The 60948-nt window shown below is 40.5% G+C and overlaps 4 protein-coding genes across 5 annotated transcripts; 2 read left to right on the top strand and 2 right to left on the bottom strand.

Moving 5' to 3' along the window:
- The first annotated feature begins 8324 nt into the window (after positions 1–8324).
- LOC121989239 (beta-1,3-galactosyltransferase 7-like) lies at positions 8325–11932 on the top strand. The gene is made up of 11 exons (XM_042543154.1): positions 8325–8615; positions 8704–8803; positions 8882–8940; positions 9018–9220; positions 9411–9474; positions 10466–10538; positions 10635–10755; positions 10856–10943; positions 11026–11151; positions 11234–11343; positions 11425–11932. Exons 1-11 carry the CDS (start codon positions 8500–8502, stop codon positions 11571–11573), a joined length of 1209 nt encoding a protein of 402 aa, XP_042399088.1. The 5' UTR covers positions 8325–8499; the 3' UTR covers positions 11574–11932.
- A 927-nt stretch (positions 11933–12859) lies between these two features.
- On the top strand, positions 12860–24320 carry LOC121989238 (mitogen-activated protein kinase kinase kinase 1-like). Of its 2 annotated transcripts, XR_006114210.1 has the most exons (10): positions 12860–13989; positions 14568–14652; positions 14831–14893; positions 15597–15754; positions 17565–17640; positions 17725–17784; positions 21841–21945; positions 22124–22364; positions 23108–23312; positions 24008–24320. XR_006114210.1 is itself a non-coding variant. In XM_042543153.1 (9 exons), exons 1-8 carry the CDS (start codon positions 12890–12892, stop codon positions 22343–22345), a joined length of 1869 nt encoding a protein of 622 aa, XP_042399087.1. In that variant the 5' UTR covers positions 12860–12889; the 3' UTR covers positions 22346–22364; positions 23108–23860. The 2 variants fall into 2 exon arrangements, 1 of the variants encoding a protein (XP_042399087.1); XM_042543153.1 differs by lacking the exon at positions 24008–24320 and having other exon boundaries at positions 23108–23860.
- Positions 24321–24883: 563 nt separating this feature from the next.
- LOC121989237 (plasmodesmata-located protein 6-like) lies at positions 24884–28980 on the bottom strand. Its single transcript, XM_042543150.1, has 3 exons — positions 28123–28980; positions 25424–25528; positions 24884–25134 (listed from the first exon to the last, which is right to left on the bottom strand). The coding sequence occupies exons 1-3, from the start codon at positions 28901–28903 to the stop codon at positions 25124–25126; spliced, it is 897 nt and encodes a 298-aa protein (XP_042399084.1). The 5' UTR covers positions 28904–28980; the 3' UTR covers positions 24884–25123.
- Positions 28981–33825: 4845 nt separating this feature from the next.
- Positions 33826–39254, bottom strand: LOC121989236 (1-aminocyclopropane-1-carboxylate oxidase homolog 3-like). Its single transcript, XM_042543149.1, has 2 exons — positions 38418–39254; positions 33826–34244 (listed from the first exon to the last, which is right to left on the bottom strand). Exons 1-2 carry the CDS (start codon positions 39243–39245, stop codon positions 33990–33992), a joined length of 1083 nt encoding a protein of 360 aa, XP_042399083.1. The 5' UTR covers positions 39246–39254; the 3' UTR covers positions 33826–33989.
- Positions 39255–60948: the final 21694 nt, after the last annotated feature.

Here is a 60948-nt window from a genome sequence, read left to right as displayed (position 1 = left end):
TGACTTCAGCTGCAGAAGCAAAAAATAAATCAGTTAGAACAAAACAAACGGGAAGATAAGGAAACTTACTCATGCTGCAGGGCAGATCGGCTGTGGTAGAGGACAAGCCGAATATGTGCATTACTCCCGGGAGGAGTAGCTTGCCAATATGATAGCGCTGACCAACTAGCCGTTCGGATGCATGAAGGTAGGCCGCGTCGCCTCTAAACTTGCCGAGCTCCGGTTGCGCTGGCATAGCCGTCTGCAACTTGGTGCGAAAAGTTGGCCGCTCGGGAAAACGTATATAGAAAAAATGCTCCTTCCAATGTTTGTTGGAGCTCGGCATGCTATCGAAGAGGACGAAACCTATCCTAGATTGAAAAACAAAAGTTCCCCACTCGGCCTGCTTGGGATAGTAGAAGTAGTGGAAAATTTTTGGGTCTAGGGGGATGCCGTTCAGTTTGAATAAAACTATCACTCTGCTCAACAGCCTAATTAAGTTAGGAACTACCTGGCCGAGCGGAATGCGAAAATAATTACAGACTTGTAAGAAAAACTTGGGGGGGGGGGGGGACGTAGTCCCGCCAGAAATTGGTCTCGGAAGAAAAGAACAGTGCCGGGCGGCGGTTCATGAGGCCGATCGGCCGGTGTGGCTAACACTATTTGGTGGTCGGTCGGCAGGTTGTAAGTCCGAACGAGACGCAATGCGTCTTCCTCATCAAAACGGCTCTCCATGGTCGTGTACCATAGACCCGGAGCGCCGCTGGTCGACTGCGAGGTGCTAGTCATGGTCGAAAGACGAGAATACGGGACCAAAAGGGAAGGTTCAAGCAAGGAATGGAGGAAAACCGACTGAAGGAAACGATTAACCGAAAGAAGAAAACGTGGGGAACAAGAAAGAGGGTCTTACGGGCGAGAAAGATGATCGACGGGGGCCTGGAGTTTGCCGAAAGCGGAGGGGCGAGGTCACCGGAGAAAAAAGCGAGCAGAGAAGCGCCGGAGGAGGATGAAGCAACAAGGCGGCGGAAACGGAGTCGCGGGCTTTATATCGCCGTCCGGGAGCAACCTCCACCGTCCGATCCAGGTCGTCGATAACGAGGCCATCATCCAGCCGTCCATTTCAAACGGCGGCTGTCCCATCGGAAATGACGCCACCGCCATACGCTGACAAACGCATAATCGTCACGTGTCAGCGGGATACTGGCCGCATTTAATGAGCTCCCCTTACCGTGCGCAGTGCACGTGATGAATAGTAGAGGAGAGCATCGGACATGGAGTCCAAGAGACCACAAGGCACGGACCAGATACCGCCGAACGGACGAGCATCATTAGGCCTGGCCGAGCGGCCCAATGCAATGATCGTTCTGTTAGATCGGCAGTCCAGTCAGTCGGACTTCGCCTCCTTCGACTAGACTCGAGGGGAAGGCAAGTGATCCGGTGGTAAAAGCCCGGGACCCCCTAACGAGGGGTCAACGCCACGTGGAGGTCAAATGGCCAAGTAGCCCGTCGGAGAAGGGTGAGCCGACCGGACTTGGAAGAAATGGACAAGACCGATCGGCCGACCAAGGGACATTCGGTAGTAAAAGACGCCCTGACCGGGTCGGGGTTCCGACGCTCTGTCGAAACAGTAGTTAAGAGCCGAGCGGAAGAACCAGGAAAAAATGACTGCTAACAGTCTCTACATGGCGCCTACCGGAAATTTCCCCAGCACACCAATGTCAACGGTAGGCCGGACGTGAGGTGAGTGTCGTTCGGCCAGCGCGTAAAAGGAGGAGGGCCGGCCGGACGGACTCCCTGTCAAGCCGGTCGGACGCCCCGGATTATGAGCAGTAAAGAAGGGGGAACATCTTCTGACAGCCGTCAAGTCATATGGCCAGGCCATACTCCTAGTTTGACAACGGGGTGTCCTGTTGTCCCATCGAAGGCGCAATAGGACTGTCGCAGTATGGCGTCAGGTAAGCTCTCTGACAGGTGCATACCGGGGTATGGGCTGCAGACACATAGGCACCTCAGTGGAAGTGCATTAGTTCTTTCACCGCTCTATATAAAGAGCCTCTTACTTCGCCGGAGGTACGCACGCTACGAGTTTTGGAGCCCCTTTCTCTCTATTGAGCTTTGCCTGACTTGAGCGTCGGAGGGTCGCCGCCGGAAACCCCTTCCCGGCCCGACTTCTGTGAAGGATCGCCGGAGCTTCGGAGGCCTGCGCCATCAACTAGGAGAGCGCCACGTGCCCAGCGTCCTTTGGTTCGGCGATTCGGACAGGATCAACTAGCAATAAAGCTAGATTAGTGGCTAGGAGTTTTAATCAAGTTGAAGGACTTGATTATGATGAAACCTATGCTCCGATTGCTCGATTATAGTCCATTCGGATCTTATTAGGATATGTCGTTTATATGAGTTTTAAACTTTATCAAATCGATGTGAAATCGACATTCCTAAATGAGTTTATTAAGGAGGAAGTGTATGTGGAACAATCACCCGGATTTGAAGCCATTGATTACCCAAATCATGTTTATAAACTTAAGAAAGCCTTATATGGGTTAAAACAAGCTCCCCGGGCTTGGTATGAAAGACTCTCATCCTTCTTAATCTCCAAAGACTTTAGAAGAGGAACAATTGACCCAACCCTATTTTTAAAGTCTAAGGATGGAGACATTTCTGTTGCACAAGTTTATGTTGATGACATCATTTTTTGTTCAACAAATAATGAACTTCTTCAAGACTTTATTAAACATATGGAAAGTGAGTTTGAGATGAGTCTAGTTGGAGAGCTATGTTTTTCTTAGGATTGCAAGTCAAACAAACTAATGAAGGAACTTATGTCTATCAAACAAAATTTGCTAAGGAACTTATCAAGAAATTTGGTTTGGAAAATGCTAAGGTAGTATCTACTCCTATGAGAACTAATACCAAAATAGATAATGATCAAGAAGGAAAATTAGTAGACCCAAAGCAATATAGAAGTATGATTGGTAGTTTGTTATACCTAACCGTTAGTAGACCAGATATACTCTTTGCGGTAGGTATGTGTGCAAGCTACCAATCATGTGCCAAGGAATCTCATTTAGTGGCGGTAAAGAGAGTTTTGAGATACATCAAGAGTACCCTTAATGTAGGTCTTTGGTACCCTAGGACTCGAAATTTTGATTTGATTGGATACTCCGATTCTGATTATGCGGGTTACAAATTAGATAGGAAAAGTACTAGTGGTGGATGTCAATTTCTTGGATCCTCCCTAGTAAGTTGGAGTAGTCGAAAACAACCTTGTGTCGCTTTGTCTACCACCGAGGCCGAATATATAGCTATGGGTAGTTGTGTAGCTCAATTACTTTGGATGATGCATACTTTAGAAGATTATGAGCTTCACTATTCCAAAGTTAAGGTATTGTGTGATAATGTTAGCACCATTAACTTAACTAAAAATCCAATGCATCACTCTAGGACAAAGCACATTGAAGTGAAACATCACTTCTTTAGGGATTATATGGCAAGAGGAGACATTATACTAAATTATGTTGATTCTAAGTCAAATATTGCCGACATATTTACCAAACCACTACCCGAGACGAAATTTACCTCACTTAGGAGAGAACTTGGTATGTGTTTTGCAGAATAGTGAGTATAGCATTACATGATCCCATATCACATTAAGAATATATCTCATTACATCTCGCATTAGACCTAAGAAGCCTTGCTTGTGTATTTCTTCAGTTAGACATTATGTGAGATGATTAGGATGATGCTTTTGGTTCAACATGTTAGTCATGATACATTACTTTGAGCCAATATGACATCTAGTAATATTAATCCTACCTTACTTTGGGCCAGTCATAGGAAAAGCAAGTGTACACATCATGTGCACTTATCCCTACGATTATGATTGGAAATTTAATTTGAAATACCTATAAAACTTATTTTTGAAACCCTTGTTGAAGTTTATCTTTGGATGGGAGTTATCATTGAATAATTGGATATGAACTTACCAAAATATTGAAGTTTTCGACAACTTTCAATTTTGTGTAAATCTTTGCTAATAAGAGTCTATGTTTGTCAAACTTTATTTTTCCTTGATAATATGAGACATATATAGTGACTACACAAAATTTCATGATTTTTAGAGTAGTGTACAATTATTTGTGCATTTTCAAAACTTGGATCTGAAAGTGTTCAGAAATGCAGTAATATCAGAATTCCCAATCGATCGGTCAATCGATTGGGGAGCTCGTACTTCACCACAGAGGGTGTCTGAATCGATCAATGGATCGATTCGGCGTACTTCGATCGATCAAAGGATCGATTGAAATGCCTTTCCGGAATGCACAGAGGACATCTGAATCGATCAATGGATCGATTCAGCATGTCTCAATCGATCGAAGGATCGATTGAGATGCATTTTCGATTTTCACAGAGTCCATATGAATCGATCAATGGATCGATTCAGTGTGTTTGAATCGATCGATGGATCGATTCAGATGCGTTTCCGATTTTGCACAAAGGCTTCGTGAATCGATTGACCGATCGATTCACTTGCTCCCAATTGATCGGACGATCGATTGGGGATTTAAAAATCCAACTTAAATCACTATTGACCTAGGTCCACCCTCACTTACTCTCATTTCCTCTCTTTTCCCTCTCGACTCCATCCGTGCCCTAGCCTGGGCGATTCTCTCGACGAATCTCCCGCCTGCGTCGATCGTCCTCTCCGACGAAGAGCGTTCTTCCATCTCTCTTCCACCTCCGCTCCTTCTCTCTCGACGAACGGGGCCGCTCACTCTCCCTCATCTCTGCGTCGCACACACACAATGAGAACTCCGAACCCTAGGTAATCTTTTCCCTCTCTTTTCCTTCTCTCTTTTGGCTCTTGCTTCTAACCCTGAAATGCTAATTTACCTGTGTGTTGTGTGTTGTGTGTTTTTGTGTGGCACATCACTTCCCTCATGCATTGCATTGTCATTGTCGTTTCCTGCATTTTCTTCCCTGCATTGTTGCCTTGCATTTTCCTGCCATTGTTGTTGCTTGTTTCTTTCTATTGGTTATCCTTAGGAAGAAATAAAAGGTTCGCGAGTCGGGTGAGGGTCCTTCTCGGCCGCCACCTCATCCTCTCCCTCCCATTGATCAGCGTTTCCCTAATGCTGCTATGCAGCAAGCCTTTAGCAAGCACATGTTCAAACTTATAACCCCTAGGTCTGTTGATCTTCAATTCTACAAGGACTCTTGCTTTGATATCTATTCCTTCTTCAAGCATTATAAACTTGAGTCTATTTTCTCTTGTGAGAGGAGTATAAATGTAAGCCTTGTGCCTGAATTCTATAATAACTTGCACACTTCTGATGGTGTCCACTATCGCACTCGCGTTGCGAAGCGAGGTTTTTCCTATGCGATCCTTCAGTCCTTTCTAGGGTGTCTACCATCCGAAAATGATTTTGTTTTCTATCCCACACTTCCTGATGAGTTACCTCCACCCTTTGAGCATATCAGCATTGCATCTATGCATCAGACCCTTTTTGGTCGTCCTCGTCCGGACGGGCCAAATGCACAGATCACTTCTTTCTCTTCTCTTGAGTTATCGGCTGAGAACGCCGCCATGTTTAAAGTGATCATTAACTGTCTCTTTCCCATTGTCTCACGTGCCTTGGCCGCTCTTCGACCCTCTCACATGTTTGCATTATATGTCATACGACATTCCCTTGACATCAACATTGTTCTGAACATATTTCATTGCATCATTCATTTTACTCAGCCGGTGCAGTAGACAATTCACATGTCTTTCGGTCATCTCATCACTGACTGGCTGGAGTTTATGGAGATATATGTCTCTTGGGGGCGGCTGGAGCCCATGACCGTTGCCTACTCTCGGATTTCTTCATGCTCTTTCACGAAGACGAGATTAGTGGTTGGTCCAGCGGGAGTTCGATGGCGCGATGGGCGTGCTCTTGGTGTGGGACCCATGGCTCACCAAAGGGGAGCCGCGCAGGCACTAGCTCCTGCGGCGGCTGATGCCGAGGAGGATATTACGGAGCCTGGTTCTCCGACATTCGAGGAGTCTGTGGATACCCGTCTTGAGGAACTGCATATGGAGATGGCTGCCCTGACCACCAAGGTTGACGCGATGCAGACGACTCTGGATACTCTAGTGGATTTGGTGAGCTCTTGGGTGACGAGTCACTCGTCTCCGTCTGTTCCTCCTATTGCGGATGTTCCTGCGGATGTTGTTGCGTCTGCTGATGCTCCTGCTCCTGCTACTACATCTGCCCCTCCTTCTGATCCTATCGACGTTTCTGATCCTGCTCCTACTCTTCTAGGAGATGATACTTTTGAGTTCTTTGTACCTCTATGACATGTGATCTTGTACGTTATATGGATATTTGTTGTGAAGTCCCTTTTGTGCACTTTACTTTATTTTGGATGTATGATATACTGCTTCTCTCTATTATCTTTCATTTTTTGAATCCAGATTGTTCTCTTATGTTGATATTTGTGTGATTTAGGGGGAGTACCCCTCGGGTTTATCGTGTTTGTTTAGTGCACCAATTAAGGGGGAGTTTTTTTTTTTTTTTTTTTTTATCTTTGACAAAGGGGGAGAAGTAAGTTGAAGTTTATGCTTAATTAGGAAGGAGATTCATGCTTAGTCATATATAAATTTGCTATTATTGCTTATGATCAAGTATGATGAATTTTATGCGTAGTTAATAACAATATTGTCATTTACTGTTAGCTCATAGCTATTGTTATTTACTGCTTATCATCTTATTATTATCGTGTGTTGGAAATTAGCCTAAACTCAAATAGATTGTCAAATATCAAAAAAGGGGGAGATTGTTGGTGCAATCATGCCCTGGATGTTTTCAATGTATTGACAACTATTTAAGTTTAGGTTAATACGTTTGGATCCAACGTGTGCTGCAAGTTTTGCAGGAAGAAGTTCAAGAAGGTCGAGTACCGGAGTCTTGATAGGAAAAGTCCTTGCAGGTCAGAAAACCAGGTGTAAGGCAAGAGAAGTCCAAGAAGGTCGAGGACCGGAGTCTTGACAAGAAAGTCCAGGGATGCATTCATTTGGCACGAGGTATTAGTTGGGAAACCAGCAAGCAATCGATTGGTAAATCGATTGAAGCGCATAATTATGGAATAGAATACTGCTGAATCGATCAGTCGATCGATTGGAGAAAACCAATCGATCAGCCGATCGATTGATAGCCTCTGCGCGAGAGCATAGAAGGAACTTGGATCGATCCACCGATCGATTGGAGGAATCCAATCGATCGACCGATCGATTCACATGCTTTCTGCGCGAGAGCACAGTGCGAACCTGGATCGATTAGCCAATCGATTGGAGATAACCAATCGATCGGTCGATCGATTCAGAAGGTTTTTGCACAAAGGAGCAGTGCGATTTTGAATCGATCAACCGATCGATTTTGAATCCGCTTATGTACCTATGAAATATGCGGCTGAATCGATCTAGTGTTGGCCCAATCGATCGTGACGACGCTCAATGACTATATTTGAATCGATTGGAGATGTGCTCAATTGATCGACGATGACGATCACGTGAGAAACGGCTACTTTTGAAGATAAATAAAAAAGGGAGATACACTGTAGCAATATACAACTTTTGAATACTCATTGTGCTAAGAAAAGATAGAGCTCTCCAAGTGATTTCCAAGCAAAAGATTTTGAGTCTCTTCCTCGTAAGCCTAGATGTCATCTTATAAGAGGAAGAGACAACTTTGTAAAGGTTTCTCCACCTTTGTTTGTGATAACGAGAAGGAGAAGTTCATATTGGAGCTTGATCGTGTGAGTGTGTGTCTTAGATTAGTCACCCTTGAGTTAGAGACCAAATAAATCAAGGAGTTAACATTATTTTCTTATGTTTTTTGTCTTTTATTTCTTTCTATTTATTTTCGCTAACAAATTATAGATAAAAATTGAAGAAAAATTATTCACCCTTATGTAACCATACGTAAATGTCCTATCAAAATTGTCTCGGATTGGATGTTTTTGTTACTCATTGTTTTTTATATACTATAGATTCCGCGAATTTGAGATATTATAAAAAATATTTCATTACTTTTGCACCCCTTCTTCTCCGTGTGGGGGCCAATTGTTGCCGAATGAACCGATTAGTATAAACGTAAAGCACACCCAAGAAGGTATTTACATGATGATTTGCATACACTCTTAAATCCACGAACTGTACCTAATTTGTTATTGGTTGATCTCGTCGGTCCCAGTATCAAAATGAATTCCCTAGAAGGTAGATATCTGGGTTCATTGCTTGTAGGAAAAATAATTCATCGTCTGGACCATGAACCGACATGAGTTTCATTTACTTAAGCTTTGGAAACGCTTGAGATCGATTGACATCAATGCAACCAAGCCACGACAAACTCCCACCCGATCCAGTTCCCTGATTCCTCCGCCAACATCTGCTTGAAATCGATCGGTAGGATACCAACTGAGAGGGTTTGTTTGATCAATTCTGGTTCTTTGAGCTCGAGAAGATTGCGCTAAGAAGCTGAGATGCGGGGGCGCGGCGGCGGCGGCGGCGGCGTCAGTTGCGATCGGAGAATGTCGCGGCGATGGATGATAGTTCTCTGCTTGTGTAGCTTCGCTCTCGGAATGCTTCTCACGGACAAGTCAGACTCGAGTTGTACTCTTTTTTCATTTTTCGTGTTAAAGGTCTTATTTTGATTGGAATGGAATTGGGGATTTGGTTGCGATTAGGTTTTGGGCATTTCCGGATGCAAACAACCAGATCATCTCGAGTAGGCGAAGGCAGGAACAGGAGCTCCAAATCATCTCTGAAGATTGTACCACCAAAAGGGTCCGCTTTGCTTCCTTATTTGCTCTCAAATTGTTGGATTTGGCATTTGGGTGATTAAAAATATATACTTGGTTGCAGAAGCATACAGAAGATAAGGATGTAATGGGCGAAGTTAGCAGAACACATGAGGCAATTCAGTGCGTAGTATATATTTTTGAAGTTTTTTGTATTGTGAGGAAAAGAGCTAAAGTTTGTAGGGCGCATTGTGTGCTAGATCTTTAGACAAGGCGATATCCACGCTTCAAATGGAGTTGGCTGCCAAGAGGAGCTCAAGGGAATTGATCGGCACAGATGGCTCGCCATCAGCAGACGCTTCGAGTGAACAAAGAAAGAAGGCTTTTGTGGTGATCGGGATAAATACGGCGTTCAGTAGCAGGAAGAGAAGGGATTCGGTGAGAGCGACATGGATGCCACAAGGTAGATTAGATAATAGTGATTCTTTCTACAAAGATAACATCTTTACTGAATTTGGTGATTGCTTATTTTCTAAATGAATATTTTTGGAGCTGTCGCTGTATTTATAGTATGTGAACCATCTTTTACTGATTTATTCATACATTCTATTAAGTATCTTCTCCCTATCTCTGTTTTTTTTTCCATTAATTAGGTGAAAAGCTTCAACAGTTAGAGCAAGAAAAGGGAATTGTCATTCGGTTCACAATAGGCCATAGGTAAGTAAAAGAACCTTCTTCTTGATTCTTGCTGATATTTTTCTTCGCCTTTGTGGTTTCATGAATCCTGTGCACTTGATTTTAATCATTTTCCAAGAAGCTCTGTTGAACCTCTTTTGCCATACAGATGCATATTTTTAGATTCAGCTTTCCAGTATAATGTGAGTCCCACTTGTATCTATTTGTTTTTTTAGCTGATCTCTTCTCATTTAGTAATAAATGCTCTACCCTGCACTTTTTGCTTGAGTTCCTTATTGAGCGTAATTGTATCCACAAGGTATTCTTGACCAAGTGTTAAATCCATGTAAAGTTTGAAACAATTAACCTTGTTTTGTAGACATCTACTGCTTAACTTGTTTTCTTATTTTCTGATGATACGTTTCTTTCTTCAACTTTACATCTAGACTTTTTTTTCTACTTCTAATGATTCTTGCATTACTTGAAGCGTGCTATGCAGTGACTAATCAGAAACCATGTGGCCTCAATATACCAACTATAATTCACTATGTTCATACTACTGCAGATTTTAATGAATTATAAGCTATTTCTTTATATACAAGTAGCTTAAAACTTTTAGTAGAGCAATGATTGTGAACACCGCTACGGGTATCCGTGAAAATATTTCAAATAAACATGCAATAGTGTATTCATTTGGTGTTACTGAACTTGGAATTTGAAAGAATGTACTACTATTATCAATATGCTTCAATGAAATAGTTAGGAAAGCCTATCGATATTGTGGTGGAAGTAATTTTTTTTCATAGACCAAGGTGGATGGGGAACTAGTTAATAAGTCCAAAGAGAAGTCTCACTATGATGTTGTCTGATGTACTTAACAAGCTAATTTTGAACCGCTAATTTATATTGTGTGTTTTATCTCCAGTAACCACTTTCTTGTTTCAAGACATTTATTGTGAGTTACACTATATCAGATAATAATCAGTTTCAATACCCATCATTGGAAGCCTAAACATCCATGTCTTTGGCACAGTGCTACCTCTAACAGCATTCTGGATAAGGCTATTGATTCAGAGGAAGCTCGGCACAATGACTTTCTTAGGCTGGTAATGGATATCATTCCAGGATCTCAAATATTCTGACTGCCATGGTGCTTTCAGATTATATGCTGGGTCTGAATCTTCATGGCATCTTTGTTGCAGGATCATATTGAAGGTTACCATGAACTTTCTGCGAAAACAAAAATATTTTTTTCAACTGCTGTCGCAATTTGGGATGCTGAATTCTATGTCAAGGTGGATGATGATGTTCATGTCAATCTAGGTGCAAATTATAGTACTCAATTATGTATCTCAAGTTTTCCTCGAATAGAATTCATAGACAATGTTATATGAATTACGATTTGTATGGTATGCATATGCAGGTATGCTAGCCACGACTCTTGCTCGACATAGATCGAAACCAAGAAGCTACATAGGGTGTATGAAGTCTGGGCCAGTACTTTCCGATAAGTAATATTCTTTGCATCCTTTTTCCTCTCATAATACTGTCAATCAGCAAAGTTCTCAAAAGATTGTGATATATGAATTCCAGGAATGATAAGTACCATGAACCCGAATACTGGAAGTTCGGAGAAGAAGGAAACAAGTACTTCCGCCATGCAACTGGGCAGATTTACGCTATCTCAAAGGATCTAGCTACGTATATCTCAATCAACCAGTAAGTATATGGATTGCCTTACTAGTTACTTATCCATAAGTTGCGTATAATTCACTTCATTAAATTAAATTGTCGATGTCAGGCCGATACTGCACAAGTATGCCAATGAAGATGTATCACTTGGTTCATGGTTCATCGGTCTGGAAGTTGAACACATTGACGAGAGGAGTATGTGCTGCGGAACTCCACCAGGTCGATCGGGCACTCTCTTCTTTGGCACAAGTCTTTTGCACCAGAATTCATAGTTTTTTATATTCAATTACTAATTTTCAGATTGCGAGTGGAAAGCCCAGGCAGGAAATGTTTGTGTCGCATCATTTGACTGGAGCTGCAGTGGTATATGCAAATCTGTGGAGAAGATGAAGGATGTCCATGAACGGTGCGGTGAAGGAGATGGAGCAGTGTGGAGTGCTTTGTTCTAATGGGATTTCTCTGTTTGTCTGACCATTTTGACATCAAACAAAGGGAGAAAGGTCGCACCGTACACAAACTTGAAATTGATTCAGAAGTGAAGATCACGCTTCCTCATGAAAACCATTCACTCGCCATTTGATCTCTCCCTGACTCCCTCCATACTGTCATTTTTGATAAACTGCTGATACTTGTGTCCTTTGGAGGATTCTTGATCAAAATCTACTCGTAGGGTGAGAGTCGAAGAGGATGATGCAAAATAGTTCTGATATGGTTTGTTTGTTTGTCGAAAAAATAATTTAATTTGTTTATGTAAAATATTTTTTGAGGAACAATTTTAAGGGGAAAATAGATTATTTTTTTCAGTAAATCGAAGAAAAATCCCTGCATGTCGACTCCATCTTCAAAAAATTTTATTTCCATTTGTAAAGTTTTATTTACTTCAACTATTTCATATAAATATTATTATCTAATTGTTCGTCATAATTTTTAGATATAAAAAATTTAAAAAATAAGTATACTTCTTAAATTCAACATTTTAAATTAGAATTGAGTATATTTTTTATGGAATTGAGTATAATTTTTTTCATCCAATTGAATATTATTTAAACATAATTTAATATATTTTTTATCCAATTAAGTGGAAAAAGAGTCATAATTTGATAGAAAATATATTAGATTATAGTTAAATATTTTAAATTAAAAAAAAATTTTACTCATTTTTAGACTTTTTATATTTAAAAAATATGAGAGACAGTAAATTGATATTCATTATGTTTGGATAGAGAGGGGGAAATTGAGTACAATTTTTTTCTCTTAATATAATTCTTTCTAAATTCAGTATCATAATCTAATATATTTTCTATTCAATTGAACATTATTTAAACAGAATCTAATATAATTTTCATCCAATTGAGATTAAAAAGAGTCATGCTTAATTTAATAGAAAATATATTAAATTTTAGTTTAATATATTAAATTTAAGAGAAATTATATTTATTTTTAGATTTTTTATATTTAAAAATATGAAGAATAATTAAATAAATTGATATTCATTATGCACTAAGGTTTATATGCAAAATTTTATTTGTGATGGGAGCTGCATGTAAATGTTTCCAATTTTTTTTTTGTTTTTATCGTGTAGATGTAATATTAAAATATTCTCTGTGTGTGTGTTTTTTTTTTTAACATTTTCAAATATTTTAATTAACATGATTAAATTACAAGTACGTTTACCAAGTTACCCGGCTCGTGCATGCGGAACACGACCGACGGCGTTAAGACGATCTGGGACGCGATCGCGTAACTCCAAAGCAGTCGTTTAAAAATGATGGCGACGTCCGATTTTCGGGCGTTGGAATGGTGGCCTCGCCTCCTTCTTCTTCTTCTCCTCCTCCTCCTCCTCCTCCTCCTCCTCCATCGCCGTAGTCAAAGACTAGCGCCGCACCTAATGGACCGCGGCAGTTCAAGATCGCATCACGGCAGCGGCAGCGGACGGCGGTTGGACCGCAGCAAGGCCCTCAAGAACGTTGGCTATGAGGCTGCTGCCGACGTCGAGACTCTGCAAACCTCACCCCACATAGACCCACACAAGCCGTACGGCGACCTGCCCAACCTGAGGATGCGGGGTTTCGATGGCGAGTTCGATCGCATCTGCCGCAATCTCGGCTTCTCCGACCCGGAGGATTTCGGGATCCCGCCATCCGTCTGGGAGGAGGCGCGGAAGGAACGCTCGTCGTCCGACAACTTCCTCTTTGCCACTTCCCGCGATTCCTTCTCGCGGTCTCCGCCTAGCTTGTCCTCCGATGACTTTGTCTTTACCCCTCCCCGCGATTCCTTCTCGCAATCTCCTCCCACGGTGTTGACCGAACGGAGGGTTAAGGAGCCCGTGAACAGCGTACCTGTACCTCCTCTTGATCTTAGTAGAGGAGGTGAGAGGGTTAGGCGAGCGGTTGATCTTTCGAATATTATGCTGCCGAATTGGATGGCCGAATTGAGTCTCAGCCCTCCGCCTCCGATCTCTCTACCTCGCGGCGACGACCGCAGCTCCTTTGTGGAGTATTTTGTTCCCTATCGTGATGAAGAACGTCCTACCTCCGGACTGGATGATGAGGAGAGGAGACCGTCAGAATCCGATGAGGATCAGGTGAGCGAGGACGGGAAGTACACTGGGAGGGGAGCTTCTGATGTAGAATCAAGCCATGACGGGGAGAATTTGATGACGAGGCTGCGGGAAACGGACAGTGAGCTTACTGAATTGACATGGGAGAGTCCTGGCGACCCTTCGTCGGGGAATCCTGCCAACTCTTCATCAGCAGAGGTGGTTGTAACACCCAGCGCAATGTTGAGGAGGAATATGTTGTTTTGGGAGAGAGTCGAATATCTTGGAAGTGGCTCGTTTGGGACTGTATTTAAGGCTATCAGTGAGTAAGTACCTATTCTTGCTATTGCACAAACAATATAGATCATAGCTCCCTATCCATTTGCATGTCATCTGTTTTTCTTCCATTACTTGATAAGTAGCTTTCAATCGTGGCAGAAAAAAGGTATCTTCTTGCTTTTAATTATGGTTGGACATGATTTTGTAGCTTTCATAGCTTCACACAGTCAGAATACATTTTTCTTGATCTGGTAGCATCATATTCAGTGGTCACGATGCATTTTATGAAATTGTTGGTGGCCTATTCTTCATATTTTGCTTTGATATGTTCTAGTTGACATGATTTTCTTGTGTAAATGTCATGAATAACACATTCGAACTACATAACTTCCAAATTTGCGCACAAGGTTTCTTGAGCTGTTACTAGATGACAACTTTGCTATTTGCCTTTTCATTTTTCTTCCCCTTTATTTCCTAATCGGTAAGGCTGCATGCTAAGGTAAAATGAATAGGAATTCCACTTTGTTTCCTTCATTCGACAAAATTTTTCATAGCATCATCTTCTAGATTTACTATGCTATATAGCTAATCTAATCCCATTTTCCTGTTTATTTCATCTTTTCAGTGATGGATTTTTCCTTGCTGTCAAAGAAGTCTCCTTGCTTGACCAAGGAAACGATGCCAAACAACGCATATTTCAGATGGAGCAGGTGAATATACCACCTCTTGACATTATCCATCTGTGATTTATGTGGAGTTCATTATGTATTTTCTACTTTAACCAAACAAATTTTACTAGTTTTCCTAACTCCTTAGTTCATAAGAGTTGAGTTTTTTACTCAGTAGCACCCAATAATTGCTGATCTAAACCTCTCGCTTTGCCTTCAGGAGATTGCACTCTTGAGCCGTTTTACACACCAGAATCTAATTCAGTTTTATGGAACAGACAAGGTAAATAAACTGTCATGACTTTTGTTTATGCTATTGTGGATTCATCTGCATTCCTCCCATATCAATACATTTTTCAGAGATCTCCATGATCATTACATGGAACAAGATAAGCTATTGAACTACTTAGTTGCAATGAATGTGGTATCCTTGTGAAGATTCTCCTCCTCCAGCACAAGATACCACTTCATGTTTCACCAGTTATTATGCTTGTCCTCAATATGCTCAGTGGATAAAATCCACCTCAACTGTTCTCCCCATCTTCAACCATATGTTAATATGAGATATTATGATACCTTGTTTCATTTCAATTTTTAGTTACTAGATGCTACTTTGTTGCATCAGCAGATAACATTTCATGAATTGTTAAAGGCTTAATAGATGTCAACCTTGGATGGATGACATGACATACAATGCTTGGGAACAACAAATGACTGAGATTAGCTTGGAATGATGCCAGGCTATAAATAGTACATTCTATAGCTTTATCATAATAAAAATGCTTATAAATTTTGTACCATTTTACATGCAATAATTTTTATATACTCCAACAATGACAAAGAAAACATAATTTAGAGTTTTTGACATCTATGTATATTCTTGTTTACATTTTGGTTAATCAATATAATTTCAAATTTTTATTGTTCTTCTTCTTTGGAATATAGTGATTTTCTATATAAAAAAATTACATGTGCTAATTTTGCAGGATGGTTCAAAATTGTTCATCTTTCTTGAACTTGCTACTCAAGGATCTTTGGTGTCAATTTATCAAAAGTATCATTTGCATCACTCTCAAGTGTCCGCTTATACCCAACAAATTTTGGAAGGACTAAATTATCTACATAATCAAGACGTGGTGCACAGGTGAATCTGAATGTATAGATGCAACAGTTTTTTATTTGAGGCCTGAAAATGATTCAATTACTCACAAATTTCATCACTGATTGGATTTATCAATAGATTGGTCCGTCACATGGGTCTTCTTGATACCGTTTTACCATGAAATTTGTCATGCTAACTAGGATATGCTTGAGTTGTTAGACAATAAAAGTTGGTTCTTGTCAATGACACTGGAATCATAATCTTAATAGAGCTACTACAAAACCATAGCTATTTTGATGTATAGTTATTTGGAAGTAGATGAGCAGAAAAACATTGAAATTTGATGGTGAAACCTTGTAGGAGCAAAACATTTTAGATCTAAAATCAAGATTTTAAAAAAAGATAGACCTTCATTGTAGGAATGTGAATGTGTAGCTCTTTCAGATGAATCCAGAAGATTGTTAGTTTCATTGTATTATGTAATTAATAATTATTTCATAAAAGTGTTTACTAAGAGACAATAAAAAAAAAAAAAAGAAATGTGGAAAAAGAAGTTATATGACGTGAAACTGAAAGAAAGAATAATCTGTAGATAAAGGTCCGATCGGGGGAGAAGAGGCTAACCAGCCAAGAGAAAGGAGACATGATTTGTCACCTTGATTTATTCTTCAAGTTTTGTGAGACCTAAGCTACCTTAACACTTCCAGATTGCAGTCAACCCTAAGGTCTGCCCTAATTCAATTATTCTGAACTAATTACCACATCCTAAAAAATGGTTGAAGATAATAACTTTGAGACTCCTATAAAAATGGAAAGTTAATTATGCATATGAGAAAAGTAGATCTATTCGAAACTTTATCCAAAACATATATAGCTTGTAGCAAAATAGACCAAAGTTAGCTTTGCTACATGCTGACACCTCCATCATAAGTATGGATATTACTTGAGATCTCACTCATTATAAACTGCAAGCTTTGAAGTTGATAAAATTTCTGAGTATGGATATCTATGAATAGGGTATAGGCACCAGGGGTGGCAATTTGGGTCAGGTTCGGGTTGGCGGGTCCGGGTCAGCGGGTTGACGGGTTGGAACATCAAAACCCGAACCCGACTTGATTAATATTTCGAGTTAAATTGTTTGACCCAAATCCGACCGGTTTATCTGTATTTGACCGGAACCGGACTTGAAATGACCCACAACCCGAATCCAACCCGAATTCGACCCGACCCGGAATGACCCATTTATAAAAACATGTTCATCTTAACCCGAACTCAACCCTAATCCTATCCGAAAAGACCCATTTTATTAAAACTCAATCAAAATATAACCCGAACCCGACCTGAAAATATTTATAAATTGGTTCACAGGTTGTAATCGGGTTATTTTAGGTTGACCCGAAACCGACTCGTTTATTAATCGTGTCAATCAGGTCGACCTGAACCCGACTTGATCACTTGAACCCAATCAGACCTGACCCTAACTTGATTTTTTCGTGTTCAGTTTGGGTCGTGTTTTCATGTCGGGTCAGAAATTGCCACCCCTAACTGACACTTCTTTGTCCTTGGTTCCTGTATTTGATTGGGAATCATATAACATTATGGAGAAATTCATTTATTAGGTTTCTCCATTGATGTCTCTACCATCTATGATATACAAAAAAACATTGTGTGTTTAGAGAGCCTCTACAATAATGAAGGTATTAATCAGAAAATTTTCCATGACTCATGAATTTCTCCTACTTTGCATCTAAAGAAGGTGGACTTCTTAATTACATTTGATGATTCTAAAGTCTGTGGTTTTGTATGTATCTATGGGTAATCAGGTAGAATTATATCCTTTTCTTATTCTCAGAGATATTAAATGTGCAAATATTTTGGTTGATGCAAGTGGATCAGTGAAGCTCGCTGATTTTGGCTTGGCAAAAGAGGTATTTCTCTTTTCTTGATCTTCACAGCTGATGAGTATGAAGGACAATTTTTTCATTATTCTAATAATGTTATTGAACCTTCAGATATCTAAGTTCAACTGGGCAAAATCTTGCAAAGGAACTGTGTATTGGATGGCTCCAGAGGTATCATACTATCCTTTTGTGCAGCATAATTTAACTATTTTCTCAGTTTGGAAGTGACAATTGGCAATATTGCCATTAGTTCAAGAACATTCTATGATTTACTGATGAATTTGAATATGTTTGTGTATATGTAGTTAACAGTCATGGCCGGTCATGATGACCAGTCATGGCCGGTCCCAAGCCCGGATAAAGGAGGAGGGTTGCCAGCCAGCGTCAAACTATGGCAAAATTTCATGAATGAATCCATTAAACTATTGTGCTAATGCTAGGTTGTTCCCCGGAAGGAACGCGTTGCAGGGTCCGACTGTAACGTCTCGGCAAGGACCGCTACATCTCCAGAACTCGGGTGTAGTGATAAATATGCAAGAGTTCACGTTACAGGGTCCGACTGTAACGTCTCAGCAAGGACCGCTACATCTCCATGAGAACTTGGGTGTAGTGTTAAATAGGCAAGAGTTCTCACACCATAGGTTAGATAAGAACAAATATGATAGGAAAACTAATAATCTAAGATTTGGAACATGGAATATGGGAACTCTCATTGGTAAATCAATGGAGGTAATAGATATGATGATTAGGAGAAAAATTAGTATTTTGTGTGTATAAGAGACAAAATGGATAGGCGAGAAGGCAAAGATGATAGAGAACTCGGGTTTTAAGTTATGGTACACTGGAAAGAGTAAAGCAAGAAATGGAGTGGGTATCATTGTAGATAGTTTGTTAAAGGATAAAGTTGTAGGAGTAGTTAGAAAAGGGGATAGAATTATAACCCTTAAGATAATAGTGGCGAAAGAAACTATGAACATAATTAGTGTATATACACCACAAGTAGGATTAGATGAAGCTACCAAATCAAGATTTTGAGAGGACTTAGATGAAATATTACAAAATATTCCACCAAATGAAATGATTTTAATAGGAGGTGATCTAAAGGGGCATGTCGGAGTGAAAAATGAGGAATATGAGAGAGTACATGGGAATTATGGGTTTGAAACGAGGAATGAGGAAGGGAAAACTATATTAGATTTTGCGATAGCATATGACCTTATATTAGCTAATACGTTTTTTAAGAAAAGAGAAGAACACTTAGTCACATTCAAAAGTGGGAATAATAAATCGCAAATTGACTTTCTTATGGTTAGGAAGAAGGATAGAAAGATTTGTAAAGATTGCAAAGTCATCCCTAGAGAAAGCTTAACTACCCAACATAGGGTAGTAGTGTTGGATATACGCCTCAAACATAGTATCAATAGAAAAAAAATATATACAATTCCTAGAATTAAGTGGTGGAAGTTAAAGGATGGGAAGCAACATATATTTAAGGAGAAGGTAGAAGTACAAGCATTAGGTGAAATATACGATGACTCTAATACAACATGAGATAAGATGGTATCAAAGTTGAAAATAGTAGCTAAGAGTGTACTCGGTGAGTCAAAGGGACATGCACCACTAAGTAAAGAATCTTGGTGGTGGAATGAGAAAGTACAAGAGAAAGTGAAGGAAAAACGAATAGCTTATAAGGAATTATATATTTGTAAGAACGAGGAAAATTTAAAAAAATATACAATAGCCAAGAAAGAAGCTAAGAAAGTAGTGAGTGAAGCAAAAAATGAAACTTTTGAACGGTTATATCAAAAATTGGATACAAAAGAAGGGGAAAAAGATATTTATAGAATAGCTAAAGTGAGAGAAAGAAAAACAAGAGATCTTAGCCAAATAAAATGTATTAAAGATGAATGTAATAGGGTATTAGTAAGCGATGGAGAAATAAAAGAGCGGTGGAAGAGGTATTTTCATCAACTTTTTAATGAAGGTTTAGGAGACCAACTTAACTTAGGTAATTTAATTAGGTCAAATGAGCATCGAAATTTTAATTTTTATCGTAGAATTCAAACTTCAGAAGTAAAACAAGCTTTAAATGAGATGCACAATGGAAAAGTCGTTGGACCAGATGATATTCCGATAGAGGTATGGAAGTGCTTAGGGAAACAAGGTATTGAATGACTTACAAAATTATTTAACATGATATTGAAAACGGAAAAATGCCTGATCAATGGAGGATAAGTACTCTAGTTCCCTTATATAAGAATAAGGGAGACGTACAAATGCAAACTATAGGGTATTAAACTAATGAGTCATACTATGAAACTTTGGGAAAAGTAATAAAAAGATTAAGGAAGGAGACCATATTGACAGAAAATCAATTTGGGTTCATGCCTGGAAGGTCGACAATACAAGCTATACATCTTCTTAGACAATTAATTGAAAAATATCGAGAGCAAAAACAAGATCTACACATGGTATTCATTGACTTAGAAAAGGCATATGATAGAGTCCCAAGAGAAATTATATGGAGAATTTTAGAAAAGAGAGGTGTTAGCGTAACATATATTGAACTAATTAAGGATATGTATGAGGATGTAACGACTAGAGTAAAGACTTCAGGCGGAGTAACTGAAGCATTTCCAATAAAGATAGGGTTACATCAAGGATCAGCTCTAAGTCCCTATCTTTTTACATTAATTATGGACGAACTCACTGCACACATTCAAGACACAGTACCGTGGTGCATGTTGTTTGCAGATGATATTATTTTGGTAGATGAGACACGTGAAGGAGTAAATGCTAAGCTAGAATCTTGGAGGGAAACACTAGAAGGGAAAGGTTTTAAGCTTAGTAGATTAAAGACGGAATATATGGAATTTAAGTTTAGCAATATTAGAAGTAATGAAACAATTGTTAAGATAGGAGAGGATGAGTTGCCTGGAACCGAGAAATTTAAATATTTAGGATCATTTTTACAAAATGATGGAGGGATTGAGAGAGATGTCTTACATAGAATACAAGCAGGATGGGTGAAATGGAGGGGAGCGTCGAGTGTTTTATGTGACCGTAAAGTACCTCTTAAACTTAAAGGTAAGTTCTATAAAACAACAGTTAGACCTGCTATGTTATATGGAGCTGAATGTTGGGCTATGACTCGAGCACATGAGCAGAAGATGAGAGTTGCAGAGATGAGGATGTTAAGGTGGATGTGTGGACATACGAGGATGGACAAAATAAGAAATGAGAGCATTAGAGAGAAAGTAGGAGTTGCATCTATTGAGGAAAAACTCAGAGAGACACGTTTAAGATGGTACGGACATGTACTTAGACGACCAATAAATGCTCCAGTTAGGCGATGTGAAACTATGATAAACATGCATATAAAACGAGGAAGAGGAAGACCAAAAAAGACTTGGTTAGCAACAATAAAACAAGATAAAATTTATTTAAATATAGATGATGATATAATAGGAGATAGAGCTCAATGGCGTAAAAGGATTCATACAGCCGACCCCACTTAGTGGGAAAAGGCTTGGTTGTTGTTGTTGTTGTTGTTGTATATGTAGTTAACAGTTAAACTCATTTTAATTTCCCTTTGGCTTTACCATGAAATATCCAGCTTCAATCTGCAACTTTATGCATGGAATAATGAATTGAAGATGTGTTTCAGAATCACTGAAGCTTATCTTATAGTTTTCACTTGATGTATTTATGAGCATTATTAAAAAGCAATATCTTTTGTGGTGGATTTGGAATCACAAAGAATATTTAAAATCATCCTACTAAGACGGGCCTATGCACCTTCATGTATGACCTAGTTAGTTAGATGAAGAAGAATATAATCTTGTTATTAGACGAATTAGACTTCAACTTGATTGATTTTCTAAATGCACTTTCTTTGGCGAGTAGTCAGCCAATCAATTTTCAATAGACACATGCATATTTTTATCTCGTGTATAAGTATGGTCCATGAGATTGGCTTCAACGACCCAATGAACTTCAATTTATGAATTAAGATTGTTATTTTACTTCTTTCTTACATTAGTTAATTTTAAAAATGGCTTCAAATTTCTTTTATGTTGAATTTCTCCTTGATATGTCTATTATTACTGGACCATTGTTGATGCGAGAGATATGATTATATATGTTCTTTTGATTGTCAGAAGTTCCATATTTACATTTGTAATCCAAGGGAGATTTTTATCATATCTTTTCATTTTTCTATAACAGGTTGTGAAGACCAAGCCATATGGACCTTCAGCTGATATATGGAGCCTGGGCTGCACCGTTTTAGAGATGTTGACTCGTCGACCACCTTATCCTAACATAGAATGGGTGAGCGATCCATATGTTTAATTTTATATTATTTCTAGTCAATTTACTTCAAGCAAGAGTTTTGCTCATGTTAGAATCCATGATGGTTCACACAAATCAGTTAGAACAAACTTATATTTTAAGTTGAGTGTTGGACGTTCTGATTCTTCTTTTCTTTTTCTGGTAACTGTGACTACAGATAGAAGCTTTTTATAAGATTGGTAGCGGTGAACTACCAGTTATTCCTAATTCATTGTCTGAAGAGGCTCGTGATTTCATCAAAAAGTGCTTAAGATTTAATCCTGATGATCGGCCCACCGCTGCTCAACTTTTGAAACATCCATTTGTCAAACAATCACGTCGAGATTCTACTGGTTCTAGACAATTTTCACCGATGACAGCAGGATCCAGGCTACAATGATTATGAATTGCCATGGAAGGTAAATCATTTTAAAAGTAGACTTTTGTTTTTTGCCAAATAGAAGCAAGAAAGTTGTTGCAGTTAAACTTGGCTAGGGAATCTTTATAAAGCTTGTCCATAACTTAAATGCCAATTATATGTCTTGAGAAATAATACTTGGAATTTCATAGAATACTTCACTGAGAAAGAGGAAATATAAAAGCTTTCTATCTAAGAAATGGGTTCGTAACTTTCTCATGTATTACTTAAGGTTTCAAACTACCAATTTAATTGGTGTTAGTGTATCACATATAAAGTACTCAATCAGATAGTTGCGTGCAGGTACTACAACAAAGTGCAAGGGATATTGTTGTAAATCTCAATTTTTTTATTTACTTGAATTCTAATTACTATTTTTTCTATTTAAATTGAACTTATCAAAATCAGAATGCCCTTTCCATATTTTTTCCTTGCTCCAAACAAACTCTCTGGATTGTTGTTGTATTTCAAAATCAAACTGGATGGATATAGAATGTCAAAATATCAAATTTTTCTAGTTGATAGAATTATAATTTTACGGATTTGTTATCATTTTAAGCAAATAGATTTTGAATTGGAATTCCAACACCATCGTTTTCTTGCTTCAAACAAGCTCATTTCTCAAAGCTGGATCATTTTGATTGAACTGATTCCTGGTGCATTTTGCATATACTGTGATGCCTGAAGTTTCAAACTTATCTTCCCTACTTATGATCATTGATTGATTGCTTTTCAATATCGTAGGAGAGCATGTGTTTGGTGCTACCTCATTCAGACAATCGTCTCGCCTCACCTCAACTTTTGCATGTGTGGCTGAATCATAAACCAATCAACTGATCTTAACATGCAAGGGCCATGGCCAATGTGCGTTCTTCCATGTGCTGGACAAACCTCTAGGAAAAACTGCAAAAATCGTGGCTCATCCCCATAACTCACTGCAACCTTCCAGGTCAGGAACCAACCTTTGTTTTCTGCCACAGTTACTTCTTCCACTCGCATATCAATGAGAATGAGCAAGTGCTGAATCCCTGTCGAGCAGTGTGTCATAGGTGAAGTGTCATCCTTGAGACCTCTGATTATGTTTAGAACTTTGGAGTGCGTTAACTAGACTACAAAGACAGCAAACTTCCAGGTCTGGAATTGATTTGCGTTTTGTGCCACAGCTTCTTCCACTTGAATATCAGTGTTAATGAGCAGTGCTGAATTTGAATCCCTGTTGACGAATGAGCAGTGAGTCTTAGCGCAGAGTCATCCTAGCCCTTAACCTTTGGCTGTGCTTAAGACTGCATTAACATAGATCCTAATCAGAGGATGTCATCTCAAGCATAGATGTTCAACAGTACCAGCAGCTAGAAGAGAGACGCTTTCAAATTTCTTCAGAAGGGTTGCCCAAGAGTTACTAGAAATTGGAGAGTCTTTAGACTTATATATTGATTGCTATATTTGATATGTTTTCTTTTACGATTTCTAATTATATATATATATATTTTTTCCTTATGGAAGTAGGAATGCTCTTGCTTGTTGTATGTACACTATGTAGCGGGTTGCCTGCATGTCATGTGTTTTTAAAATGATTCTTAGATTGATATTTCTCCTTCAAACTTTTATATTTGATGAGCTTTTGGAATGCAATATTTCTTACAGGAGAGATTCTCTAATCTCAAGAACTCAGGTACCATGAGGGCATCTATCATAATCCCATTGAAAAGGCAAATGGTGCGGACAAATCGACTAAAAAGGTCTGAGATCGTGAAAGTTGATGAAACGCGAAGCTGAAGATAATGGGAACTTGCAACCAGGGCTTTAACTGAGCCTGGCAACTGGTAAAAGTGCTCGGACGAGCACAGTTACTTTTTTCAAACTTGCTTATGTTCATAAGAGATGTGGCCGAATGCAAGTGCAAGAATAGCTACTCTGCTAAGAAAATATGGCCGAATGAGATTCAATTCTTAGTTAATGTTCAGGTCATCTCGCTCTACCGACAGAGTCTACAAACAAATAAATCGCGTCATTTTTGAGCTATACCCGAGTACCCGACCGAACTAGGCATGCACTCGTTCCAAAATTTTTTTTTTTTTTTTTGCGATTTTTGTCTGCTTTTGTTTTTATATTATTATTTATATATATAAAAAAGCAAGTCGGCGGCCCGGGCCTGTACCAGGACTGACCGTGATAAAAAAAAAAAAAAAAAAATTAAAACGTTGAGTCTGGGTTTTCAGTCCGGCCTCATAAAAATTTTTATCAGTCGAATAAATTGAAAAGTATCTTGTAGTATCTTGTAATTCCAAGTCCCATTTGGAGGAAGGACTGACCGTCATAAAGTTACAACGCGGACAATAATTTATACATGGTCTTCTCCTCACAGTTGGTTGGCTTTCTAAAACAACTATGATTCCTTTAAGATTTTAAATTCGCTAGCTTACAAGTAGCACACCTTAAACAATCAATTAAACTCACCCACCACCCACTCCGTGTCACCAATCAAATAACCAATAATCTTTTTTCTCAAAATAATAATAATAATAATAATAATAATAATTTTATTAGAAAGATGAAGCCACAGTGTGGATAGTTTATTGAATTAATTTGTACATGGTCTTTCTCCATAATTTCTCCCATTTTGTCAACTCTAGGTTCATGATTCCTCTTCCCCACTTCTGCCAACTCCTTAGCCACTCTAATCTTTTAGCAATTTGTCACAAAATGAACTATCTCATAAAAAAGCCGAAAGAAAGTAAACCTAGGCCACCACATCTTTAATCAATCTTTTCCTGCAAATTATTCAAGAACAACTTTAAGTTGAAGTGCATGGTATTTTGGTATAAAATAAAAATGAAAATTTCATTTCAATTACCAAGTCTATCTTCTTCTTTAAAAAGGGTTTAAAAGGGGCCAAATGATTAATTTCCATCAAAATAATCATATTAATAATTAAAGAGTTTAAAAGCTATTTTGATAATTCAACAGGAGGTAAAATTTTAAAAAGCAAAATAATGATTTTTTTTCTTCTTTTTTCTTCCAAAATAAAAAGGAGATTGAAGAGGGGGATAGAGAGCAGACCATAGTTTCCAGCTTTTCTGAGGAAGGTGAGAAACATGATAAGGAGAGCAACACCTGCTATGAGACCAATCACAATTGCTGCTGTTTTCCCAGTTTCATCATCATCTAGTAATTGGAGAAAACAAAGAAGAAAGTGTGAAAAATAGAAAAAAAAAATTAGAAGAGCAATTAATGATAAACCAGTCTCATTCTACAATTGTTTAGTACAGTAGCAAACAAATTAGATCTAGAGGACTTTCACATAAAAGTCAAATAAAAAATACTTCACATTCAAAATGGTACTCTATGATCAAGAAAACTAAAACCTAGTAATTGATCCCCAGTTCTAAAGTGTTGGACCGGTTTTCAACTGGCACAATGATGGGACATTTATCTAATACAAAAGCAAATCATTGGAGGAAAGAAATTTATGAGTCAGCACTTTTGTCCTTTTCAATGTTTTTTCTACGCCTTTAGCTGTCCTATCACATAGGAACAAGATTATGATCCTTGAGTAATAAATATCCTTTTAGAAAAAGCTAATGTAAACGGAAATCGAGGGGAGCAAACAATGTCACACTCCAAGGGTCTTTGAATATGCAAGGTTTGAAGACATTTAACCTAATTGTCCAATACTTTGGACCCACTATAATTAGTAGAATAAGCCATTTGTCATAGTCCTTAAATTCATAGAAGAAATATAGCTAAGCCTTTATTTCAGGCTAAGTAAAGTTCGACAACTTGGACTGAATCTCTCTGCTTTAGATTGGTTGGCGGATGGGATGTGTCAAACAATCAACAAAAACTGATTTGATCGACTAACTTATCACAAAACTATAGGAATTGACTAATTTTTAGAGGGTCCAAAGAAAATGACTAGACCAAAAAAAAGACAGTCTAAAGGATCAGTTTTACAAAACTGGAGTAGTTTTGCTATATGATTTGAAATGTGAAGATGTCTTAATTTCACATAATGAATACCAAAATGAAAAGGGCAAAAAAGGTTTATGATATCCTCTCAGAATAGAAAGAAATCATAATAAATTGTTTTCTTCATGTGGAGAAGCTTCTTGTAAACTTGTAGTCCAACAACTGTTCTTGGCTAGAGCATTAACATAATGCAAACAATGAACTTTGAAATCATGGAACCAGGAAAACTGTTCTTGACTAGGACAGTAACAAATGGAAGACCAAGATGAGTCTAATAGCGTCGGAAAAAAAATGCAATTTAAGACTTTAAAGTCAAGAAACCAGTAAAGTAAAGACTGCAACTGTAATTCCTTCAACGGTCTTCAAGTATATATGACTAAACTTCAAGAAAAGGAAGAGCAAGGTGGCTTTAATCATGGTGAAAATTGCAATTTGTGAACTTTGAAATTAAGAAATCGGAATAATTACAATTGTAACCCATTAAATGGCCTTCAATTATATGTGGACTTGTCATAAAGGCTCAAGCAACTTAGCAACCTATGAGCTACGCTGCTTTGGAAAAGATAGGCATTTATGACCAAAAGAAAGGTCTTTAACTATGCAATAAATTTTATAACTGAACAAAAGAAGGTTTTGGATAGAAATTAAGGAGGGCAATGAATAGAGTTATTAGCATTTAGGATAAGTTCAGTGACTACTTAAGTTTCCAACTAGAATTGTCTGGATTAGTGCTGCACCAAAGAAGAAACTGACTACTCAAACTTTATCTTATGACATAAAATTTAGGAGTAAATTCAAATGCTACAGAACTGTTGAACTACCAAATCCCAACTAGTTAGTTCTTTTTTCTTTTAGGTAACCAACTAGTTAGTCCTTTGTATCAAGGAAACTTGGTACTGATAAATTATCTCATGAATTATTTTAAACTTGATATATATAAGAAATGATGGATGACTAAATGAATTGATAACTCAACTAAACATATCCAATCATATACTCAAAATGTAAAATTGAAAAGGAAAATCATGAACCAAGATAATGCTTCCAATAACATACTCATCATCCAACCAAACTTGAGGTCAGAATTCATCACAGCATCATATATATAATAAAGCGCCACAGGAGGAAGCAAGTATATAATAATACGAATGACAAAAGTTTAGCCTACCTTCTTTTCAAAATACCCTAAAAAATTTTTAATTCATTAAAATACCCTTTACTATTGCTAAACTGCACATTCACATTATTACTTTATTTTAAAAAAAAATAACATGACACGTGATTATTTAATTAAATAATTTAAAAGTGTTAATAATTAGAAAATTAAATAATAAAAGTTTAATTTTTTAAATGGTATTTTGACAATTTTAAATTTTGAAAAAAAATAGAAGGTCAGGGGATTTTTTTTTCTTCCAAATTTTATTTTGTAAATTGTTACTATATTTTAACAACAAGAACAAGAAAAAGATCTTCATGGATTGTAGTACTATTGAAATTTCTATAATTTTAGTAAATTCTAGTCACTTTATTAGTAGATACTTCGATAATGTCACAATAACTCCACGTATAATCATATTAAGTCGATATTATGATGCTTGATAAATTAAATAAGTATGAATTATAAATTAAGAAAGTTGTTAATGTGAATCATGAGTTAAAAGTAAAATATGGGGTAAATTTAATTTTACTCTGCAATTAAAAGGAAAACAGAGAAATAATAAAATTTGAAATTCTAAAACGATGCGAGTCGATTGTACAGCCACCGCCGCTGAGCTGAGAGACGAGCTTACCGTCATCGTCGTGGTGGTGATCCGGGTCGTCGTGGTGGTGGTCCGCGTCGTCGTTATAGGCTCCGTTGCCGGTGTACCAGAACCGAGCGTAGCACTTGCCGAGGTAGGCGTCGCCGGAGACGGCGTACCCGCAGGCGGCCCTGAGCTGCCCTACCGCCGCCGCCACGCAGTCGTCGCACTCGCTCGCGCTCTGGTCGCCAACGCACTGCGCCACCGCCTGGACATACCCGGCGGCGCCGACCCTGTACCCGCCGGCTCCGCCGTTGCCTCCGCCGCCGGTCAGGGCGGAAAGAGCTGCGTCTCGGATACCGATCTGGTCGGGTCCGTACCCGCCTCCCCCAGCGGCGCCGCACTTCTTGTAGAGGACGCTGGTGTCGGGCTCCCCGACGAAGGAATCGTTACCGTAGCGGAGGAAGCAGCCGGCGAGCTGGACGGCGGCGCCGGCAGCGAAGGGGCAGAGAGAGGAAATACTGGAGACAGCCGATCGGACGCAATCGGCGCAATTGGAGGGCTGGAGGTCGCCGCGGCACTGGAAGAGGCCGAAGGAAGGGAAGGAGGCGGAGGCGGCGGTGGATGTGAGGTTAGAGTAGGGAGTGGAGGAGGAAGCTGAGACGAGGGAGGAGAGGAGAGAGTCTACGTTGATCTGGGAGGGGGATCCGGGGGCGTAGCGGGTCTCGGAGCAACCGGCGTAGATGTAGGCATTGGCGGAGTCATCGGCCGCCGTCGGAGATGCGATGGAGGCGGCTAAGAGGAGGAGGAAGAAGAAGAAGAGGTTGTTCATTTCGAGCTCGTGAGGTGTTTGTGGAAACTACTCTGAGAGAGAGAGAGAAGAAACAAGTGTTGCTTTTCCGTTGAAGGGAGAAGAAGAAGTTGCTCCAAGGTCAGTGTGTTTATATCAGAGAACTCACTTCTTTTTTCAAAATCACCCTCATACTTTTGGAATTACCAAAAGGCAATGCTTTTGTTGAAGGAAGAAGAAGCCGGTTATACAACAGGACATTTCACTTTGCCCCTGCATTTTATCAAAATAACTCGGTCTTAACTATCACAAGGTGCAGATTTGTGGAGGCGAGAAATATTTCACTTTGATAGCTCATTTTATCTCCTTTACAAACATAACTCGTAAATATTAAAAATTATAATATTTACAAATATTGATCTTAAGGGGCAAAAGAGAAAAAATGTTACCGGTGAATATTCTCTGACAATAAGAAGAGAATGGAAGAGGTTAAGGAATATTTCTTTGTTGGCAAAATTCTATATATGTCCTTACAAGTATGACTAATATATTTCATATATATTGTATTACCATTTTAAAATTTAATTTTTTTCAATACTCTGATTTATCATTTTAAAGTCTTGCATTGTACATGCCACAAAAATATCTCTTATATAACGTTTTAAAAATGTGAGACATTGAAATTATACTTTATTTTAAACTTTTTAATCCAAATGATTGAATCAATTTGACTAATAAATCAATTTATTAATGTATGATTTAATGCCACAAAGTTACCATCTCAAAGAGTGTCACTATGATAAGTAATATCATATTTGTATAATGCAAGTGGAGGTTAGTGAATTGTTAAGCAATTTTTTGTGTCAATATTTTGAAGGTCGCGATCTAAACACGTAAAAACAAATTTAAAAATATCATTCATAATTTTCAAAATGCCTCTCAATATTTATTAATTGCTTTAAAAGCTTTTAAATTTTGATTAATGTCCATTAAGATATTTATTTTATTGTTAAAATAATTTTTCTTGATAAATAAATGAGTAATTTAGATGACAATTTTGAAAAGTAAAATAAATATTTTATTTTTAGATAGAGAACATATTCATGCAAAAGATGAAAAACTTAGGAGTACTATTCAATGTTGGGAGATTTTTTTTTTTTTTGAGAAAGCTAAACGTTAATTATATTATATAGAATAAATTTTTTAAAAGATAATTTATTAGTAAATAAGTTAACATGCGCCACCTGTTTATATATTTAGTCAGATGTTAATTACGTGTTGAACTAATAAAAAAATGTTGAATCGTTACATCAACGGTCCCTTAAAGTTGATCCTATGAATATAAAGGAAGGGAGATAAATATAGATACATAGCTAAATGCACATGGTCGAGACGTTAACTCCAGACAATGATATCCCAGGGATCGAACCCTGGACCTCTCGGACACAAAATCATGCGCCCCAACTGTATTACGCCCTGAGGACAATTACGTGTTGGACTAATTGTTCTATTAATTGTGCCTCAATCCAATTTAAAAATTTTAAATCATTATATATTTTTTAAATTAAAAAATATGCATGGGACAAAAATAGTAATTATTAGATAATGAAGAATTATAGATAAATTAATCACCTAATTATAGGTTAACAATGACCGCATTCAACTTGATGTCAACAATTATCTGTCATAACTAATTCATAATTTATCCATATTCATGGATTATTATAGATAATCGTAACCTTGTGCGATTAAATTAACAATAGATAATTAAACAGCTAATTATGGATAAACCAATGATGTCATTCATGAAGTCAACTAACCCAAGCAATCATGCATCACAAGGATCCAAATGAATGCATGAACTCTCTCACAAACTAAATAAAATTGCTAATGTGATAGTTTTCTCTTTGTGAAGTGTGGCAATTATGAGGACAACATAATTTTATAAAAATCCACCAACTTGATGATAATTGAATAAATAATTAGAAAAAGGAAATGTTATATGTCATGCCTCAACCACTCCACGCATGTGTATACATTTACAAATACGACCTAAATTAGAGAAGAAATTAACAACTGTAATGCAACAATGGCATGCCACATGTTAAAAAAAAAATCATGTGGTGACATGTCAGATTAGAAATTAGAATTATGTTCTCTATCTTTTGAATGCCCTTAAAGTGTAAGGCAGAAAATTAAGGAAGTGAGATAAATAAATAAGAAAAAATATGATTCAGTTTTAACTTAATTCGAAGTCTGTGTGACTTTTATTTTAAGATTCAGATTTTGTAGATCTATCGATAAATAATCTATTAAATTTTTTTCCGAAATCATTAGAAGAGTAATCTAATATAAGGTCGGAGAAGTGTAACACACTACAATTCTCTATTTGTGGAAAAGTAAGTACAGTAATTAACTTTTTATCAAACACTTGTTTGTAGTTGATCGGCTCGAGCTCGGTATTTGGATAGTTTCTTGGCGACAGTCGGATGTAGTAGAGTCACAGCAGGACAGCAACAGCAAGCCGGAACAGTCGAAAACTCAATTGGACGCGTAGAAGCTCGTATGAAAATTGATATTGAAGCCTTGGGCGAAACATCTTTTTATTGAGCATGGAAGACACCTTCCATAGCCTTGAAAGAGGCTCCAATGTGAGAAATCTAATCCCAAACCATCCGTTCCTTATCTACGACGAGGTCTAAATGTTATCCTGCATAAGACATCTTAGGTACTATAGAAGGCGCCTTCCATGAATAGTGTGAAGACGTCTTCCAATGCTTAAAGGCATCTAAGACACTATTCACCTGAGATTTTTTGTGCTCCTTTTGCCCTTCAAAAAGTATTAGTCCAATAATCTGCACAACAAGTGTTAGCACAGTAATAATAATAAGTAATAATTAGACTCTGTTTTCCTGAGAGCAGGATCTAGTCAAGATCTCAATTCAAGTTTTCGAAGTGGACATAAATTAGATCGACACCTACTATCCCTTCGAACGGAGACGTGTCCTCACTTAGTCAATCTCCTCCAGTGACTTACCTCTACTTACAGTTACCAGGTGTAGAGATACCTTCCGGAATCAAACATCCGGACTTCAGGAATCAAACATGTAGACCTACCGAAATCGCACATCTGGTCTTCTCCAATCGGGAATCACACATCCCGACCTATCGAAATTGCACATCCGATTTTCTCCAATCGAGAATCGCACAGCTCGACCCTTGCCAGAATCTCACGTCTGGACTTCAACCTGTCGGGAATCGGACATCCCAACTTGCCAGAATCATACATCCGGTCTTCAACTAATTAGGAATCAAACATCCTGACTAGAATTTAGTCAACCCTGTACACTCGATAATAAGATTAGACTATGACAACACCTAACTTAACTCACTTGTCATTTATCAAAATCTAAATTAAACCGTTAGTATCCTTTCTAATAAACACAACACAAGTCAACACATAATGCAAGTTACACAATTATTCAACCATATACAAGGAAGAATAGGACTGCTAAAAAAGTGCATCCTCCTTCCTCGTTTGTCAAACTTTCCAAGATTCTTCTCCATTGAGGCCACCCCTCAAATAGTCAACAGAACACAAAATGAGACGTTGAACATGACGTTATCAGGCAAAGAAAACGGAAACTTCAAACCATGCTCAAGTATATATTTGAATATTTTATTATTCTATTTTATTCTCTCTTTTTTTAAAAACATTTGCATAAAATGTTGGGATAAATCAATTGCTCCCCATAAAGAAAAGCTGATATCTTACGTGATTAGTCTCCCTAGCCATTGCCTTGGCATCTCTTTCAGCAAGTGGCGGTGGCACAAGCCACATATCATCCATTGTTTCATGTACTCCTGTTTCATAAAGGCTTTAGAAGGAGACACATCTACACAGCAAAAAGAAAGAGATAGGTTGAAGAAGTGTCTCACTCAACTTGGCTTCGCATTAGTTATTGCACTTTGTCTTCAGTTCCACGTAAGCCTTCAGCACAAGACACCACATCTCTGACTGTCAATCTTTCACTAATCCTTCTTCCTTTTTATGAGCTTGAATCCTGTCTGTGAAATATATATACAATTGTGAAGAACTCTTTTCTGCAATGATTTTAGAAGCGTTTGAGACCATTAGATGAACTTCAGGAATACAATCCAAAGAGACAGTGTAGACACCAGCATATCCATGGCTTATCAAGCAACTCTAACCTAATGGCACCGCATCCCGATTGAGCAACACACTTTCATATCGAAGCTAATTTCCTGTCAATTAAATTAGATCTCGAGCAAGACCTTTTAGAAGCTGTATGGTCCTCGGACCCCTCCATTACATTTAAACGCCAGCCCTGTCAGCCAAGTCAAGTTCGCTTGCATCTCGGACCAAACCAAAACCACAATCTTGGGTCCTCCTGCCAAGAACCAACCCTATTTCAGCCAAAACTGAGATAGATCAAGTAGCACAGACCACTGAATGAACTCAGATGACTTTTTACCAACATTATCGTCCAAGCCTAATTAATTGGCTTGGAAGGAGTAATTTTTTATCTGTTGAGTCCTAACCATGACAGATATAGTAAAAGAGAGCTATGACCTTAGAGAATATTAAGCAGGACTTTGGATGCCCAGTGAATGAAAAAGATTGACAATGAATGCCCTCCAACATCGATCAACTTCATTGTTTGATGTCGACCTGCAAGAAAAGCAACCACAACTTATTTAGGATTCTATATATATTTGTAAAATAATAAAATAAAAACTCACGGCAGAAATAGAGAAGGTTCTGCAAACTGTCATTCACAACTTCACAAGCCATAGCTTGCAACATCAGCATGTCTTGCTTTTTTTTTTCATCAATTGCATTTGTGATATGTCATTTTCGAGGAAGAACTGGATCAATTTTAGCAGCTTTTTTTCAAGCAACAGAAAAATGAAAGAAGAAAGTTACAAATGGATTCTCGATCTGAACAATCGCAATCATTATTTCTGAATTCAATAAACATACAGATATCAGGCTATAACTTGAAATTGGCCACTGAAGAAGGTCTCAGTGAACTATGACATGGTGAAGCCTATACATTGAGGTGATTTATTTGCTGATACAATCTGAATAGTTACAACAATCCGTCTAAAACTTGAAATGGTCAACCAATCTTCTACTGAGTAGTTGTTTACTGAAGAAGGTCCCCATGAATTCTTCATAGGTGAAGTTTCTATAGTGAGGAGGCTTATCGGCCGACACTAGTTCAGGTAAAGGTCCATAAAATTTTGAGTCCCCACGATCTCCTGGGTTGAAGAAGGTTGCAACCGAGACCCTGGGTTTTTGATTTGAATTAGCTAACACCCTGTGCTCCACACTCTTGTATTCATTATTGGACATGATCTGTGCCAAAAAAAAAACACAAAAATATATAAGAAACTTGGGTAATTAAGGTTAAAATTGCAAGGACAAAGGTTCTGGAAGAAAAGGAGGAATGCACATAATGTATTTTGGTTGAACATGCAATTAGAGGCATAAATAGATTCTATGATATCTAGACGTCTATTTCAAAATGATGTGAAAATGAAGCTGCTTAAGAGTAGACAATCTGCGTTCAAATCCTGAAAATAATGGGAAGAAAAGACATCATCATTGTCAATCATTAAACTGCGTTTCTACCAACTATTTAGGGTTGAATATGCAAAGACTATTTGACTAATAATATTCAAATTTGAGAGAAAGTGCCTATCATAAAGAAGTTGCCACTGAATTTGGAATAACAGTTAGCATCGAACTGTGATTCCATATACAAAAGGAATAGTAATTCCTTAATATAGGAAAACAATTCCATATTTATTCCATTCTTTAATAATATATATTCTCACGCAACTCTCCAAACAAATACATATTGTGAATTTGAGTCAGATGGCCCTGTTTGACCTGTTGAGTTGGGCGAATCCCATCAAGTAGGTCAAGTTAGGCACACTGAACTGGCCGCCGAGCTAGATAGGCCAAGCAGGTTGAGTAGGCTAAGTGAGCAGACAGGACATGAAGTCAAACAAACTTATTATGCTGGATGATGGTTTGATTGGGTTACACGTTCGAATGAGTTGAGTGACTAGATCTTGCCAAACTGACCCAGTGGAGGATTGATTAGATCCACCAAAAGCAAGCAAGTAGACAGAAGAGCTGGTATCAAGTGGGGGTGGGTCAAGCGAATTAAGCAGGTTAATCAGGCCACAAGGCTAGTTGAACGAGATGGACAGTGCATAGAAAGATGGAAGTCCATTAGTTTCCGACATCATTATATCATGCTCATTCTACAATATGAGGAACTGAACACCAAAGATTGAAAAAATGTATTCGCACCAAGAGTGGAACAGAAAATTCAGTTTCAGCCCTCTAATCTCAATGCATAGATGGAAGCGAATGATACATAAATCAGGAAGAAGCAAAATAAAAATACCCTAGAAAAATTAAGACTAGTTATTTTAGTCCTTCACTTATTAGGAAAACAAAATGAACAGCCAACTCAGCAAATTTAAACAAATACATATCTATGAGGCCTCTCAATTCAACTGATATGTGCTAAATTGCAGTTAATCTTGTATTTGTTGCAGAGTCATCGTTTGCCCATATGATTCCTAGTGCCAAGGACTGAGTTGTTTTGATAATAAATGTAGCTGCCTAATTCAGGTCTTTCTTTGCATAGACAACTATAGAGTGGGCCTCTTTTTTCCTTGAGAAAGTCTTATTTCGGAGAAAACTTAGTTATGCAAAGATCAGATAACCTGGGCTTGATCAGCATTGTAATGAAATTCTTTATCTTCACGAAACGCACCAGTTCTTAATCCAATTTTCCAGGGAAAAAAAAATATAAGCATGTAGGTTTGCCCTATCACAGTGGGTTACAGCAGACTTGAAGTAGATAAAGAGTACAACAACAACAACAATAACAACAACAACAACAAACAACCAAGCCTTTTCCCACTAGGTGGGGTCGGCTGTATGGATCCTTTTACGTCATTGAGCTCTATCTCCTATTATATCATCATTTATATTTAAATAAATTTTATCTTGTTTGATTGTTACTAACCAAGTCTTTTTTGATCTTCCTCTTCCTCGTTTGATATGCATGTTTATCATAATTTCACATCGCCTAACTGGAGCATTTATTGGTCATCTAAGTACATGTCCGTACCATCTTAAACGTGTCTCTCGGAGTTTTTTCTCAATAGACGCAATTCCGAATTTCTCTCTAATGCTCTCATTTCTTATTTAGTCCATTCTCGTATGTCCATACATCCACCTTAACATCTTCATCCCTGCAACTCTCATCTTTTGCTCATGTGCTCGAGTCATAACCCAACATTCAGCTCCATATAACATAGCAGGTCTAACTGCGGTTTTATAGAACTTACCTAAGTTTAAAAGGTACTTTACGGTCACATAAAACACTCAACACTCCCCTTCATTTCACCTATCCTGCTTGTATTATATGTAAGACATCTCTCTCAATCCCTCCATCGTTTTATAAAAATGATTCTAAATATTTAAATCTCTTGGTTCCGGGCAACTCGTCCTCTCCTATCTAAACAATTGTTTCATTACTTCTAATATTGCTAAACTTAAATTTCATATATTATGTCTTTAATCTACTAAGCTTAAAACCTTTCCCTTCTAGTGTTTCCCTCCAAGATTCTAGTTTAGCATTTACTCCTTCACATGTTGCATCTACCAAAATAATATCATCCGCAAACAACATGCACCACGGTACTGTGTCTTGAATGTGCGCAGTGAGTTCGTCTATAATTAGTGTAAAAAGATAGGGACTTAGAGCTGATCCTTAATATAACCCTATCTTTATTGGAAATGCTTCAGTTACTCCGCCTGAAGTCTTTACTCTGGTCGTTACATCCTCATACATATCCTTAATTAGTTCAATATATGTTACGCTAACACCTCTCTTTTCTAAAATTCTCCATATAATTTCTCTTGTGACTCTATCATAAGCTTTTTCTAAGTCAATGAATACCATGTATAGATCTTGTTTTTGCTCCCAATAATTTTCAATTAATTGTCTAAGAAGATGTATAGCTACTATTGTCGACCTTCCAGGCATGAACCCAAATTGATTTTCTGTCACTGTGGTCTCCTTCCTTAATCTTTTTTCTATTACTTTTTCTCAAAGTTTCATAGTATGACTCATTAGTTTAAGAGCTATGATATTCATAAGGAAAATTCTTAAGGATAGACACATAAATGATGGGACCCACCATTTCACTTTTTGTGGGTCCCATCATTTATGTGTTTATCCTTAAGAATTTTCCTTAAGAATATCATTTCTCTTAGTTTAATACCCCTATAGTTTGCACAATTTTATACATCTCCCTTCTTATATAAGGGAACTAAAGTACTTATCCTCCATTGATCAGACATTTTTTTCGCTTTCAATATCATGTTAAATAATTTTGTAAGTCATTCAATACCTTATTTCCCTAAGCACTTCCATACCTCTATCGGAATATCATCTGGTCCAACGACTTTTCCATTGTGCATCTCATTTAAAGTTTGTTTTACTTCTGAAGTTTGAATTCTACGATAAAAATTAAAATTTCTATGCTCATTTGACCTACTTAAATTACCTAAGTTAAGTTGGTCACCTAAACCTTCATTAAAAAGTTGATTAAAATACCTCTTCCACCGCTCTTTTATTTTTCCATCGTTTACTAATACCCTATTACATTTATCTTTAATACATTTTATTTGGCTAAGATCTCTTATTTTCCTTTCTCTCACTTTGGCTATTCTATAAATATTTCTTTCCCCTTCTTTTGTATCCAATTTTTGATATAATCGTTCAAAAGTTTCATTTTTTGCTTCACTCACTACTTTCTTGGCTATTGTGTATTTTCTTAAGTTTTCCTCGTTCTTACAAATATATACTTTCTTATAAGCTATTCGTTTTTCCTTCACTTTCTCTTGTACTTTCTCATTCCACCACCAAGATTCTTTACTTAGTGGTGCATGTCCCTTTGACTCACCAAGTACACTCTTAGCTACTATTTTCAACTTTGATATCATCTTATCCCATGTTGTATTAGAGTCATCGTATATTTCACTTAATGCTTGTACTTCTACCTTCTCCTTAAATATATTTTGCTTCCCATCCTTTAACTTCCACCACTTAATTCTAGGAATCGTATATATTTTCTTTCTATTAATACTATGTTTGAGGCATATATCCAACACTACTAACCTAGAGTAAGTCTCTAAATATAAAACTCTCAGTAATTGCAGATTCTCATGCTCCCAAAGCAAGCAATAATTTCATGGATACTTTGTCAAAATCGACATTGGTTGTTTGGGTCTCCCTAATTCTGCTTTATCAATCGTCCCAATTAACTTGTCTAAAGTGTATTTAAGCAAGTATGTCTTATCTTTCAACAATCAAAGAAGTTCATAAAAATGCTCATTTTATCCAAACAGACATCAAGATCTCTATTTGATCGGCAATTTCTTGAAGTTAGAATCAATGTCTGCATGCGCCTTACTGCTGATAAGAGGACTGCTTACCTGCAGGAGATCACCGACGTTGATGACGAGCGCCCCCGGAACCGGCTGCACATCCACCCACACGGACTCCCCTCCCTCCAAATCCCGCTTTACCTGCAGCCCACCGATGTCGTCCTGCAACAGCACGGTGAGAACACCTGGGTCTGTGTGCTCCGCGATTCCCGTCGTCATCTCTGGCTCCGGGCACGGCGGGTAGTAGTGGCACACCATAACTCTCCCCTCGAGGCAAGTTGCCTCCTCTAGCGATCCCGCATCAACCCCCAATCCCTCCGCCAAAAGCCCCATCAACACCCGCCCCACCGTCACCACGTGCTCGTCCCACTCTAGCAGCTCCGCCCGGCACACCGGCGGGATCCGCTCCGGGTCGGGCCGGGTCGGCCCCATGACCATCTGGAGGGTATCTCGCCAGCTGGCGGCGGTGGATCGGTAAAGATCTACGTTTGAGGAGTAGTTGACGCCAGTTTTCGTGGAGCGGGAGTAGAAGGCGGAGCGGACGGAAGGAGGTAGCTCGTGGAAGGATCGGACGGCGGAGAGGGTGCGACTAAGGAGAGAGAGGGGGATTCCATGATTGACGACCTGGAAGAAGCCAAAATCGCGGGAGGCCGCGGTGGCGAGGGCGACGGCGGAGGATCGGGGGACGGAGAGATCGATGATGGGGACGGAGAGGATGGGGGAGGACAAGGGGGAGTGGCGGAGGCGGGGGATGGGGTGGCGGAAGATGGCGGGCAGGGCGGTAACCCCATATTCAACGAGGCCGCGGACGCCGGTCTTGGCCTCGTCGAACTCCTTGAGCGCCGCAGCGCGGTCGAAGCTTTCGGGGCTCGCCATTACGATTACGGCAACGGCAAAAAGTGAAACCTTTATTTATATTTAAGAAATAATTTAATTTTTTATATAAAATATCTTAATTTTAATATTAAAAATCAAATTATTTATTTATTTATTTATTATGAAATATTTTAATATATTTTTTTTAAAAAAAATCTTAAAAATATTAAAGTGGTTAATTTATTTTATTTGATTTAAAATAGTTAATTTATCATATTTATTATAAATAAAGAAAAAGTCATCTTCGAGAAGTGGGAATTATAAATTATAAATTGGTTTTTTTATATTTAACAATAGGGATATAAAAATTTATAAAGCTTATAATGTCATCTCTGAAACAAAATTTTAACTATCCAATATAAATTAGTAGTGTTTGATATAAAACTTAAGTATAGTATCAATAGAATATATATATATATATATATATATCTTACTATTTTATTAAAAATCTTTCCTCTTTACTAACTAATTTTTGTGAAACCTAAAATGAATTTACGTTATTGTCCTTTTTCTACTCATTTTAAAAATAATTCCAAGATTTATTAGTAATTTCACAAGTGAAACAATCATTGATCTAGAGTTCGAGACTCAGCTGCGGCGTATTATTATGAATTTTTCTCATCATTAATTTTCTCTTGTTGTTTTATATAAAAAAAAATATAGTTCTCTTTAGTCCCACATCTTAGAATTGACAACACTAGGATCAAAGAAGTTTCTATAAATATTTTAGGCCAACGATGTTAAAAAATATACTTTTCTTAGTTTTTTTACTAAGATAAGTATAATATTAAATTAAATATTTGTTGTTGGGATTCTCTAGCGTCACTATTGTATGGGTCTGACTAATTCTTGGTTTATAAGGGTGACACTAAAAAATCCAAATAATTCGGATTTTCAAAGACCCAAATAATTTATATATTATTATATTACACACGCAACACAATCACACTAGTATATATAAAAGATTCCTAAAATTAAGTGATAAAGTTAAAAGAATAAAAAACAAAACATATTTAAGAATAAGATATAAAGAGTACTAGTATTAGGTGAAATATACGTTGACTCTAATACGACATATAAGAGACAAAACATATTTAAGAATAAGATAGAAAGAGTACTAGTATTAGGTGAAATATACGTTGACTCTAATACGACATATAAGAGTGATCATAAATAGGGTTGGTTTAGTTATTGTGGTAAAAAACTATCCGACCCTATTAAATTAAATAATGTAATATTAGGACACTACATTTGGCCCTATATCCAGCAGTTCTTATGTTTCAGATATCCAACGGATTATCAGCTATTTTGATATTCAACCCTATATCCAATGAAATATAAAATATAAATATAAATACAATAAAAAAATAAAATATTTTAAAATGATAATAGATATTACTCATTATACGTTGTAGTAACTAATCGACAGCAGCTGCTACAACGTGTAACAACTTATTGACGGTAGCTGCTACAAGTAGGGGTGATCGTGAATTGGGTTGGTTCGGTTATTTGGGTAAAAAATTATCCGGTCCTATTAGATCAGATAATGCAATATCAGGACCCTACATCCGACCCTATATTCGACGGAATTTTTTTTTTAGTTCGATTTGGGTCGGTATGAGCGGGTTGATAGGTTTGGCGAGTTGACTGTTCACCCCTAACGATATGAGATAAAATGATATTAAAGTTGAAAATAATAACTAAGAGTGTATTCGGTAAGTTAAAAGAGCATACACCACTAGGATTCAAATAAGGAATATTAGTGGTGGAATGAGACAGTGCATGAGCAAGTGAAGAAAAATGAACAACTTATAAAAATTATATATTTGTAAGAACAAAGAAAACTTAAAAAATATACAATAGCCAATGATCCTGTCCGAACGTTGAATCAACGGACGCTGAGCACGTGGCGCTCTCCTCGTTGCTGACGTAGATCCCCGACCGATCACACGGAGCTTCGGCGAACCTGCAAAGAAGTCGAGCCGGGAAACGGTTCCCGGCGACGACCCTCTGACGCTCAAGTCAAGTAAGGGGAAAACAAGAAAGTGGCTCCAAGGATTGAAGATTTCATACCTCCGGTGAAGTCTAAGTGCTCTTATATAGAGCTATGGGAGCTTGGTGCACACAAAACGAGGTGTACACGTGTCCTATACCATACCGCAGCATGGGCTTGTCAGAAGAGCATGTCTGACGCCACACTGCTACAGTCTGAGCGTCTCCGTGATGGGACAGCAGAACCCTTTGTCGTACGATACTGAGTATGGCCTGGTCCTCGAACATGCCTGTTGTCAGCAACAGGGGTTACTAAGATGACGTCCCCACTGCCCCACACTTTTTGACTTCCTCTTCCCGGATCAACCATCAAGCCGCTCAGCCAGAACATTCGCCTTTGATCTGGCGTAGGTGGTCGTCCGTCCGGGAAGGTTCAGGGTCGTCGCCTGCTCGGCTCTCATAGCCTGACACCCTGGCCGAGCGGGCAAACTGCTCGGCCTTTACTCTTGCCTTGCACCACGGCCGAGCGGACTATCCGCTCGGCCATATGATCCTCTTTCCTTCATTGGAAACCCTGGCTCACGGCCAGGTGGTTGTTCCCTCGGATGGGGGTCATTGCCTAGTGATCGGCATGTCCCGCCCGCTTGTCGAGCCCATGGGTTGACCCCCCTTTGACTGTTGATCTCCACGTGTCATTAACCTTTCCCTCATGAGGGCCCCCCGGCCTTACCACCGGATCACTTGCCTCCCCTTCAAGTCTAGTCGAAGGAGGCGTTAAAGTCCGACTGACTGGACTGCCGGTCTGATTGAGTAATGACCGCTAGGCCGGCCCCGGGAATGCTCATCCGCTCGGCTCACACTCTTCATTTTGCCCGTTCGGCTCTACCAATGGACGGATGGTCATTGCTGACGCCTTCGGTATCCCCTCGGAATTCGTGCCAAATCTTCTCCATTAACGCCAAGCACGCGTGCTGCGCACGGTAATGGGCGTTCATTAAATGTGCCCTATGTCCTGCTGACACGTGGCGCTCCCGTTGTCGTCAGCGTACGGCGATGGCATTACCTCCGATGGGACAACCGCCGTTTGAAATGAACGGCTCGATGACAGCTTCGTTTCTTGCTACCTGAATCTGACGGCTGAGGCCATTAGGGGCCAACACTATAAAGCTTTCGATTCTTCTCTCCGCCGCATTTCTGCTCCCTCGCGTTCAGGAGCCTTGCTGCTTTCTTTGCTCCGGCGACCTCATCTTTCGGCTCTCCGGCGACCTCGCAGCCCCTTCGATCATTCTCTTGTTCGTAAGCCTCCCTCATCCTTCACTTCATCTTTCCGTTGCATTTTTCGTTAGCTGTCCTTTTCATCTTGTCATCATCCTTCCCCGCTTGCTCTCTCTTCCCTTTTCCGTCTTCGATATCCTCTTCAATCCCGACCATGGCGAGCACTTCCCAGCCGACCACCGGCGCTCCTGGTCTTTGGTACATAACCATGGAGAGCCGGTTTGACAAGGAAGATGCTCTTCGCCTCGTTCGTACTTATGAGTTTCCCACTAACCTTGAAATAATATTAGCCACTCCTTCCGACCGGCCCAATAACCCGCCGTCCGGCACTGTTTGCTTTTTTTGGGATCAATTTTTGGTCGGCCTGCGGTTTCCTATACATCACTTCATCTTGGAAGTATGTAATTACTTCCGCCTCCCGCTCGACCAACTTGTTCCGAACTCCATTAGGCTGCTGTGCGGGGTGGTAATTCTTTTCAAGCTGAACGACATCTCTCTGGACCCCAAAACCTTCCATTACTTCTACTATCCGAAACAATCTGAGTGGGACACCTTCATTTTCCAAACTAGGATTGGTTTTGTTCTTTTTAGCAATATGTCGAGCTCCAACAAGCACTGGAAGGAATACTTTTTCTATGTGTGTTTCCCCGAGCCGCCGCTTTTCCGAACCAAGTGGCAGACCACGGTGCCGGCCCAACCAGAGCTCGACAAATACCGGAGCGATCCAGCCTACCTCCATGCAGCTAACCGTCTGGTCGGCCAACGATACAACATTGATAAGTTACTCCTTAAGGGAGTAATGTACTTGTTCGGCCTATCTCCCGTTCGGGCTGGCATTCCCTGTAGCATGGGTAAGGATTAATCTTTATCTTTCTCCTTTGCTCTAACTGATTTATTTTTCTTTTCTGCAGTTGAGATCATGTGGCGCGCTAAGGCTACCGAACGTCTGAAGCTGAGAGCCGCAGAGATTGAGGCGGCTACTGAAAAGGAGATTGCTGCGCGGGGGCTTGTCCCAGCCAGCTCGGGGGTTGAAGGGACACAGTCCGCCCCCGAGATATCAGCCGCTTGAGCACCCGTACATGAAGCCGCAGGTGACGCTACTTCATCCGCCCCAGTCGGGGAGGAAATTCTTCCTATTGATGACGCCCCACTAAGGACCCGGAAGAGACGCCGGGCGGACCCCACGCCACCATTGATCCCCTCTGGTGAGCAGCTTTCTGAACGGGGTGGTATTCCTCCCGATCGAGAAGAAGGAGCTTCGGCGACCATCGAGGAGCTCTCTTCGGATCGAACACCCTCCCAGCTTGGCTTGCCTGAGGCGCTCCCCGAAGGGGAGCCGACTGATTCTCGCCCCCGCATTCGCCGTTGCCTCAGGCGCTTAGGCGACCTTTCTACTATTGGGGGACCTTCTGATCAGGCAGCTGAGACCCAGGATGATCCGAGCGGCCCTCGGGTGATCAAGACCATTCTGCGCTTTCCGTCCGAGGAACAACTTTTGGAGGCCGATCGGCCCACGAGCCCCGAGCAGCAAATTACCCTTACAGGGCCTCTTGCCAAAGTTTGGGAGGATGCCCGAATTCGTGTAGCGCTCATGACTCCCAGTCAGTTGGGGGACAGCAATCTGCAACAGGTCACCGGGGTATATTCTTTCTCCCCTGGCATTCCTTTTTAATTATTCCTTGACATCTCTCCTTCTGTGTAGACCTAGGTGGAACAGATTGCAATTAGCAATCGCTTGGTTGAGCTGGAAAATGAGCTGAAAAAGTTCAAACTGTCAGGGGAACGTCAGGGGCATTCATCCGCCGAGCTGGAGAAAAGTAAAAAGCTTTTGGAATCCGAGCGGCGAAAGTCCTCCGAGCTGACGGCTGAGGTGACTCGTCTTGAAGTTGTGGTCAAGAAGCGCGACCACGATATAAAGCTTGCGACTAACCGGAAGCTTCAGGCCATCTCAGACCTGGATATTATGAAAGTGGAGAATCGGGGACTAGATCAACGCGTCAAAGAGTTGGGCACCCTCTTGTCCACCGAACGGGAGAGCCGCTCGGCTGATCGGGCTAAATTTGAAGGGGATTTGAAAGGTCTCTAGGCTGCCCTTGACGCTTCCCGAGCCGCGTTCAAAGAATATCAAGACGGGGAGCCTGGCCGGTCGGCTGAAGTGTGAAAAGCTTTCGTCCGCTCGGACGAGTTTGGTGAAAAGTTCAGCGACAAGCTGTCCCTAACCTTTGAAGAGGCTATCAAGGTGGCGGTTGATTATTTGAAGACTAAGGGCCACCTACCATCCGAGCTGTCCGTCCCCCCCGAAGATCTGGCTGTCATGATGGGCTCTATCCCTGACGCCCTTTTTAATTTCGATGAGTGAGGAGTATTTGAACCGCTTTTTGTATGCCCGTTGTTCGGGGCGAACATTCTTGTTATTACTACTTTTGTCTGGCCGCCGTTCGGCGTAAATGAACTCTGTTTTTGCTTGTTATTTGCTTGCTAGACCAATATTCATCCTTAGCCTTTGTTTCGATCATAATAATTTTTTCACTCTAAGTATTCTTTATAAGGGAGCCGCTCGGCCGTACGATGGCCTTATTCTTGCCTTAATAGTAGGACCGGTTATGGGTCGGCGCTTACAACCGAGTCGTACCATGTGAACAGCTATCCGTCCGGAGGCTTTATAAACGGCGGTTCATCGCTCGATTTTTAACGTCGGAGCTCGACGATCTTCCGGCCGGAGGGTTTATAGACGCCGGTTCGTCTCTCGATTTTTAACGTCGGAGCTCGACGGTCTTCCGGCCGGAGGGTTTATAGACGCCGGTCCGTCTCTTGATTTTTAACGTCGGAGCTCGACGATCTTCCGGCCGGAGGGTTTATAGACGCCGGTCCGTCTCTTGATTTTTAACGTCGGAGCTCGACGGTCTTCCGGCCGGGGGGTTTATAGACGCCGGTTCGTCTCTTGATTTTTAACGTCGGAGTTCGACGGTCTTCCGGCCGGAGGGTTTATAGACGCTGGTTCGTCTCTCGATTTTTAACGTCGGAGCTCGACGGTCTTCCGCTCGGAGGGTTTATAGTCGCCGACTTGACTCTCGATTTTTAACGTCGGAGCTCGACGGTCTTCCGGCCGGGGGGGTTTATAGACGCCGGCTCGTCTCTCGATTTTTAACGTCGGAACTCGACGGTCTTCCGGCCGGGGGGTTTATAGACGCCGGCTCGTCTCTCGATTTTTACCCATAGAAGTGTTGGATCGAGACGCGCTAGAGGGGGGTGAATAGCGCTCGTGGCTATTTCGTTCGATTATCGGAATCGTAAAAAGCGTAAGAGTTAATACAGCGGAATAAAAACAAACATACAAAGAAGCAAAAGATTTTTACTTCGTTCGGAGCCTTGATCGACTCCTACTCGAAGGCCCGCGATCCTTGATCGCTTTGCGTGGGCAACAACTATAAGCTCGATAAAAGGATTACAAGATGAAGTACAAGTAAATGTAAAAACTAATTATACCGACGACAAGAATAGAATCTCGGAGCTTCGGGTCGTCGTAAACTTGTAGCAGCACTTTCGGGCGACTTTTAGAGCAGCACGTTGGAGACAGAAGACTTGGAAATTGTTGATTTGAGCTGCTGGTCGAAATCCCTTATAAAGGGTGTTCAAGGCGCCTTCTACTGTTCACCAAGGCGCCCTGAATGAGCCGAGTCAGCCGCGGTGATAAGTGTTGAACTAGTCGAACCTTATCATGTTCAAAGCGCCTCCAACCTCTCCAAGGCGCCTTCATCAAGCTGTCCAAGGCGCCTTGGCTTCCTTCAAGGCGCCTCCAAGCTTGCTTCTCAGCCAGTTCAGGTTTTGCACCCGAGGCGCCTCCAAGGAGCTTGGAGGCGCCTCGGATACTGTTCATCCGAGGTTAATCTTTGCTCTTTGGTCCCTGCAAGATACATTAGTCCCAAATATACCCTGCAACACAAAGTTAGCACATAAAACATAATAATTGTGATAATGACAGTCTCCGGACTGTCCGAGTTTGACTTCGGATTTTCGACCGGAAACCCTAGGTCGACCCGACGCCTACTATTCCCCCTACGGGAAACGCGTCCTCACCTACTCCACTCAGGAGATTTACCTGTTGCCAGTGCGATCCTCCAGATCGACTGGACTTTTATTCAGCACTCGACGCATCCGGACTTTCTGCTGGACATCCGCTTCCCGGCTAGTCCAGTCTTTCACCTGGTTCGCGACACCAAGACTTTCCACCTAGGGTTACCACCCCCTAGGACTTTTGCCTGAAGCCATCGACCTGCCAAGACTTTCCGCATAGGGTTACCACCCCCTATGACCTAGGGTTACCACCCCCTAAGGTTTTTCCCTTTGCCTAACCGCAGCTAGGACTTTCCTGAAACACTCAATCAGACTTGTTAGATCACAAAACATCTTAACTTTGAATCCTTTGCCATTATCAAAACACGAGTTCAATCGTCGGATGCTTCCTGCATCAATAATCTCCCTCTTTTTGATTATGGCAACTCAAATTCAAAGTTAAGTAAACAGATATCAAAAACGAATAGAAGAACACATTTAACACAAAAAGAATAAACTCTATGAGTTTGAAGTATAGGCTCCCCCTTAACTGTTACTCCCCCTTTAATAGTTATTTTGAATTTTACAATTTTGAAATTGCTACTCTCCCCCTTTGCCATATATCAAAAATAAGCAAGAATAGTTATTTGATGTAACTAGATTTTGAAAACACTTAACAGTTTTATAATTGTCATCTCTTATTTTTAGTTTTTTTGGAAACTTAGTTAAAATTATAAAACTATTTTGGGCCCTTATAATTTTTACTTATGAGAAAATATTTTTGAAGTTGCTTTTAAATTTTTGAAAGCAATTATTTGAATTTTGCAAAACTGTGCTTTACTTAGGAAATCAAGAATTTTACCAAGTTAAATTTCAAAGTGAGCCAAGTTTTAAAATTTTGAAAATAAAGATTGGAACTTAGCTTAGCTCTCAGCAAATATTGGATTTTGAAATCTATAGCTTAGGTAAAAACTTAGCTTAATTTTACACAGTACTTATTAAATTTAGGACAAGGAGGGAGTAGAGTAGCAACAAACATGGTTTAGGTTATTTATTCAAAGTCAGTTGGTCCTTAAGTCCAAGCATGAGTCAAGTTCTATAGATTCACTTTAAGAGGTATCAGAGCCCTAAAGATCAAACATGCTTAACCAGAAAACTGAGTGTCTTTTACCAACTGTCTAACCTTGAGCTACTTGCTGATTGCCTACAGGGCAACAACTTTCACATGGTTAGTCAAGTTAAGTCATTTTGGTCCAGTTAGTTTTGACTAGAGCTGGAAAACTCAACTTGATTGATGTATATTACGTGTTTAACGCCCAGACTCATATTGATGCACAGATATAAGCATTCTTGAGTCCAGGCTGTAACAATATAATGCCCACAATAGCATGATATTATCCACTTTGGGCCTAAGCCCTCATGATTTTGCTCTTGGGCTCTCCCCAAAAGGCCTCATGCTAATGGAGATATCTTTTCTCTTATAAACCCATGATCTTTCCCATGTGTTTCTAATATGGGACTATGTTTGCAACCTTGCAATCCCAACAATCCCCCCTTCAAACAAAGGACCATAAGCTTCCCACGTTCGATCCTCGACCCACCAGGTCTTCCTGCCCCTCGGTCCACCCGACCTACTAGGACTTCCTTGCCTAGTCGCAACTAGGACTTCCTGCCTGGTGTCTGGTCCTCTTGATCCAAACATAGTGTTGGGACCTTAGATGGCTAGAGGGGGGTGAATAGCCTCTTTGAAAAACACTAAACACAAATTTCTTCAAGAACTTTGTTAGCACAGCGGAATTAGAAAACTAAAACAAGAAAGCACAGCACACTAACTCAGAGATTTACGAGGTTCGGGGATAACTTGCCCCTACTCCTCGGCGTGTCCGTAAGGTGGACGAATCCTCTTGATCTTTCGGTAGATCACACCCCGGAAGCTATCCGGCTAAAGGATTCTCCTTCTCGGTGGAGTAACCTCTCCACAAAGTCTTTAACAGCAGTAAGAAATTAAGCACGAGACTTACAGTAGTGGCTCAAGTGAAATGATCAAAGGAAGCTCACAGCCACAATCAGCGAAGAACAAGCACACTGCTTCAATCTTCCAGAGAGTTTTTTCTCCACAGTGTTTTTCACAGCAAGAGCACAAAAAGCATTGTCACGAGAGCCTCTCCTCTCCACCTTCATATGCCTCTCTGCTCTGTAACGGATCTCTGCCAAACCTGCAGCAAATCCCTGCAAATCCCTGCAACCGTCCACGACGTCGCCAATCACGCTTCTTCCTTGTCTGATTGTCTCAGCTCCCACCAATGGCATCCTCGTTTCCACTGGTACCTCTGAGCTTGAACCTATCAGCACAAGTCAAGCTGATTTCGACCAAATGGCTGCCAGCAGATCGCAAACGAGACCGTTGCTACCAAAACTGGTTTGTCCGCAGCGAGACACAGCAAAAGCTTTTTCGTCGCCTTCTACTAATGATCCTTAATTTGAATTCACCCAACATCAAGTAATCTGTAACCTGTAACTTCGAGAAAGCTTGCAGCAGATGGTTAGAAACGAAATAGGTAAAAGCAATTGCGAATCAGAAACAATAAGAGAAAGCGCATGCAAAACAAGTCATACTGTGGATCGGTCAGCAGACCGATCCACGCTTCTATTTATCGTCACTGATCGGTCTGGTGACCGATCAGGTGCTTGTCTGATCGGTCCCAAGACCGATCCACCCCTTCACGCGAATCTGGCAACGAAGCCTGATCGGTCTGTGGACCGATCAGGACTCAGCTGGATCGGTCCGTAAGACCGATCAGTATCCACTCAGTGTGCTACTGAGTGTTATCTGATCGGTCCCCGGACCGATCAGTATACACTCAGTGTGCTACTGAGTTTTGCCTGATCGGTCCCCGGACCGATCAGTATACACTCAGTGTGCTACTGAGTGTTGCCTGATCGGTCTGCAGATCGATCAGGCAACTGGATCGGTCTACAGACCGATCAGCCGTGCCACTGGATCGGTCTGCAGACCGATCCAAAGCTGTGAGTCTCGAGTCAAGCTTCCAAGCTTGCTGCCCTCACCCCTGACGGTCCAGAGAGCGTGCTACCGAACCCTCTCCGACCATACATGCCAAGCTTCCACACTTGGGCTTCCCAATTGCCTGGTTTCACTCACCAGGACTTTCCAATTGCCTGGCTTCACTCACCAGGACTTTCCAACTGCCTAACATCCCAGTTAGGACTTTCCCACTGCCTGGCTTCACTCACCAGGACTTTCCAACTGCCTAACATCCCAGTTAGGACTTTCCCACTCAGGTCAATCAGGTTAACCAAGTCAACCTTGATTAGTAATTAATCTGAGTTAATTTAATATCTGATTCAAACTTAAATCAGTGTCAACATCAAAACAACATCCAGGTCAGACTGTATCAACACTTTCTTGTTTTCTCATATCCATAATTTCAGGGAAATTAAGATCTCCCCCTAAGATGGATATAACTCAGTTACCTTCTCCTCTTTTTTTTTTTTTTTATATTGATTCAAAGAGGTCAAATCGTCTCTAAACTTAATTATTCTCTCCCCCTTTGTCAAACACCGAAAAGGTGTAAAATAATGAATAAGACTGACAAGCACCTCCCCCTTTTAACCAATAACGCCTCAATCTTAATCCACATAAAAAAACGGTATATGAAAAACAATGGCATATGAAACATCATAAGTGTATCATGAATAGTGAAGCATCATAAATAGCATGAATATAAGAAACACAGCTAATATCCAGTTCAGATAAATGTATCAAGGACATATTATCAACAAAACAATCAAAACATAGAGAATGTCAGCCAACATCCTCATCAAGAGGATCATCCGCAGCATCAGCTGGAAGAGTGGAATCCTGAAGAGGCATGCTGCTGCCTGAGGGTAGCTCGCCTGCGGAGTGGTGGATGGCCGGCCATCCATCCTAGAAATGCCTGATGTGTCACCAACTGCTGTCTCTGTAGAGTATCGAAGCGCTGATCAATCTGGAGGCGCAGGCCATCGAACTCTGCAGTCACCATCTCCTCGTGGCGGTCAAAGCGACTCTCCAGCTCGGCGATCTGCCAGCGCAGATCAGGATCCGCCTCGCCGAGCAGCAGGAGGAGCAACCTGTCGTGGAGGTCCCCGTGGTAACTCACCTAAAGCTCTCCCATCCTTCCACTGAACATCCCCATTTCGCCCTATGATTCCAGACTTGGAAAATGCCCGTTTCCCAAGTCGGCAATCCTGCCTGACCATTTTGATTATTCTACCCTTAGAGACATCAACCTGAAGAGTCTCAAGCCAATCAGTAATTATATGCCCATAAGGCATATAAATAGTGAAGCCGCTAGGCTGAGAATAGGATATGATTGAGGAGTAGATGCTCGACATGATATCAAAATCGAGACGCCGACGCAAACCATAGAGCATAAGACAATGATATGATCGGATCTCAGATAAGGGTTTAGATGTGATAGGTAGAATGCAGTTCGTGACAATTTTAAAAAGAATGTAATCTTGAGGAGATAATCTCAAGGCTGCAAAAGTAGGGAAGTCAACATCTAGCTCATCTAGCCCTTGTCTAGGCTGTCTGAAGAAGTACTCATATATGTCGTCAGGTGAGATATCAAACGGTGGAAGTAATTGTTCTGGTAAGTCAGGAAATATCGAAAAAACCTCACCGGAACACCTCCGACAATCGAGATACTCAAAGAAAGATGAGATACTGAAATCAAGAGTCCGCTTAGCAACTCTTGTTTTAAAACCTTGATCACTAGTCTCATGAAGGTTATTATAGAACTCAGAGACCAGGTCATAGTTGATATCTCGTTCCAAGTAGACTAGTGAATCGAGTTTGTAGTATGCTATGATTTCGGACACTTGTGGGCAAAATTCGTCCATGAATTTTCTATCCACGGACCTACAAGGGAGTAATTTGAAAGTCCTTTGTTGAAAAGCTTGCTCAGACTGGCGGTTTGGGAATCTACTGGAACTAGCTGGTTGGGGTCGAGAGGGAGCAGGAGAAGTTTTGGATTTGGATTTCTTGGTTGATTCCTTAGAGGTTCCCTCACCATCAGTGGGTTTCTTCCTAAGGGGATACAATGTGGTAAAATGGGGCAATGAGTGAGCACCGGAGCCACCAACAAATAAGAACCGAGACAAACACAACAACAGAAGATGAGAAATGAAAACACAATGCCAAGTTCTATAGAGGTAGGAGTTACCTTGGAGCCATGGAACTCTCGGCTAGGGCTTCCGAGGGCTGGAGCTTCGGCGTGCAAGGAGAAGAGAAAGGGTGGGCTGGTGGGAAGAGTCGGCTAGGGTTCGCGTGAATGAGGGAAAGAGGGGATCGGGAGGTTTTAAGGGTTAAGATGGGTGTACAGTGAAGAAATGATCGGACGGTTGTCCGATCAGAAGGTATCCGACGCCCCTGATCGGTCACCAGACCGATCAGGGAACCTCCTGACCGGTCTGTGGACCGATCAGAAGGTGATCAGTAGCATTCAGCGAAGCCCCTGATCGGTCACCAGACCGATCAGGGAACTTCCTGATCGGTCCGTAGACCGATCAGAGATCGAACAGTAAGCCCCTAAGTCACAGCCTTAACCAATGGAACCACTGATCGGTCTATGAACCGATCAGAAGAGCCTTATGCATATCAGATTATCCTGATCGGTCCCTGGACCGATCAGTGAGCCGCACAAAAATAACCTGATCGGTCCCTGGACCGATCAGATTACAGACAGAAAGATTGGAAAGTTTTTGGATCGGTCTGTCGACCGATCCATCTACTCCTGATCGGGCTGTAGCCCGATCAGTGTCTGATACTGAAATTTTCAGTGATTTCAGTTTGATAGTTCGTAGAAGTTTCTCCAGTAAAACTTTCAAAATCAATATCTAGAACCCTGAGATTCTACAAGCATAACTATGTCCTAACGATGGGCTCTTATGGTGTGAATTTTTTTTTATAACTTGAGACTTTCAAATTCGACCACAAACACTGAGATTTCAGACAAGTTTCAAGTTTGTCAAAATAGACAACTCAAGGTTAAAGACTGAAGTCTTCAACCTTGCTATGTTCAGTCCCAGATTTGGCAAAATATGTCCAAATTTCTATCATTATTTCAATGACTTATCCTAGTTTCAATCAAAATCACGAAAAGTATCGATCAAAGGTATCAAACATTCCAACTATCAAGATTACATGATTTATAGAGAAAAGTCCAACCAAGTTTCCTTGGTTGGAATATATGAGTAAGATCTAGGAACCAAATACACATGAATTATGTAATGGTCTTCCCCATACTCAATTAATGTCTCTTCAACCTAATTATTCAAGGGATGCATGATACATTTTGAATAATTTGGTTGTTCCTAGCATCTCACCCCATTTCTAGCAAACAAAAATATTTTGTTAAACCTTATAGTTTGTGTGAGATGTTCCCAAGTTGCCCAAAATATTGTCCCAATTACTCTTGTCATTTTAATAGTCCTTATTGATCATGGTGAAGTTCTAATGACCTAAGGAGCCAAACACATCCCCAACTCCCTCCTTAAATGACTAAATTCATTTTCCGGAAGGGGTTTGGTGAAAATGTCGGCTAGGTTTGACTTTGACTCCACATATGTGAGCACAATGTCACCCCTAGCTACGTGATCTCTAATGAAGTGATGACGCACTTCAATGTGCTTGGTCCTTGAATGATGGACTGGATTTTTAGTTAGGTTGATCGTGCTAATGTTGTCACATAGCACTTGTACACCCTTATAAGAAAGTCCATAATCCTCTAGGGTGTGTATCATCCACAACAATTGTGATACACTCTCTCCCATGGCAATATATTCGGCCTCGGTCGTGGAGAGAGCAACACAATGTTGCTTCCGACTTGACCAACTAACTAAACATGAACCTAAAAATTGGCAACCCCCACTCGTACTTTTCCGATCCAATTTGCACCCAGCATAATCGGAGTCGGTATAACCTATCAAGTCAAATGATTCAGTACGAGGGTACCAAAGACCTACTCTAATTGTGCCTTTAAGGTATCTCAGAATTCTCTTAACTGCAATTAAGTGAGATTCCTTGGCACAGACTTGATACCTAGCGCACATGCCCACAGCAAAGAGTATGTCCGGTCGACTAGCTGTGAGATATAGAAGACTACCGATCATGCTTCTATATTGCGTTAGATCAACTGATTTTCCACTCTCATCATTGTCAAGACGAGTGCTCGTCGCCATAGGAGTGGATACTTCCTTAGAATCACTCATTTTGAATTTCTTAAGCATCTCTTGAGTGTATTTTGCTTGATGGACATAAATGCCATCTCTAGTTTGTTTGATTTCTAGTCCAAGGAAGAATGTCAATTCTCCCACAAGACTCATTTCAAACTCACTTTCCATGTGAGTGATAAATTCATTTAAATAGCCCTTGTTATTTGAGCCACAAATTATGTCATCGACATATACTTGGGCTACAAAAATATTTTCACCATCTCGACGAAGAAATAGTGTTGGGTCTATTTGACCCCTTACAAAACCCTTTTCTAATAGATAAGTCGACAACCTTTCGTACCAAGCTCGAGGTGCTTGTTTTAGCCCATAAAGAGCTTTCTTGAGCTTGAACACGTGGTTTGGAGCTTCGGTATTCACAAACCCCGGTGGTTGTTCAACGTAGACTTCTTCTTTAATGAAACCATTTAAGAAGGCCGATTTAACGTCCATTTGATAGAGCTTGAAACCTCTATATGCAGCAAAAGCTAGCATTGAATGAATGGACTCCAATCGTGCCACAGGAGCATAGGTCTCATCATAATCGAGGCCTTCAACTTGACTATAGCCCTTGGCTACTAGTCTTGCCTTGTTTCTTACTACCTCTCCCTTTTGGTTTAACTTATTTTTGAAGACCCATTTAGTTCCAATAATGGTGGTCTTCTTAGGTCTAAGAACCAAGTCCCACACTTGGCTTCTTTCAAATTGACCTAACTCATCTTGCATAGCTATGACCCAATCAGGATCATGCAATGCCTCATCAACTAGTTTAGGTTCGATTTCTGAGATCAAAGCAACCTCATTCGACTCATTTCTGAAGAATGATCTAGTCCTAACCCCTTGTTGGATGTCTCCCACAATCTGGTCTTGTGGATGACTAGAGACTATCCTAGATTGCCTTGGAGTTGGCGGTGCCTCATGAGTGGTCTCACTCGGCACAGGCAAGAGATCAGATTGAGCCCTTTCTTGCCTTTGCTCATCATCTTCAGAGTCAACTTCGACTCTTCCAATATTTTGATCATTCAAACTTAGATTTCTAAGTTCGAATTGAATTTCTCCTACATCCCTTGATTGATCATTTGATTTAGGGATTTCTTCAAATGCTACGTCTGAGGACTCTTCAATCAATTTAGTCCTCTCATTGTAGACTCGATAGGCTTTGCTGGTAAGAGAGTACCCGCCCAGTATCCCTTGATCAGCCTTAGCCGTGAACTTCCCAAGATGGTCCTTGGTGTTTAAGATAAACACTTTACAACCAAACACCCTAAGATGTTTAATTGTAGGCGGTTTCCCAAACCAAAGTTCATGGGGAGTCTTTCCTAAAAACCTATGTATTAAAACTCGATTTTGCACATAGCAAGCTGTATTCACAGCTTCAGCCCATAAGTAGCTCGGTAGTGAGTACTCATGAAGCATGCTTCGTGCAGCCTCTTGTAGGACTCGGTTCTTTCTCTCCACAACCCCATTTTTTTGTGGGGTCCTTGGAGTAGAGAACTCATGCCTATATCCCTTTTCTTGACAAAACTCTAAAAACCTATGATTTTGAAATTCCCCACCATGATCACTTCTAATGGTTTTAATTGTTGTCGATTTTTCATTTTCAGTTCTTCTACAAAAGGAAATAAAAATATCTATAGTTTGGTCCTTATGTTTCAAGAAGAAAGTCCATGTGTATCTAGTAAAATCATCAACGATTACCAAACAATATCTACTTCCATTCAATGATATTACACTACTGCAATCAAATAGGTCCATGTGCAATAAATCTAAAGCAGTAGATGTACTTACATTGCTTTTACCTTTATGGACAGCTTTTGTTTGCTTACCCTTTTGACATGCATCACATAGTTTGGTCTTGTGGAACTTGATGCTTGGTAAGCCTCGCACTAATCCTTGGTTGGCCAACTTCCAGATGTTCTTCATGTTTACATGTGCCAATCTTCTATGCCATAACCAAGACTCTTCTTCTTTCGACATGAAACACTTAATCAAAGCATTAGTAGCACTTTTAAATGATACTCGATAAATATTGTCAACCCTTGTGCCTACTAGTACCGTGTCAAGTGTGTCAATGTGTTTAACCAAACATTGACTTGAATGAAATTCAATTGTGTAACCCGTATCACACAATTGACTGACACTTAGGAGATTAAAAGTCATCCCTTGACTAGAAGGACATTCTTGATATGAAGACATTCGGATATATGAATGTCTCCAATTCCTATAACCTTAAGGCTACCATTATTACCAAAAGACACATTACCTCTACTTTTGTTTTGAATGGTAGTAAACAATGATTTGTTCCAGTCATGTGCTTGGAGCATCCACTATCAACAAACCAAGTTGATAGATGCTCCCCTCGACCAATGCCTACAATACACGAAAATAGAGGTTTTAGGTACCCAAATCTTGGGACCTAATGCTTCTACAACGAAGACCTAGGAACCCATGCCTTGGTCATACCTTTCCTAGTTCCATGAACTCTAGAAACATGTGATCTACTATTTTGAGTTCTAGACATTAGAGAAATGAAACTCGACTCCTTGGGTTGATACCCTAACCCGGCTTTGTTGTAAACTGCCCTTTGGGCATTTAGAATCATGTCTAGAGTCTTAGAGTTAGTTGAGAATTTCTCAAGCATTTTCTTGAGTTTCTCAACCTCACCCTTTAAGGCCTTGTTCTCATCCTCAAGGACTTCTAGATGTAGGTCATCGACCTCATCTTCCCTAAGGGTCCTTAAGGTTTTACTTCTTCTTTCAACAATTTATTTTCTGTTTTTGACTTTTTAAGCAATGTAGATAAGTGAGTGATAGTTTTATAACACTTTTCTATATGAGAAGAGGTTACCTCTTCATCATCCGAAGATGATGAAGCCGTGGTTGAAGCGCTTGAGTCATCACTCTCGGATTCTGACTCTTCCCTTGCCATGAGTGCCAATTGCCGAGTGCTCTTTTCCATCTTCTCTTCTTCCTCCGATGAGCTTGATGAGGACTCATCCCAAGTGGCCTTGAGAGCCTTCTTCTTCTTGGCTCTTTCCTCCTTCCTTTTGGCTCGTTCCTCCTTCCTCTTTAGTTTCGGACACTCGCTCCGAATGTGTCCTTTCTTGCTACACTCATAACATGTAACATTAGATTTATCAAAATTTTGATCATTAGTTTTACCTTTTCCTTTGTATCTTCGGCCTCTTCTCATAATCCTCCTTACGAAGTTCACCATCTCGCTTGATGATGATCCACTTTCATCATCGGATTCGGAAGAAGAGGTGGATGAGGAAATCTCCTTTTCTTTCTTCTTTTCCTTCTTCCTTCTTCCATCCTTGCTCTTTGGTCCTGCAAATAAAGCAATACCCTTCTCTTTTTGACCTTTGTTAGCAAGCTCATGAAGTTCCATCTCACAGAAAAATTCATCTAGTTTAACAATGGAAAGATCCTTGGATACCTTGTAGGCATCTACCATGGATGACCACAAGGCATTCCTAGGAAAAGATTTAAGAGCGTACCTTACTAGGTCACGGTTTTCTACCCGTTCATCCACGGAGTGGAGACCATTGATGATCTCCTTGAATCTCCCATGAAGTTCACTCACCGTTTCATTGTCCTTCATGGTTAGATTTTGGAGCTGATTCAAGAATAGGTCCCTCTTGGCAATCCGAGAATCTCGAGTTCCCTCTTGGAGCTCGATGAGTTTGTTCCATAGGTCTCTTACCCTCGAGAACGGCCCTACCTTCACGAGTTGGTCCTTGGCGATTCCACATTGCAAGGTGACCATAGCCTTGGCATCGGCTTGTGCTTTGCGGAGTTGTTCGGTAGACCACTTTGACGACTCGAGTTCCTTACCTTCTTCATCCTTTGGTGGTGTGAAACCTTCCTTGACTGAGAACCACATGGCTATGTCGGTTTTGAGGTAGTACTCCATGCGGCCCTTCCAATATTGAAAATCTGCTCCTTCGAAGTAAGGTGGACGGTTGGTGCTAAATCCCTCCTTCATGGCCATTGTTTTGCTCTTTGGGTTGTTAAGCCGAAATGAAGAGCACCAGGCTCTGATACCACTTGTTGGGACCTTAGATGGCTAGAGGGGGGTGAATAGCCTCTTTGAAAAACACTAAACACAAATTTCTTCAAGAACTTTGTTAGCACAGCGGAATTAGAAAACTAAAACAAGAAAGCACAGCACACTAACTCAGAGATTTACGAGGTTCGGGGATAACTTGCCCCTACTCCTCGGCGTGTCCGTAAGGTGGACGAATCCTCTTGATCTTTCGGTAGATCACACCCCGGAAGCTATCCGGCTAAAGGATTCTCCTTCTCGGTGGAGTAACCTCTCCACAAAGTCTTTAACAACAGTAAGAAATTAAGCACAAGACTTACAGTAGTGGCTCAAGTGAAATGATCAAAGGAAGCTCACAGCCACAATCAGCGAAGAACAAGCACACTGCTTCAATCTTCCAGAGAGTTTTTCTCCACAGTGTTTTTCACAGCAAGAGCACAAAAAGCATTGTCACGAGAGCCTCTCCTCTCCACCTTCATATGCCTCTCTGCTCTGTAACGGATCTCTGCCAAACCTGCTGCAAATCCCTGCAACCGTCCACGACGTCGCCAATCACGCTTCTTCCTTGTCTGATTGTCTCAGCTCCCACCAATGGCATCCTCGTTTCCACTGGTACCTCTGAGCTTGAACCTATCAGCACAAGTCAAGCTGATTTCGACCAAATGGTTGCCAACAGATCGTAAGCGAGACCGTTGCTACCAAAACTGGTTTGTCCGCAGCGAGACACAACAAAAGCTTTTTCGTCGCCTTCTACTAATGATCCTTAATTTGAATTCACCCAACATCAAGTAATCTGTAACTTGAGAAAGCTTACAGTAGATGGTTAGAAACGAAATAGGTAAAAGCAATTGTGAATCGAAATAAAAGAAAGCGCATGCAAAACAAGCCATCTGTGGATCGGTCGTGACCGATCCACGCTTATTATCGTCACCGATCGGTGCGGTGACCGATCAGTGCTGTCTGATCGGTCCCAAGACCGATCCACCCCTTCACGCGAATCTGGCATCGAAGCTGCGTGGACCGATCAGGACTCAGCGATCGGTCCGTAAGACCGATCGGTATCCACTCGATGTGCTCGGTGTTATCGTCGGTCCCGGACCGATCGATACTCGATGTGCTATCGAGTTTTGCTCGATCGGTCCCGGACCGATCGATACACTCGATGCTCACGGTGTTGCTGATCGATGCGGTCGATCGAGGCAGCTGGATCGATCAGAACCGATCGGCCCATGCACCGACCGCCATGCCATCTTTGGATCGGTCGCCAGACCGATCCAAAGCTGTGAGTCTCGAGTCAAGCTTCCAAGCTTGCTCACCCTCAGATCGAGCTACTGAACCCTCTCCGACCATACATGCCAAGCTTCCACACTTGGACTTCCCAATTGCCTGGTTTCACTCACCAGGACTTTCCAATTGCCTGGCTTCACTCACCAGGACTTTCCAACTGCCTAACATCCCAGTTAGGACTTTCCCACTGCCTGGCTTCACTCACCAGGACTTTCCAACTGCCTAACATCCCAGTTAGGACTTTCCCACTCAGGTCAATCAGGTTAACCAAGTCAACCTTGATTAGTAATTAATCTGAGTTAATTTAATATCTGATTCAAACTTAAATCAGTGTCAACATCAAAACAACATCCAGGTCAGACTGTATCAACACATAGGAGCTCCCACTTTCTTTGTTCGAGGTTAATATTGTACCCACATGACTCAATCAGACCATAGCTCTTGTGCACAGTCAGCGGTTAAACCTTCTGTCAGTCCGGGTTCTGATACCAATTGTTGGATCGAGACGCGCTAGAGGGGGGTGAATAGCGCTCGTGGCTATTTCATTCGATTATCGGAATCGTAAAAAGCGTAATAGTTAATGCAGCGGAATAAAAACAAACATACAAAGACGCAAGAGATTTTTACTTCGTTCGGAGCCTTGATCGACTTCTACTCGAAGGCCCGCGATCCTTGATCGCTTTGCGTGGGCAACAACTATAAGCTCGATAAAAGGATTACAAGATGAAGTACAAGTAAATGCAAAAACTAATTATACCGATGACAAGAATAGAATCAAGGAGCTTCAGGTCGTCGTAAACTTGTAGCAGCACTTTCGGGCGACTTTTAGAGCAGCACGTTGGAGACAGAAGACTTGGAAATTGTTGATTTGAGCTGCTGGTCGAGATCCCTTATAAAGGGTGTTCAAGGCGCCTTCTACTATTCACCAAGGCACCTTGAATGAGCCGAGTCAGCCGCGGTGATAAGTGCTGAACTGGTCGAACCTTATCAGGTTCAAGGCGCCTCCAACCTCTCCAAGGCGCCTTCATCAAGCTGTCCAAGGCGCCTTGGCTTCCTTCAAGGCACCTCCAAGCTTGCTTCGCAGCCAGTTCAGGTTTTGCACCCGAGGCGCCTCCAAGCTCCATGGAGGCGTCTCGGACACTGTTCATCCGAGGTTAATCTTTGCTCTTTGGTCCCTGCAAGATACATTAGTCCCAAATATACCCTGCAACACAAAGTTAACACATAAAACATAATAGTTGTGATAATGACAGTCTCCGGACTGTCCGAGTCTGACTTCGGATTTCCGACCAGAACCCTAGGTCGACCCGACGCCTACTGTTCCCTCTACGGGGAACGCGTCCTCACCTACTCCACTCAGGAGATTTACCTGTTGCCAGTGCGATCCTCCAGATCGACTGGACTTTTGCTCAGCACTCGACGCTTCCGAACTTTCTGCTGGGCATCCGCTTCCCGGCTAGTCCAGTCTTTCACCTGGTTCGCGACACTAGGACTTTCCACCTAGGGTTACCACCCCCTAGGACTTTTGCCTGAAGCCATCGACCTGCCAAGACTTTCCGCATAGGGTTACCACCCCTTATGACCTAGGGTTACCACCCCCTAGGGTTTTTTCCTTTGCCTAACCGCAGCTAGGACTTTCCTGAAACACTCAATCAGACTTGTTAGATCACAAAACATCTTAACTTTGAATCCTTTGCCATTATCAAAACACGAGTTCGATCGTTGGATGCTTCCTGCATCAACAGCCGACCCTAGCAAGGATGGGCCCCAACCC

This window comes from Zingiber officinale, chromosome 6B, assembly GCF_018446385.1.
Source record: "Zingiber officinale cultivar Zhangliang chromosome 6B, Zo_v1.1, whole genome shotgun sequence".
NCBI classification, from domain to species: Eukaryota; Viridiplantae; Streptophyta; class Magnoliopsida; order Zingiberales; family Zingiberaceae; genus Zingiber; species Zingiber officinale.
The sequence above is the reverse complement of the archived record's forward strand: the minus strand, read 5'-3'. Positions and strand labels throughout refer to the sequence as shown.

What these genes read in the sequence shown, in the direction of transcription:
- LOC121989239 (XM_042543154.1), top strand. Translation starts at nt 8,500, where the DNA reads ATGCGGGGGCGCGGCGGCGGCGGCGGCGGCGTCAGTTGCGATCGGAGA. An exon ending in CGGTTCACAATAGGCCATAG is followed by an intron (nt 9,475 to 10,465) that starts GTAAGTAAAAGA and finishes TCTTTGGCACAG; the next exon opens with TGCTACCTCTAACAGCATTC. An exon ending in GTGCTGCGGAACTCCACCAG is followed by an intron (nt 11,344 to 11,424) that starts GTCGATCGGGCA and finishes ACTAATTTTCAG; the next exon opens with ATTGCGAGTGGAAAGCCCAG.
- LOC121989238 (XM_042543153.1), top strand. Translation starts at nt 12,890, where the DNA reads ATGATGGCGACGTCCGATTTTCGGGCGTTGGAATGGTGGCCTCGCCTC. An exon ending in AGTTTTATGGAACAGACAAG is followed by an intron (nt 14,894 to 15,596) that starts GTAAATAAACTG and finishes CTAATTTTGCAG; the next exon opens with GATGGTTCAAAATTGTTCAT. An exon ending in CTTATCCTAACATAGAATGG is followed by an intron (nt 21,946 to 22,123) that starts GTGAGCGATCCA and finishes CTGTGACTACAG; the next exon opens with ATAGAAGCTTTTTATAAGAT.
- LOC121989237 (XM_042543150.1), bottom strand. Translation starts at nt 28,903, where the DNA reads ATGAACAACCTCTTCTTCTTCTTCCTCCTCCTCTTAGCCGCCTCCATC. An exon ending in TCACCACCACGACGATGACG is followed by an intron (nt 25,529 to 28,122) that starts GTAAGCTCGTCT and finishes TCCAATTACTAG; the next exon opens with ATGATGATGAAACTGGGAAA.
- LOC121989236 (XM_042543149.1), bottom strand. Translation starts at nt 39,245, where the DNA reads ATGGCGAGCCCCGAAAGCTTCGACCGCGCTGCGGCGCTCAAGGAGTTC. An exon ending in ACGTCGGTGATCTCCTGCAG is followed by an intron (nt 34,245 to 38,417) that starts GTAAGCAGTCCT and finishes TTTTTGGCACAG; the next exon opens with ATCATGTCCAATAATGAATA.